This window comes from Myotis myotis, unplaced genomic scaffold (genome assembly GCF_014108235.1).
Source record: "Myotis myotis isolate mMyoMyo1 unplaced genomic scaffold, mMyoMyo1.p scaffold_m19_p_6, whole genome shotgun sequence".
NCBI classification, from domain to species: Eukaryota; Metazoa; Chordata; class Mammalia; order Chiroptera; family Vespertilionidae; genus Myotis; species Myotis myotis.
Window position 1 is genome coordinate 79,132,909 of NW_023416368.1, and position 69,259 is coordinate 79,202,167.

At 52.8% G+C, this 69,259-nt stretch overlaps 3 protein-coding genes and 1 pseudogene across 11 annotated transcripts; 1 reads left to right on the top strand and 3 right to left on the bottom strand.

The window, feature by feature from the left end:
- The first annotated feature begins 1,399 nt into the window (after positions 1–1,399).
- Positions 1,400–27,930, top strand: TMPRSS9 (transmembrane serine protease 9). The gene is made up of 17 exons (XM_036314542.1): positions 1,400–1,539; positions 5,401–5,527; positions 7,495–7,641; positions 8,521–8,558; positions 10,552–10,665; positions 10,847–11,018; positions 11,391–11,665; positions 14,537–14,673; positions 17,780–18,095; positions 19,460–19,631; positions 20,193–20,464; positions 20,998–21,134; positions 22,341–22,740; positions 25,545–25,716; positions 26,486–26,751; positions 26,853–26,989; positions 27,526–27,930. The coding sequence occupies exons 1-17, from the start codon at positions 1,404–1,406 to the stop codon at positions 27,685–27,687; spliced, it is 3,180 nt and encodes a 1,059-aa protein (XP_036170435.1). The 5' UTR covers positions 1,400–1,403; the 3' UTR covers positions 27,688–27,930.
- A 545-nt stretch (positions 27,931–28,475) lies between these two features.
- TIMM13 (translocase of inner mitochondrial membrane 13) lies at positions 28,476–29,163 on the bottom strand. The gene is made up of 3 exons (XM_036314543.1): positions 28,985–29,163; positions 28,827–28,895; positions 28,476–28,661 (listed from the first exon to the last, which is right to left on the bottom strand). The coding sequence occupies exons 1-3, from the start codon at positions 29,099–29,101 to the stop codon at positions 28,563–28,565; spliced, it is 285 nt and encodes a 94-aa protein (XP_036170436.1). The 5' UTR covers positions 29,102–29,163; the 3' UTR covers positions 28,476–28,562.
- A 1,586-nt stretch (positions 29,164–30,749) lies between these two features.
- LOC118658521 lies at positions 30,750–31,603 on the bottom strand (annotated as a pseudogene).
- An 8,704-nt stretch (positions 31,604–40,307) lies between these two features.
- On the bottom strand, positions 40,308–67,732 carry LMNB2 (lamin B2). 9 transcript variants are annotated; one of them, XM_036313864.1, is made up of 12 exons: positions 67,400–67,729; positions 60,046–60,182; positions 53,009–53,165; positions 52,666–52,791; positions 44,450–44,644; positions 44,187–44,312; positions 43,698–43,918; positions 43,105–43,387; positions 42,923–43,030; positions 42,224–42,343; positions 41,869–41,982; positions 40,308–41,219 (listed from the first exon to the last, which is right to left on the bottom strand). In XM_036313864.1, exons 1-12 carry the CDS (start codon positions 67,685–67,687, stop codon positions 41,178–41,180), a joined length of 1,917 nt encoding a protein of 638 aa, XP_036169757.1. In that variant the 5' UTR covers positions 67,688–67,729; the 3' UTR covers positions 40,308–41,177. The 9 variants fall into 9 exon arrangements, with proteins under 9 accessions (XP_036169757.1, XP_036169759.1, XP_036169760.1 ...); XM_036313866.1 differs by having other exon boundaries at positions 44,450–44,620; positions 67,400–67,728; XM_036313867.1 differs by lacking the exon at positions 41,869–41,982 and having other exon boundaries at positions 67,400–67,730.
- Between the last annotated feature and the right edge of the window lie 1,527 nt (positions 67,733–69,259).

Below are 69,259 nucleotides of genomic sequence, written 5' to 3' on the forward strand. Positions count from 1 at the left end.
TCTGACACCCAGGCCCGCTCTTCATCCCCTGGGGCCTCCAAAGCGACTCCATGGCCTTCAGGGAGGCCCCCAGCCGAGTGGCACCTTCACGGAACCCTGTCTAGGAACATAGCATGGGATTGTCACCCAGCTTTCTTCTCTGTAGTTTTCTGACGGGGGGGGGGGGGGGGGGGCGTGTCAGAGTCCAGGGATGGATCCTGTCCACCCACACGGTGCAGGCAGCCTCCGGGGGCCAAGCCGAAGGGAGGTCATGAGAGCCACCTCTGCAGGAGGCGTGCTGGCGATTCAGCCCGTCTGGCAAGGAGGGCTCCTCTGGGGGCTGGGAATGCAGTGGGTTTGGAGGCGAGGTCTGCTCAGGTCTGGGGAACCTCAGAGAATTACCTGGTGTGTGTATGGGGCGGGGGGGGGGGTGGGTGCTATGTCTTAAGGCTCTGCCTTAGGGCTCTTCTAGTCTTGAGTGGCAGAAACCACCTGCCTTAAGTGAAAAAGAGACATTGTTGGCTCTTGACAAAAAGTTTCAGAGGCAAAGGTGCGAGGGCTCAGCCTGTCACCCTCTCTCAGCTCTGCTTTCTGGGAACGGAGCCCCTGGAGCCCCCAGGAGGACCACAGCCCTCTATTTGGAGACTTCTGACCTCCAGCGCTGCGAGATAATAGATCCATGTTCCCTTAAGCCTCTGGGTTTAAGCTCATACGTATCCCTTCCAGCAATGGACTCCAACGACCTCCAGAGAGCCTGCATGCACTGCCCATATTTCTCTCCTTTAAAAATAATATTTATATTTATATTTATATTTATATTTATATTTATATTTATATATTTATATGTGCACACCCTGAGGTGGGCAGGCACATATGTATATATATGCATATTTATTGATTTCAGAGAGGAGGGGAGAGGGAGAGAGTGCTAGAAACATCAATGATGAGAGAGAATTATTGATTGGCTGCCTTCTGCATGCCCCCTACTGGGGATTGAGCCTGCAACCCGGGCATGTGCCTTGACTGGGAATCGAGCCGTGACCTCCTGGTTCATAAGTTAATGCTCAACCACTGAGCCACCCCAGCCGGGCTTTCTCTCCTTTTTAAAAAATTTATCTATATTGTTGAAAGTATTACCTATGTCCCCCCCCCTCCCTGCTTTGCCACATCTAATGTTTGAATGAGATTAACATTTAAATAGGTTGAGTAATGCAGAAACCTGTAATGTGGCCTTCTGCACGGCCAGCACGTTGAGTCCATGTTTTAGGACTTTTCAAACTAGAGTCTGCTGGTGCCTAGGGCACTGTTGACGGCCGCCACATCTGCGCAAGATGGCTCAGGGCAAGAGAAACACCCTCCAGCGCTGATATTTTTCTGCCCCTTTTCCGCTGGCATCCAGGTGTCTGGCCGAGGGCCTGGGAGCCATGGAGCCCAGCGCTGGTGAATTGCAGCTCGTGCCCAGGGCAACAAAAGAAGCCCCTGACGCTGCATGCTGCCGGGTGGCGCTCTCTGCTGCGGTGGCCGCCGGCATCGGCATCCTCACCCTGGCAGTCCTCGTGGGTAAGTGGCTGAGGGCGGCGTGGGTTCGGACACCGGGTGCCTGGCACAGCGACGCTCAGAGGCGGCTCGGTGGTGTCCACGGGATGACCCCAGCGACCGAGGGCTGAGTGTGCAAGCGTGGAATTGCAGGCGGGCCCTTCCTGCCGCCCAAGCGCTACGATGAGCAGACCAGGTTCCCCGGCACACCCTGAGGTGGGCGGGCACACGGGCAGGCGGGATAATACCTGCTCATTTCATTCCCCACAGCTGGGCTCTCCAGGGGAGCTCTCACAGCCGGGGTGAAATGGACAGATAGGGACCGGGAAGTGAACTTATTAAAAGTCTCGAGAGCCCGGCCAGTGTGGCTCAGTGGTTGAGCATTGACCCATGAACTAGGAGGTCAGGGTTCGATTCCCGGTCAGGGCACACGCAGAGGCAACCGATCTTTTCCCTCTCTCATCATTGATGTTTCTATCTCTCTCTCCCTCTCCCTTCCTCTCTCTGAAATCAACAAAAACATGTTTTTAAAAAATAAAACAAAAGTCTTAAGAAACTTGAAAAATATTTTTTAAAATGGACAATTCTCTATATTCCACCACACAATGGCTCCCATTTCATATTTGTTCCCAGTAGACATTCATAGAATTTAAGATGAAACAGGCAAAATGATGACCCATCTATATGGTGTGGGACTGCAGTTATAAAAATAACAAAGGAAGATCTTCTCATATTTCAGCAGCATGTACTACAGGGCCCTACAAATTGTGCTGCCCATGATGGTGGCCCGAGCCCCATTGGCTATTTAGAGTTAAATCCACGAAAATGAAGTCATCTTTAAAAATTAAATTCCTCAGTCCCCGTCAGTCACAGTCCACAGATGGCTCGTGGCTCCTGTACTGGACAGCACAGAGCTAGGACGTCCTGGCGTCTCGGGAAGTTCTGTGGCTCTGGGATGGGCTCATCCTGAGACGATAAGGTTCTCAGGGTTTTATTTGGGACTGTGAAAGTCACCTTGCTTTCACGAGATGACGATAGCAAGCAGCAGTTTGGCAATCCTATGTGGGTCCCCCTAATTTAAAAATATATATGTCGCCCTGACCGGTTTGGCTCAGTGGATAGAGTGGCGGCCTGCGGACTCAAGGGTCCCAGGTTCGATTCCGGTCAAGGGCATGTACCTTGGTTGCGGGCACATCCCCAGTGGGGTGTGTGCAGGAGGCAGCTGATCGATGTTTCTCTCTCATGGATGTTTCTAACTCTCTATCCCTCTCCTTTCCCTCTCCCTTCTTCTCTATAAAAAATCAACTATATATATATATATTTGTGGGACATCAGGAATATCTCACAGCTGGGCACAGCTCACCAGGGCCCTAGTGGCTCTTGGCATCAAGTGCAGGAAGTTGGACTCGTGTGTATGAGTGTGCACATGTGCATGTATGTAGTCATGTGGGGGTGTGCGGGAGAGTATGTGTGTTCATGTATGTGTGAGTGTGCATGTGTACCCATGCACGAGGGTGTATGTGTGTGTGAGAGTGCACATACGTATGTGGGTATCCTTGCACCAGGGAGAGGAGGAGGCAGGGTTTCACACCTTTATTTTAGAAGCACAGATACATTTTGCAAACAAGAGATAAACATAATCCCCAGCAGGACCCCTGAAACCAAGGAAGGCTTTAATTTAAAAAATGGCCCAGCCCTAGCCAGTTTAGCTCAGTGGGTAGAGCGTTGGCCTGTGGACTGAAGGGTCCTGGGTTCGATTCTGGTCAAGGGCACATGCCCGGGTTGTGGGCTTGATCCCCAGTAGGGGGTGTGCAGGAGGCAGCCGGTGAATGGTTCTTTCTCATCACTGATGTTTCTATCTCTCCCTCTCCCTTCCTCTCTGCAATCAATAAAAATATACTTAAAAAAGAAACAAATAAAATAAATGGCCCGGCCAGGGTGGCTCCATGATTGAGCATCGACCTATAACCCGGGAGGTCACAGTTCGATTCCTGGGCAGGGCATGTGTCTGTGTGGGGCATGCAGGAGCCAGCTGATGGATGATTCTCTCTCATCATTGATGTTTCTCTCTCTCTCTCCCTTCCTCTCTGAAGTCAATAAAAATATTTTTTAAAAACACTTTAAAGTTAAAATGAAAATCTTTCCCTTTGCCCTTTAAGACAGCTCACAAGTTAACCTTGGGGGCGCCGGGGAGGGCGCTGGGACATCTATGCTGTTAATAATCAGCCAGGACATCCCCTGGGGACAGTCCCTGGGGAGTCCGTGACTATTTCCAGGGGAAACAGAAAGGCTTGGTTGGTACAGAGCATAGCAATTTTGTCTACACAACAGGGTGCGCACTTTTCTTTATTTTTAATTTATTGAATGAGAAGACAAACCTAAAAGCAAAATGTTTAGAATTGGCTTAGAATATTTATTTTATCTACTCAATAAACAAATATCTAAGTATCTGTCTAGATGAGTATTCACTCATAATAAATAGAACTGGGACCCAGCTTTCATGGTTTATGTGGTAGCTACTATCATTTAAAAAATGTTTTGGCCCTAGAAGGTTTGGCTCCGTGGATAGAGCGTCGGCCTGTGGACTGAAGGGTCCCAGGTTCGATTCCGGTCAAGGGCATGTACCTGGGTTGCGGGCTCGATCCCCAGTAGGGGGCATGCAGGAGGCAGCTGATCGATGATTCTCTCTCATCATTGATGTTCCTATCTCTCTCTCCCTCTCCCTTCCTCTCTGAAATCAATAAAATATATCTAACAAATAATAATAATAATAATAATAATAAATACAATTATGATCATTTTTGCGAATGTGTCCTTTTGACAGTCCCAACTTATTTCAACCGTGAGAAATGCGTGTTTTCATGGTTTATGTGGTTGCTATTGTTTTAGTTATTTAAAATTTTTATAACTATCATTCCTCGCTAGTGTGTACCTTTTTCTTTTTAAAAATATGTTTCTATTGATTTGTGAGAGGAAAGGAGAGGGAGAGAGAGAGAGAAACATCAATGATGAGAGAGAAACATCAACATCGATTGGCTGCCTCCTGCACACCTCCTGCCGGGGATCGAACCCAAAACCTGGGCATGTGTTCCGACCCGGAATCGAACCAGTGACCTCTTGGTGCATGGATTGACGCTCAACCACTGAGCCACACTGGCCGGGCGCTAATGTGTACTTTTGACAAAATATTTCTGACAGTCGTAAACCCAAGTGTTTTCAGAGGATGGTGTCCTGGGTGGTGGTCCGAGGGTCCGGTGCCTGTGGCTGTGGTCATGCCCTGGCAGTGTTTGGTGTCCCCTTCCCAGGATGCAGGTGGGATTGTTGCTCTAAAGTAGAGGAGGTATCCTGAGGTCGTTTCAGCCATTTTTAAAAATATATATTTTATTGATTTTCCACAGAGAGGAAGGGAGAGGGACAGAGAGTTAGAAACATCAATCAGCTGCCTCCTGCACACACCCCACCCGGGTTGTGCCTGCAACCAAGGTACATGCCCCTGACCGGAATCAAACCTGGTACCCTTCAGTCCGCAGGCTGACGCTCTATCCACTGAGCCAAACCGGTTACGGCTCGTTTCAGCCATTTTTGGCTGAAGTCGGCTTCAGGCCCTGGCCCGGCACATCCAGTGAGACAAGGGAAACTGGGAGTTAGTCCTGCCCTCACGCTAAACCTGGGGACCTCTGAGGCTCTGTGCTTCCCTGGGGCCTCCAGGTGGGTGAGTGTGAGAGTTGGAAAGGAGGCTCTGTTACCACTCAGCCAGGACAGCCCCTGGGGAGCCAGCCCACCCACGTATTTATAGGTGACCCGGGCCCTAGGTGGTGGGGCCTTCGAGGCCCCTTAGCTGAGCCCGCGGTGGGCTCTCTCACAGAGCCCTGGTCTCGCCCGCAGCCGCCCTCTCTACACAGGGTGTCGATGTGGAGCACACGGCCGAGCTGCAAGGGATCCGGTACGCCCGCAGCCTGCAGCAGGAGGCCTCCGACTACTACCGCACGCTGACGCCCACCCTGGAAATGCTGGTGAGGGCGCCTGAGAGCAAGGGGGCAAGGTGGGTGGCCAGGAGCTTCCACCAAGAGAAGCTCTCATGCCGCGCGAGCCAAGCAGGGGGAGACCCAGGCGGGCCTGGGGCAGGGAGATGGGGTACCTGCAGGAATGGGACACGGCCTGTCTGGCCGAGGCTGGCGCATGGTAGGATGCAGCGGAGAATGGTGCCCAATGGGAAGTGGCTCCTGCAGGCTTGTCGGCCACGTTTAAAGGTTGTACATTGTCTCCCAGGGGAGAAATGAGAATCCCCACTCATGGCTGGTGGGAATATGAAATGGGGCTGCTGCTACGGAAAAGCCTAGCTGTGCATCAGAAAGTGAAATTAGAGTCATCCTATGAGCCAGCAATTAATTCTGCCTCTCGGTATCCGCCCAAGAGAAATGAAAACACGTGTCCACACAGAAACCTGCACACGCATGCTCACTGCAGGGGTCACAATGGCTAAAAAGTGGAAGCAGCCCAGATGTCCATCAGCTGCTGGATGGGCACACAGATGTGGTCCCGCCCGGCACGCCCTGGAGTATCACTCAGCCATGGAAAGCAGCGAGTCGCTGACACTAAGCGTGGACGAGCCTGTACATGTGCTCAGTGAATCAAGTGTCTGTTTTAAGATTTAAGCACGGCCCTCGCCAGTTTGGCTCCGTGGATAGAGCGTCGGCCTGCGGACTGAGGGGTCCTGGGTTCGATTCTGGACAAGGGCACATGCCCAGGTTGACGGCTCAATCCCCAGTAGGGGGCGTGCAGGAGGCAGCCGATCAATGATTCTCTCTCATCATTGATGTTTCTATCTCTCTCTCCCTCTCCCTTCCTCTCTGAAGTCAACAAAAATATATTTTTTAAAAATTTAAGCATGAGCCCTGGCCGGTTTGGCTCAGTGGATAGAGCATCGGCCTGAGGACTGAAGGGTCCCGGGTTCGATTCCGGTCAAGGGCATGTACCTTGGTTGCAGGCACATCCCCAGTAGTGGGTGTGCAGGAGGCAGCTGATCGATGTTTCTCTCTCATCGATGTTTCTGACTCTCTATTCCCTCTCCCTTCCTCTCTGTAAAAAATCAATAAAATATATTAAAAAAAATTTAAGCATGAATTAATTAAAATTAGCTAAAAGGTAAAAATCATTTCCTCAGTTCCACCAGCCACGTTTCAAATGCTCAGTAGCTACCTGTGGATGGTGGCTGCCATGTGGGGCGGGGCCGATGTAGAACATTCTGGGACTTTGTGGAATGTTCTATGAGACAGTACAGCTATCGATGCAGGCAATGAGGGCATGGACTGGTGCATCCATCACCCCAAAATAAGCCCTGTCCCCATCACCACCCCTGCTTCCAGCCCCTGGCAATCACAGCCACTTTCTGTGGCTCTGCCTGATCTGAACGTGTCTCATAAACAGACTGTCACGCTGTGTGCCTCTCTGTGTGTGGCTTCTCTCACCGAGCATCATGTTTACAAGGTCCATCCACCTGTAGCGAGTGTCCTCACTCCTCTCGCGGCTGAGTAATATTCTAGCGTGTGGATGGACCCCGTTTTATTGCTTCCGTGGAGCAGTGTTTTCATATGAGTAAATCTGAAATGTCCTCCCCTGTCATCACACGGCTCTGGGAAGTCGCCGCATGCACTGGTCTAAGAGGAGGTGCTTTTCCATCCAACCCCCCCCCCCCAACTTCCCACCCAGGACAGGCTTCCTAGGGGGCGGGTGCCCTGCTGTGGTCTCAACATTTGCCGCTGTTTCCGTTGTAGTTTGTCAGCAGCTTTAGGCAGACAGAGCTGGAGGCCAGCTGCGTGGGCTGCACGGTGCTGAGCTACAGGTGAGCCGGGCCCCCTGGGGGCTAAAGGAACCTCGGTGGACACCCCGATGCGGGAGATTCCAGTGAGGGGAGCCCTCCCCCCACAGGCCTCTCTCCTCGCTCAGGGACGGGAACTCCAGTGTCCTTGTGCGCTTCCGGCTGCACTTCCTGCTGCTAGCCCTGCGCTCGCTGGACCGGGGCCTGGAGCGGGAGCTGCTGCAGCGGGGACTCCGGGCCAGGCTGCAGGGCCACGGCATCCCCCTGGCTGCCCACGGCACCATCGTGTCCGCCCAGCTCACAGGCAAGTGGGCAGTGGAGACCCAAGACACTGAGAGGGCATGCAGGGGAGCATTAGACTGTAGGTTTCAATCATCAATAAAAATCAGTAGCCCCTCCCCCTGCTTCACCCTCAATGGCACGGACCAGGCGTCAGCCACCTGTGAACGGCCAGAGTGTAACTATTTTCATCTTCGTAGCCCACCTACTGGACTCCGCTATAGGAGCACAGAAGCAGCCCAAGACAATGCCTAAACAAATGGACACGACTGCGTATCAATAAAACTTTATTTACAAAAACAAGTGGTGGGTCGGGTTTGGCCCATGACTGCAGTTTGTTGACCTCTGGTATAGAAATAAGATAAATTCTAAAATCCGAGGATGCATCAGACTGTTGTCAGGTGAAAGACTGATCACCTCGCCCTCACCCTCGCCCTGGCCCTGGCCCTGGCCCTCGCCCTGGCCCTGGCCCCCACCCTGGCCCTGGCCCTGGCCCTCACCCTGGCCCTGGCCCTGGCCCTCACCCTGGCCCTGGCCCTGGCCCTGGCCCTCGCCCTGGCCCTACAGGACATTTATGGTCTCCTCCCCACGAACCCTGACACCCCAGTTGAGTCTTAGTGGCCTCGGCGTCAGCACTAACACCGTTTTCCGTGGTGGTGGGAATGGCTCATGGCTGTGCTGCCCGCGACGGTAGCCACCCGCCCCGTGTGGCTATGAACACTTGTCATGGGCCGCTGAGGCCGAGGAACACCGCGTTCCATTTGGCTTCATCTTAATTGATTTAAGTTAGACTTTTAAGTGGCTCCCACGGTGGACAGAGCTGCTCTCTGCTTTGCCAGGCAATGTTTTCAATGACTGTCGCCACTCACTGAGCAGCTTCTATCTCTTCTCCGTGTCACTGCAGGAAGCCAGAAGGGGCCATTGGCCGAAAGAGACTTGAAATCAGGTATGTTTTCCTCCCACCCATGAGCTGCCTGCCCTCTGCCGGCTTCCTCTGACTGTGGTCACGGCCAGAGGGCTCCTACGACTTGGTTCAAGTGCGCGAAGGAAGTGCCCGAACAGGGTGAGCGCTGGTTCTGTGCACAGATTCGAAGTCCCGTGTTTGCACAGCGCTGACAGACAAAGCCCTTTGTTATAACCTAGACTTATTGAGGGGGTCACTTCGTAAGGCATACATGTCTAATCACGATGCTGTACACCCAAAGCTAATATAATAATTGTATTTCAACAGTAATTGGAAAACAAATTTTAAAAATTTTAACTAAAGATGAGGCACTTGGAAGTATACATGGCCAAGCATGATTAAGAGAAAACATTACTGGGTTTCTGGGGTTTTTTGAAAAGTGGTGGAAACCTGTTGTTTAAAAAAAAAGAAAAAGAAAAAGTTTGGGGGACCAAAAGAAAAAAGAATGAATGCTACCTGGAATCTCATCACTGTTAATATTTTAGTGACTGTCCTTCCAATCAGCTGGAGACACACATATAGGTGCATGTAAAGAGTGTCCCAAAATTCACGCAAGAAGTAATTTTGATAGAAAACACGGGTTTGTAATTAAAAATTGTAATTTTTTTTATTGATTCACAAAGTATACAGTATAGGGTTATGTATGGAATAGCATATCGGGTAAATGGCCTCCACGGTTTTGCTGGCACATACACACTCTTTTGTTATTGCCTGAGCAGCCACATTTTCGAAGAAGAATGGTCCGATGATGCCTCCAGCCCAAAATCCGCACCAAACAGTGACACGTTGTGGATGCACTTGTTTCTCAACAATCACTCGTGGATTTTCTGAATCCCAAATGCAACAATTTTGTCGATTAACCAAGCCATCAAGATGAAAATGAGCCTCATTGAAATTCAGCCACATTTATGCAAAACGGTCATGGAAAATTTCAACAAGAGTGCGTATGTGCCAGCAAAGCCGTGAAGGCCATTTACCCGACATGCTATTCCATACATAACCCTATACTGTATACTTTATGAATCAATAAAAAATTTATAATTTTTAATCATAAACCTGTGTTTTCTTTTTATCTTTTTTTCTTTTTTTTTATTGATTTTTTACAGAGAGGAAGGGAGAGGGATAGAGAGTTAGAAACATCAATCAGCTGCCTCCTGCACACCCGCTACTGGGGATGTGCCCGCAGCCAAGGTACATGCCCTTGACCGGAATCGAACCTGGGACCCTTGAGTCCGCAGGCCGATGCTCTATCCACTGAGCCAAACCAGTTAGGGCCATAAACCTGTGTTTTCTATCAAAATTACTTCTTGCGTGAATTTTGGGACACCTTTATTTAGTTCATCTCAGTGCTCCTAACTAGGGGTGACTCTGCCCCCAGCGACACTGGGGGTGTCTGGGACGTCTGTGGTTGTCACACCTCACAGTGCCCACGACAGGCCCCACAGAGAGTGACCTGGCCCCGACATGAACCACACACTTAAAATGGTTAAAGTGGCAAGTTTTATGTTGCCTGTTGAATCACAATTAAAATTCTTTAATCTCACCTATTTCTCACTTTTTTTAAACATGGGTCCTAGAAATGTGGACACACAAACACGCACGCACACACAGACACACGCACAGACACACACACACACACAGAGATACACAGACACATGCGCGCACACAGACATACACACACGCACAGACGCGCGCACACACACATGCACACACACACAGACACACACACGCACACACACACATACACGCGCACACACATACGCGCAGACACTTCTGTGGCCCTGCGCTGGCCTCGGTGCTGACCGATGTTCCCAGCTGCGTCCAAGCTCATCTCGAGATCATTTCATAGGCCCCGAGGGAGGAGAAGGGGGCGGGAGATGTCGTCCACGCCGGACGTTCTGGGCGGGAAGTGGGATCTCGCCGCAGCGGGGACGGACGGAGTGGGGTCAGGAACTCGGTTCTTCTCGGCCCGCAGGACACTGTCCGGGGAATGCCTTCTCCTGCGGGAACAGCCAGTGTGTGACCAAAGTGAATCCCGAGTGTGATGACAGCGCGGACTGCTCCGATGGATCCGACGAGGCCCACTGTGGTCAGTCCGCCCGCCTGGCCTGGTCTCGGGCCGTGTCCCCTGGCCCAGTTTGCACAGAAAAGCCGAGTGTGGGACCCTGAGCCTGTCCTTCCACGTGGGGGCCGTGGGGATGCGAGAGGTGTCCCCGGAGCACGGCCGAGTCCTGCCTCCCTGGGGTCCTGGTTGGTGACCTGTCTTGCAGACTGCGGTTTGCAGCCCGGCTGGAGGACCGCTGGCAGGATTGTGGGCGGCGTGGAAGCGTCCCCGGGGGAGTTCCCTTGGCAAGTCAGCCTCCGAGAGAACAACGAGCACTTCTGCGGGGCCACCGTCGTCGGGGCCTGGTGGCTGGTGTCCGCTGCCCACTGCTTCAGCGAGTGAGCCCCTGTCCCTGGGCTCGGGCCACCCCACCCACCCTGGGGCCCACCGTCCCTTCCACCTGGGGCGCCACTTCTCCTGGGTGTCCTGAGAGCCCACCGGACAGGTGCACAATGTTTTGTGTCCTTTCACATGTCTCACCTGAACTCAGCCCTATGGGATTCTGTCTTTGTTTAAAATGTTGCTAATTCCCACATTATGATTTTTTTTGGCATTCATTATGATTTCTGACAATGTTGCTTGAACATATGTCTTGCTGACTGAGTTTTGGGGCACCCCTTAACATTGGCCCCCAGAGATGACCCCCTCTCCTGAGCCCCCTCCCCAGCCCGTGCAGAGCGGCCGCTCAGTGCCATCTGTTTGCCCCGCAGGTTCCAGGATCCCACCGAGTGGGTGGCCTACGCTGGCACCACCCAGCTCAGCGGCTCTGAGGCCAGCACGGTGCGGGCCCGCGTGGCCCAGATCATCACGCACCCCTCCTACAACCCCGACACCGCCGACTTCGACGTGGCGGTGCTGCGGCTGGGCAGCCCCCTGCCCTTCAGCCGGCACGTCCAGCCCGTGTGCCTGCCGGCGGCCACCCACGTCTTCCAGCCCAGGAGGAAGTGTCTCATCTCCGGCTGGGGCTACCTCAGGGAGGACTTCCGTAAGCTCCCCTTTCTCCCCCGCCACCCCCGCCCCCCTGCCAGGAGCAGATCTACCCGCACGGTTCTCCCCCTTACCCACGATTCCCTATCTGCAGGTTCGACACTTGCTAACATTTATTTTGAGCCCCAAGTAGATACAAATGGGGATTTTCGCACAGAGAGGACGTGCTTGAGTTGAGGACAACCATGTTCTCATTTAAAGTGATGCCCTGCCTCCTGGTTTCAGCTCAGACTGGAAGCGAGGGTCCTTTTCATGCTATAGTTACTGCCATGTATTTTGTGGTTTGTTTGTTTTTTGCATTTTTGTGCTTTTTGTGGCTGATTTTGCAGCCCCCCAAGCACAGGGCTGAAGTGCTGGCTACTGTGGCACAAGAAGGCTGCCATGTGCGTCAGGGAGAAAAACGGTGTCAGGTCAACTTCGTTCAGGCACGAGTTATGGCACCTCTGGCCTTGAGTTCAAGGTCAATGAATGAACGCAGAGTTCCGATGAGGAGACTAGGCGATGGGCACTTATGAGAAAGGCCAGAGGAACAGTTGCATCTATAGAAGGAAGGCTCTGCTGGTGGTGCCCACACATGACATAGGGATGTTTATTCTAAAAACTGTGTTTACTTCCAGTCCGGTAGCTCTCCGTCCAGTCGTTATAACATCTGCTTTCTTATCATCTTTGCAAACAGTTCTTTGGGACACAAGGTTGCCTAAGCCCAGCCCAAGGGTTATTTGGCCCTGTGTTTTTTTTTTTTATAATGAATCAATAAAGCTTTATTTATAAAAACAATTAGTGGAAATTCCAGTTAAGCACGTGTACACACACACACACACACACACACACACCAACAAGTATCTGGCCTGAGAGAGAGAGATTGCTGAGTCTTGCTCTAAATCACAGTGAGAGATTAGTGGGAACGACGGTATTTCAGACGGTTGTTTGGCCTTGTTTTAACATCCAGGGTGTGAGGCATAAGATGTGCGAGGCCGTTCTTCTGGGCTGGCAGCTCTGACTCCGTTTTATAGTGGCTTCGTTATTTTGGACAAATGCATATTAAATAAGGCCTCTTTAACCGGAAGCACACATGGCACTTGCGTGAGGGAAATGCTGTGACCAGTCACCGGAACCTAGCCCTGCATTTCCGCAGGAGCCCTGTCCCATATTCAGGAACCCCGTGTTCGTAGTGACTCTAGAGACCAGAACGGCCTCCAGTGATGAGAGTCGGTTGAGATTGGAGGCGATGAGTGCTGGGGAGGAGACCCACCGGATGCAGCAAGAACAGTGAGTGGGGTGGGCGGACAGCTTTAGGAAAGGGCCCACGACGTGACCCTCAACCAAGACGTGGCGGGTGAGGCCAACCCAGACAGGCAAAGAGTGAGGGGACAGAAAGAGTCCCATCACTGAGGGAGTTCCAGAACATTCCAGAGCTGCAGTGTGCAATCTAGTAGCCACAGCCTCGGACAGGTCAGCAGGTACGCAGGTTTGTGTAGACGGTGCCTGCCCACGGCTCTGGAGCCTGGGAGGGGGGTGTCCTCCCCAGGGCTTCCTGAGGCCGGGGTCTGAGACTCTGACGCGCCCGACCTCCCCGGCAAGGTCCACTGGCCTGTGTGTGGGTTTCCCGGTCTGTGCCTGCCTGAGAAAAAAGAAAAATCCTGGAAGGTTAGGATTTTGTGATAAAGATATCTGCCACAAGAACCTAATCAGGAGGGGAAGCGGCTGATGACTAAACCCGATCAATGCACATTTGAGCCCCTCCAGCTCCCTGTTCCAGAGATTATGCAGCAAGAAAAACAGACAGCAGTCCCTGCCCACGTGGCGCCCCCCTTCCCCCCCCCCCCCGTCCCGTCCGGCCCAGCGCCATCCGGCATCACCGTCCTGGCGATGGGTGGGCTCTATGGGAGCACCGACCATTATGGGAGCCGGCAGCCCCACGAAATGTGGCCAGTGCAACTGAGAAACTGGGCTTTACATTTTACTTCATTTGCACGCATTTACATCTACATTTAAATAGCCACGTGTGGCCGCTGGCTACTGTACTGGACCTGGCAATTGTAGGGGCAGTAAATACTAGACAAGATGAGTGATAGATGGCGATGAAAGCAGTGGAGACAATAACCAGGATGGGGGCTGCAGTGTTAAATAGGGAGGTCAGAGACGCCTCCTTGAGAAAGGAGAGGAAGGCAGAAGGCAAGCAGATTCCTCGGGACAATCATGGTAGACAGCTGGGACAGGATGTGCAAGGGCCCTGGGCTAGGTGGTCCAGTCTTGGGCATTTAGGCTGAGCCAGGGGGAACTCACCCTGGAGGGGGTTGAGGGGGGAAAAGGATATAATCTGATTTGATGTTTAGCCAAGATGGCACTGGCTGCCGGGCTAAGAGATGATTCCAGCAGGGTAGGACTAGAGCAGGGGTGGGGAACCTTTTTTCTGCCAAGGGCCATTTGGATATTTATAACGCCAGACAGAATTATCAACTTAAACATTAGCCTGCTATATTTGGGCAAACATTTAATGAACTCACCGCTAATGCCTTGGCAGGGCCAGACCAAATGATTTCTTGGGCCTTGGACGGCCCGCGGGCCGGATGTGTCCCCCACCCCTGGTCTAGAGTAACAGCAGACGCAGGTAAGGGGAGCGGAGACGTGGAGCCCGGTCTTGGGGTGTCAACCTGGACACTCCTCAGCTGTCTGAGTGGAGAGCGTTATCAGTAGGCATTTGTAGAGCCTTTACTCTTTGCTAGTTTCTGAGGCTGGGGCTGTAGCATCTCTGCTTGCAGCTGGGGAAACTGAGGCACAGAGAAGAGAAGTCCTTCAGCATTCTGGCTCAGGGTGACTGCCGGGGCCCCGGAATACTCACCCCACTGGCCTCTCCCGCCCCGGGCAGTGATCAAGCCGGAGATGCTGCAGAAAGCCACCGTGGAGCTGCTGGACCAGGCCCTGTGTGCCAGCCTGTACGGCAACTCCCTCACCGACCGGATGGTGTGCGCCGGCTACCTGGATGGCAAGGTGGATTCTTGCCAGGTGAGCCCCGGGGCCCGCAGGGGCCTCAGACAACGCCCCACCCAAGGAGGCGTCTAGAGAGGGCCCCCAGGTTCCTACCCTCGCTTTTCAGCACAGCTCTGGATTTCCTTCTTTGTAGGTTTTTATTGCTGTGTGTGTTGTCGTTTTGTTCAGCCTCACACGAGGATATTTTTTCCATTGATTTCTAGAGAAAGTGGAAGGGAGGAAGGGGAAAGAGAGAGAAACATGGATTGGTTGCCTTCTGCGTGACCCCGGACCAGGGCAGAGGAATCAAACCTGCAACCCAGGTGCGTATCCTTGACTGGGAATCGAACCTGCAGTGCGTGGGCCCACGCTCTATCCACTGAACCACACTGGCCAGGGCTGCGGTCTATATGTTTGTTCTCATTTCTAAAGCCTGGTGGGTGAGGAGAGACTGCTACATGTTCTCAGGCTGCCATAGCAAAGAACCCAGAACCTGGAGGAAGTGTTGGGAAATAATGAGAGCACTGGTGATGGTCGGGGACGTGACTTGGGGTGGTGCACACACAATACAGTGCACAGATGACGTGTTGTAGATTGTGCACCTGAAACCTGTATAATTTTGTTAACCAGTGTCACCTCAATAAATTAAAAAGATAAAATGGGCCCTGGCCCTAGGTGGTTTGGCTCAGTGGATAGAGCGTCAGCCTGCGGATTGAAGGGTCCCGGGTTCGATTCTGGTCAAGGGCACTTGCCTGGGTTGCGGGCTCCATCCCCAGTAGGGGGCGTGCAGGAGGCAGCTGATCAATGATTCTCTGTCATCATTGATGTTTCTATCTCTCTCTCCCTCTCCCTTCCTCTCTGAATCAATAAAAATATAAATTACAAATAAAATAAAATAAAACAAGCCCTGGCCCGGTAGTTCAGTTGGTTAGAGCGTCCTCCCGCTACGCTGAAGTTGTGAGTTTGATCCCAGTCAGGGCCCACACAAGAATCAACCAGTGAATCTACACTAATAAAAGAGAAACATGGTAATTGGCGTACGACCGCTACCCTTCCCATTGGCTAATCAGGGAGATATGCAAATTAACTGCCAGCCAAGATGGCGGCCGGCAGCCAGGCAGGCAGGCAGGCAGGCAGGCAGGCAGCTTGAAACTAACATGAGGCTTGCTTGCCTCAGTGACGGAGGAAACCAACATTCCCCGCTCCTCTCCTGCGGCTGCAGGCCTCTGAGCCTGCAGTTTCAAACATTGTAACAAATACAGACTCTAAACAAAACCCCAGAAACCAGCTTTCAGCCGGCTGGGATCTCAGAGCTGGGATCTCAGAGCTGGAGTTATACATTGTTTCGAACGGAAACAAACCAGATACCTGCTTTCAGCAGCGGAGGCCTAAGAGCTGGAGCCTCAGAGCTAAAGCTGGCCCAGAATTAAAAAAGAAAAGAAAAAAAGAAGCCGTTGGGAGCTTCCGTCACCCGCCAGCCTGAAAACAGCCCTCAGCCCCTCACGCAGACTGGCCAGGCACCCCAGTGGGGACCCCCACCCTGAAGGGTGTGTGACCAGCTGCAAACAGCCATCATCCCCTCACCCAGGCTGGCCAGGCACCCCAGTGGGGACCCCCACCCTGATCCAGGACACCCTTCAGGGCAAACCAGCCAGCCCCACCCCTGCACCAGGCCTCTATTCTATATAGTAAAAGGGTAACATGTCTCCCAGCACCGAGATCAGCGTGACAGGGGGCAGCGCCCAAACCCCCTGATCGCCCTGTGGCTCTGTGTGTGACAGGGGGCGGTGCCACAACCTCCCTATCGGCCCTGCTCTGTTCGTGACAGGGGAAGGCGCCCCAACCCCCTGATCCGCCCTGCTCTGTGTGTGACAGGGGGCGGTGTTCCAACTCCCCTATCGGCCCTACTCTGTGAGTGACAGGGGGGAGCTCCCCAACCCCCTGATGGGCCCTGCTCTGTGCGTGACAGGGGGGAGCTCCCCAACCCCCTGATGGGCCCTGCTCTGTGCGTGACAGGGGGTGGCGCCACAACCTCCCCATCGACTCTGCCTTAAGTGTGACAGGGGGCGGTGCCCCAACACCCCAATCGGCCCTACCCTGAGCATGACTGAGGGTGGCATCGCAACCTCTCAATCCGCCCTGCTCTGTGCCTGACAGGGGGCGGCACCCCAACTCCCCAATTGGCCCTGCTCTGAGCCCGACCAGGGGCTGCAACTAGGGATTGGGCCTGCCCTCTGCCACCTGGGAGCAGGCCTAAGCCAGCAGGTCGTTATCTCCCGAGGGGTCCCAGACTGCGAGAGGGCACAGGCCGGGCTGAGGGACCCCCGCCGCCCCCCCGAGTGCACAAATTTTTGTGCACCGGGCCTCTATTGCATAAATAAGTAGAAAAACAAATATCTCTCTCTTTTCCTCTCTCTCTAAAAATCAATACATCAAAATAAAACGGGGCCCTGGCCAGTGTGGCTCAGTGGGTGGGGTGTCACCCCACACACCAAAAGGTTGCCAGTTCGATTCCCGGTCAGGGCACATTTCCGGGTTGCAGATTTGATCCCTGGTAGGGGGCATGCAGGAGGCCAACCTATCGATGATTCATTCTTTCTCTCTCTCTCTCTCTCTCTCTCTCCCCCTCTCCCTTCCTCTCTCTCTAAAAATCAATAAAAAATATTTTAAAAAATAAAATGGGGAAAAAGAAATAATAAGAAAATGCTTGTGTTTGAGAATGTGAGAGTCTAGGTGAGCTGGGTGTGAGGAGAAGGCAAGGCTCACAAGACAGGGTGGGTGAGGAGCGAGCCGGCACGTCCGGAGAAGGCCCGCGGCCAGTGAGCTGTCTGCGGCTCCAGCAGGGCAGCCACACTGCCACCCTGAGCAAGGGCGACGTCAGCGAGATGCAGTGAGATACGGGGCTGGGTTTTGAACTGCTCGTGGTAGAACTGAACGATCTTCAAGGTCCCACGGTCCTACCGCCCTATTTTATTTTTAAAATAGGAAACGGAGGTTCTGAGATGTGAATTATCGGCCCCCATTTTCTCGTGAGCTTGTGTGGGGAGAGGGCCCACCCAGGGACGGTTCTCGGACCCTGCAGCTCTGGGACCGGGAGCCTGGGAGCCCCCACTCCTCCTGAGGGTGTGCCTTTGTCTCCTAGGGCGACTCAGGAGGCCCCCTGGTCTGCGAGGAGCCCTCTGGCAGGTTCTTCCTGGCCGGCATCGTGAGCTGGGGCATCGGCTGTGCGGAAGCCGGGCGTCCAGGGGTCTACGCCCGAGTGACCAGGCTGCGAGACTGGATCCTGGGGGCGATCGCCATGGAGAGCAAGCCTCTGGCTCCCACGGAGGCTCCTGCCCCCGCCACCCCCAGCACTGTCTGGTCCACCAGCCCCAAGAGCCAGGTGGTCAACACCCCCACCAAACCCACAGCGGCCCCCAGCTCTGCACCTGACTCAGTGACGGCCTCTAAGCCACAAGGTATTTCCTGGGGAGACAGGCAGGGGCCGGCGTGTGCTCCCTGCAGGGCCGGATCGATTGGTACTGGCTTCGTGAAGACTCCATGGGGAAGAGATGGGTGATGGATCAGTGATGTCTGTCATGAGTACAGGCTAAGACACACACATGGGCATCCTCCAGGTTCACGGCCAAGGAAAGTCAAGCAATCCAATAGGGTAAACACAGACTGCCCCAAAGGGTCAACAAGAGGCATGACCACGACTGTGGGGCCAGGGTAGGGGAGAGACCGCGTTTTCACATGCGGGTGCCCTCCAGAAACACCACTTACATAGAGCACGTATGTGTACATTTTCATATCCAAGAGCCCTCACTTCTATTTTTTTTTTTTCTTCAAAATTGTCCTGGACATGCTTGCATGCTTCCTTTTCCATGTAAAATCCAGCGTATGTGGGTTTTTTACTTTCATTTTTAATTGTGGTGACACACACAAAACACAACATAAGACCAACCATTGTGAACATTTTGGAGTGTCCGGTCCAGGAGTTCAGTCGCTTCACCTTGTTGGACTTGGGTCTTGAAACACATTCACATCTGTCTTCACTTTGTGGTGTCCCAGGACCCAGATCTGATAGGGATCCTCCTTTAGGTCCCACAAAACCACGATGCTCCGAGCCCATCGGAACTCTGTTCCACAAAGTGTCCCCTATACTCTGCCCGCTCCCAGGATCCCACAGTAACCTGACCCCCCCTTTGTTTGGTGAGTCCCCCACCGGGGTTCTGCTGTGCGGGCTCCCCGCTTGTAGCAAGCTCATCACCCGACCTTGGGGACTTCAGGTCTGTGTCTGGCTTCAGGTCTTAGTCTGATGGGGTCAGGGCACTTCATAATTTTATCTTCTCTTTTTTTAAAATTCTCACTCGAGGACATTTTTCCCATTTATTTATTTACTTACTTATTTATTTTTGTTAATCCTCACGCGAGGATTTTTTTAGAGTGGAAAGGAGGGGGAGAGACAGAGAGAGAGAAACATCTGTAACTCACATTGCTTGGTTGCCCCCGGCATGCGCCCCGACTAGGGGCCAGGGATGGAGCCTGCAACCCAGGTACGTGCCCTTGACCAGAATCAAACCTGCGACCCTTCGGTCCAAGGGCAGATGCTCTGCCCACTGAGCAAGCAGCCAGGGCTATCTTCCCATTTTTAACCGACTCCCCCCACAGCTGTGCCACATACTTGCTGCTAGTCCTTTGGACATTAGGGCACCTTGAAGCCTCAGTGACCCGTCTGTATAATGGGAGTGGTTTGCCCCGGCCCAATCAGAGCCCGGGGGCTGCACCTGGTGTCGGGGCCCTTCTAGGCTAAGGCGTGGGGCCTCTTCTCTCCCCTCAGAGTGCGGCGCCAGACCCGCCATGGAGAAGCCCACCCGGATCGTGGGCGGGCTGGGAGCCGCCGCGGGGGAGGTGCCCTGGCAGGTCAGCCTGAAGGAAGGTTCCAGGCACTTCTGCGGAGCCACTGTGGTGGGAGACCGCTGGCTGCTATCAGCAGCCCACTGCTTCAACCAGTAAGACCGGCCCGGCCCAGGAGGCCTGCTCAGCCCCCCCTCCCCACTGGGTCCCCTGCCCCATGCATTCAGAGACCACTTATGACCGGACGTGCGGCCATCTATGCATGAGGGTGGCCACGGCAGAGCCCCCTCCCCCGCCCCCACCTCCCCTGGTTCACAATCCTGCTGTCTGGATGTCTGGTTGCAAATGAGAGGGGAGCATGAAGGAGAAGTGGGGGACCCTGGAGGAGCCATCTCAAGGGAGAGTAATCTGTCAAGCTGATCTCCGGGGAACACTAGGGGACAGATGGGAGGGGACAGCCAGGCGGCACTGACCTTTGAGTCATAAAGCTGTCGGGGCCTCTCGTGCTACTGGGCCAACTCCCTCTTGTTACAGACCAGGAAATGAGGCCCAAAGGGGCTCCCGGTCTTGCCCCCAGCCCCCCAGTTTGGGACTGCTTTTGGGGAGCATCCGTGTGGCCCCTCCACCCCCTGGGGCCCCTCCCCAGAGCCTGGGCCCTGCAGCTCTGCCCGGCTTCCTGGGGCAGCGGGTGTGTCTGAGTGGCCCCTTGTTGGCAGCACGAAGGCGGAGCTGGTGCAGGCCCACCTGGGTACGGTGTCTCTCACGGGCATCGGCGGGAGCCCGGTGAAGATGGGGCTCAAAAGGACGGTGCTGCACCCCCAGTACAACCCCAGCATCCTGGACTTCGACGTGGCGATCCTGGAGCTGTCAGGGCCCCTGGTCTTCAACAAATACATCCAGCCCGTCTGCCTGCCCCTGGCCATCCAGAAGTTCCCCGTGGGCCGCAAGTGCGTCATCTCAGGATGGGGCAACACGCAGGAGGGAAACGGTGAGTGCCTGGTGGGTCCCGCTCCCAGTGCCTGCCCACCCCTGGCCTCTGCCCTCCTCCAGCCACAGGCCCAAGGCGGCTCTTTTTTATACATGAAATTCAGCTGGCGCACAGCAAAGCCCATTTGTTGACAGATGCTCTGGGGTGGCTTTCCTGCTACAAAAGCAGAGCTGAGCAGCCCGACAGAGACTGGCCTGTAAAGCCGAAGATACTTACCCTGGGGCCCTTTCTGAAAAAGTCCCAGACCCTCGTGCTGTGCCCTGCAGAGCCGGAGTTAATGCTTCCGTTGAAAACTCAGTGGCCGCCCCGCAGGTCACCCGGGGGCTCAGGAATCCGCGGGGACATGGCAGATGCTAGGGCTCCGGAGCTCTGGGCTCCGCCTCCTTCTTGCCACGTGACTCCGTTTCCCAGCAACACTGTGAGCCTCAGTTTCTTCATCTGCAGGATGGGGAGGGTGCCTTTCAGAGCCGAGCCCGACACTGAACGGTGATCACTCTGTCCTTTGGGGGGGGGGGGGTCTCCTTTCCTGGCAGCAACGAAGCCAGACACTCTGCAGCGAGCGTCGGTGGGCATCATCGACCAGAAGGCGTGCAGTGCCCTCTACAACTTCTCGCTCACGGACAGGATGCTCTGTGCCGGCTTCCTGGAGGGCAAGGTGGACTCGTGCCAGGTAGCACTCAGAGGGCACCGAGCGGGATTCAGAGAAGAGCTCACACCCTGCCCCTGGCGATGCTCCTTTGTTCAGAGCTGAGGATTTTCAGTGCAGGGGAAATCGGGAGTTGAACTAAATGTCTTTAAAGCAGCGGTTCTCAACCTGTGGGTCGCGACCCCTAAGACCATCGGAAAACACAGATATAATTACATACTGTTTTTGTGATGAATCGCTATGCTTTAATGATGTTCAATTTGTAACAGTGGAATCGGGGGTCACCACAACATGAGGAACCGTATTAAAGGGTCGCGGCATCGGGAAGGTTGAGAACCGCTGGTTTAAATGTATAATTTAGAGAAACCCTAGCACGTCGCAGCAGAAGAGGAGGTAGCATTTAAAAGTGTGTGGTAGGCCTGGCCGATGTGGCTCCGTTGGTTGAGTGCTGTCCCATGCACCGCGAGGTCTCCAGTTTGATTCCCAGTCCGGGCACATGCCCAGGTTTGGGCTCGATCCCCGGTAGGGGTCATGCAGAAGGTAGCTGATCGCTGTTTCCTCTCCCTCTCCCTTCCTCTCTCTCTCTAAAATCAAAATAAAACTATAGTTAAAAAAATCTATTTAAAAAGTTTTTAAGAATGTGGTAGATATATACAAAATGTATACATACTTCAATATGTCTATATGCATACTTAAAGTCATATTTTATATGTACATATTTAAAAAGAGATACTATATATATATATATATTTAAATATATTTTTATTGATTTCAGAGAGGAAGGGAGAGGGAGAGAGAGATAGAAACATCAACGATGAAAGATAGTCATTGATCAGCTGCCTCCTGCACGCCCCCAACTGGGGATCGAGCCCGCAACCCAGGCATGTGCCCTTGAGTGGAATTGAACCCAGGACCCTTCGGTCTGCAGGCCGACGCTCTATCCACTGAGCCAAACCAGCCAGGGCAGGTACAGTGTATATTAACTGAAATAAAGCTAACCCCAGATTAGTACCCATATGACCACACTGTTCATCAGGATTCACTCCTGGGGAGGTGGGGCATGGGGATGAGGGCGGAGCTGTCTCAGACCCTGTGGCCCCGTGTCCCCATGCCCTGTCCTCTTGCTCCCCTGATGGGCCTCTCCCACTGTGGGAATGCGGGAGGTCCTGGCAGTGCCCTCTGCAGAGAGGTGCCCGACGGTCACAGCCAGCCCTCTTTCCTTCTTTTTAGGGTGACTCTGGGGGCCCCCTGGCCTGTGAGGAGACCCCTGGTGTGTTCTATCTGGCGGGGATTGTCAGCTGGGGGATTGGCTGTGCTCAGGCTAAGAAACCTGGCGTGTATGCTCGCATCACCAGTCTGAAGGGCTGGATCCTGGATATCATGTCCTCCTCCCCGCTGCCCACCCCCGCCCCCTCCACCACAAGGACGCCTGCCACCACCACGCATGTCCCCAGGACAGTGGCTGGCCTCACAGTCCTGGGGGTCACAGCCAGCACACCCGCCCCCCGGACCCCCAGCAGGGCAGCCAGCCAACCTGCCAACAGCACCGCCAGTGCCGCGAGCACCACTGCCGGGGGGCAGACACCACTTCCAAACGCCTCGCGGACCACCAAGGACGCCCAGCCACCAGGTACTGGGAGGAATGAGGTGGCGCATGTCGGTGGCAGGGGTCTGGCGTCAGTCTGTCAGGGCGGCTGTCAGCATCCCACAGGCTGGGGGCGTACGCAGCAGACATTTACCGCCTCCCAGTCCTGGGGCCAGATGTCAGCAGGTGTCGGCAGGGCTGGTTTCTCCTGAAGCCGCTCTCCTTGGCCTGCAGACGGCCACCTTCTCCCCGTGTCCTCACAGGGTCGTCCCTCTGTGTCTGTGTCCTCATCTCTTCTTAGAAGGACTCCAGTCATACTGGATTAGGACCCACCCCAATGGCCTCACTGTGCCTTAACCACTTTACAGGCCCCGTCTCCCCACAGCCACATTCTGATGTCCTGGAGGTCAGAGCTTTAACTATGGCTTTTGTGGGGACACAAGTCTGCCCATCATCACCCTGACAGCCAGGGACGTGGGCATGGGCATGGGCGGGCACTGAATGGGCAGACCGGCACCACCTAGTGGCAAATGTCTTAACCTGCAACCCCTGCCAGCTCCCATTTTTTAAAGGAAACTTCGGGGGGTACATGGGGAGTCCCTGACCAGGGTCTCCATGAGGGGAATTCTCCGTCCACTCATCCCACGCTCATAAAGCCCCCTCTGGGCCAGACCCGCTAAGCTCAGGAACAGGACCCAGAAGGTGGAGAAACCAACTCATGAGAAAGTGCATAGTGAGGCGTGAAAGGAGGACGGAGCAGGACCGAGCAGGGCTGGGCCAGCTGGCCTCCCCGCTCCCGTTATGGCTGAGAGGGTACCTCACTGGCCAGGAGAGACGCCGAGAGAGAACGTAGCCCTGAGATCGTTCCATCGTGTCTAAAATGCTGAGTTCATTTTTACTATTAACCAGAACTACCAGCGTATAAAACTGCTGCATTCGTCAGTCAAAGATAAAGCCCCATCAGCGACGGCAGTCTCCTACGGCTCCGGCTAAGGCTGAGCCAGCAGATGCCGTCGGTGGTGTGTGGGGGCCACAGAGGAAACACTGACGTCTGCATGGCGTGGGACCTGCCAGGTGCACCATGTTAGCGAGCCCGCCCACTCCCCAGGCAGACGGGAACTCCATGCTCTCGTATCCAGATTCTGGGGCCATGTCTGGGCTGCTTTCATTCAGGTGGGAGGCAGGGAGCAGGCTGCTCTGGTGAGCTCCCAAAGGGGGAGATGCTCAGCACACAGGCGCCTGGTCCATGCAGGCTGCACCCACCTTCCTCCTCACCGCTAACTTTCCCAGAACTTCCCACTGTCCAAGGCCCCCGGCACCTTCACCGTGACCCCTGCAGAGACTGGCCCAGGGAGGTTTCTCTGCCTCCCTCCTCCGTCACCAGTCCCCTCCCTGGGCTGCCGTAGGTCCACTGTCCTTCAGATGGGTCTGGGCAGGGGTGTGTGTGCATAACTTAACCCCATGACAGAGACGGTTGGGGAAAACTACCCATAATCCCACTGCTCCATCATATCCTCATGACATGTCGTGAGGGTTCTTACCTGTTCTCCCTGCACATGGTCATACAGTGGCCTGGCTCCATCAGCCTGTCACCCCACACTGGCCTGAACCCACCAAGCCAGATTCACGGGCTCCGCCACAAGGCAGCGCACACCAGAGGCGCCCGGGACGGGTGGCCAAACAAAGCAAGTCTGGCCGTCAGGAAGCCAGGCTCTGGGGCGAGTGCTGTGTCGGTGACCTTGAGATGAAGCAGAGCTTTCATGGGCTCAGACCAAAGCAGACCATGTGCCAAGGGCCTGGATGTGCGTTCGGAGGGCGGGGAGGGTCTGGGTCCTGTCTCCTTGGGAATCAGTTAAGGCAGAGGTGACACGTTGAGTCTGGAACCCCCTTATCTGAGCCCTGTACCTGGACCGGGAATCGAGACGAAGTTTCGGGATTTAGACGCTCCAGACCCAAGGGGGCCTTCCCTTCACAGCCTTCTCTGCCGCCTGGTTCGGGGCACAGGGTTTCCAGCAGGGGCAGTCAGAATGCAGGTGTGTGAGTCGGTGCAGCTGTAACTGTTCTTGGGAGAAAGTTTCACTCCCCAGCTAGCTTCATGTGGCTCTGGCCTTTAGCCTGATTTTCACGTTTCCCCTAGCTACGGGCAGGCGTCCAGGAAAGGGAGCACAGCTTTGGCCCTGGGCAAGGTCCAGATGGTGTCAGGAGGGTAGCAGCGGTGGGGCTAGCAGGGACGGGGCAGGTGGCCTCTTGTCTCCCCATCTCTTCTTCCAGCTGAGGCCAGAGCAGGAGCCCTTCCTCAATCTGGAGGGAGCGGAGGCAGCTGGGTGGTGGGAGTGGCTGGGAAGGGGCAGGCTCCGGAGCGGCCCTGTGGGAATCAGGTGGGTAGGTGAGCCCCTGACGGGTGCTAGGGTCCCTGCAGCACCCTCTTGCACACCCTGGTGCTTCCTACAGCTGTGTTCTGAGGGTGCACCTTGTGCTGGGGGTGACGGGCGTCACAGCACAAGGGTGTCTGGGAAGACAAACTAGCACAGGAGCTGGTGGGCCAGCGGGGGCCTCCTGGCAGAGCGAAGGGGTGTGGGAAGGTCTGAGCCAGCAGAACCCAGCTCCCGGTGGTGGGAGAGGACACTGTCCTGGTCCCCATCTGGGGAGGACGCACGGCCCCAACGCTGAGGTTGTAGGAAGCAGACTTCAATGCATTTCAAATATTACTTGGGAAGAGCCTAGAAGAGGCGTGTTTGTAGGACCAAGCACCAAGTCCAGTGTTAGTGTGTTTTTTCGAGGCGGGTCCCCTAAGGGGCAGTGTGAGAGGCACTGCCTCCGCCCAATGCCCTCTGTCCGCTCTCCTGCAGACTGCGGCCTGGCGCCTGTGGCAGCGCTGACCAGGATCGTGGGCGGCAGCGCCGCCGGCCTCGGGGAGTGGCCGTGGCAGGTGAGCCTGTGGCTGCGGCGCCGGGAGCACCGCTGCGGGGCCGTGCTGGTGGCGGAGAGGTGGCTGCTGTCTGCTGCACACTGCTTTGACGTGTGAGTCTCACCTGCTCCCAGTGCCCCAGCCCATTGGTGGTTCACGGGAAATGACCCGTGGCCCCAAAACTCACCGTCATGTCCTCACGCCTTTTGCTCTTAATGCCTCCCACCTCCGCCACTGGGACCCCCTGCTGCCCCTAGTCCGTGCAGCCCACCCCTGCACACTCACCACCTGGGGCTGCAGGGATTCAATCCTACACACACACCCTGCCACACACCTCCCGCTCCAAACCCTAGGGCTGCAGCCTCTTCGAGTCCAGGGCCCAGCTCGGTGGTACATGGGGTCTCTGGGTAACAGACATCTCCGTTCTCCAAAGGCCACACACTGGGGAGTCCCCTTCAGGGCAGGCTGCTCAGGGTGGAACAGGCCAGGGGCCCTGCCCTCCTTGGAGAAAGCCAGTTCTTGGAGGCACACTCTGCACACTCGCTGTAGGACAGGGTCAGAGGGAATGGGCAGGTGGGACAGGGGGCTCTCTGGCCACCAGAGCCCTAATATTGGGCAGAAATGGGTAATGTGATGTCACCTCATTGCTGTGGGTGCATTTCAGGCAAGGCCCCCCCACTGTCCCAGGAGGGATGACTCATCCCCATATCCACGAGCAACCCAGGGCCCAGAGGCTGAGTGCCCTGCCAAAGGTCCCTGACCACCCCCTGGGGCCCAGGCAAGGACAAGGCCACAGCCCTGTGGGGCAGAGCCCAGAGGAGCCACAGGCAGGGGTAACTGGGGTGCGGGGACCCAGAACACCTGTCCCCACGCACCCCACAGCTATGGGGATCCCAAGCAGTGGGTGGCCTTTCTGGGCACGCCGTTCCTGAGTGGCGCCGAGGGGCAGCTGGAGCGCGTGGCCCGCATCTACAAGCACCCCTTCTACAACCTCTACACGCTCGACTACGACGTGGCGCTGCTGGAGCTGGCAGGGCCCGTGCACCGGAGCCGCCTGGTGCGGCCCATCTGCCTGCCGGAGCCTGCACCCCGGCCCCCCAATGGGGCACGCTGCGTCATCACCGGCTGGGGCTCCGTGCGAGAAGGAGGTAGGCGAGTCCGACACTCGGAGCCCGGCCCCGCACCCTCGGGGGGCATCAGGAAGGCCTCCAGCCTGGTCCCTCCCTGCCTACCGCCCGTCTCGCCACAGGCTCCATGGCACGGCAGCTGCAGAAGGCGGCTGTGCGCCTCCTCAGCGAGCAGGCCTGCCGCCGCTACTACCCGGTGCAGATCAGCAGCCGCATGCTGTGTGCCGGCTTCCCGCAGGGTGGCGTGGACAGCTGTTCGGTGAGCACGATTTAACACTGAAACGGGTGTTCTGCCGGGGGAAGGGCCCCATCCGTCCGGGAGAGCCCGTTCCGGTTGCTCTAAAGCCCACAGCCAGGACCCACTCTTTGGTGCAAACTTAAGCTGATCAAGCAGGGAACCGTTTCACCCTTAGATGTTTAATGGACCACTGTTTATTGGGCATCCACGACGAGCCAGTTCCCACCCCACATCCTCACCGCCGCCCTGCAGGCGAGGAATGGGAACCGGCTGCATGCAGTGTAAGGCCGTTCTACTAGGGAACCTGTGGCAGGTGCTCACAAATGTCTGCCAGACAGATGAATGGCTTGTCCTGGCATTAAGCCCATTTCCCAGATAGTAAAAGTGAGGCTCACAGGGCTACTCACTTGGGGTCACATGGGGAGCCCAGGAGACTCCTGTGGAGGCCAGCCACCCAAGGTGTGCAGGTCAGGTCAGACCTCTCTTGCCTGAGGGTTGCTATGGGAGGTGGGGGAAACTGGCCAGCTCTGAGTGCCTTTCCTCTCTCCTCCCCTCAGGGTGATGCTGGGGGACCTCTGGCCTGCAGGGAACCCTCTGGCCAGTGGGTGCTAACTGGGGTCACCAGTTGGGGCTATGGCTGCGGGCGACCTCACTTCCCAGGTGTCTATACCCGGGTGGCTGCTGTACGAGGCTGGATCACACAGAACATCCAGGAGTGACCCCCCCATGGCTGTCCAGGCCTGGGAGGACAAGGCAGTAGGAACCAACCAGCCACCAGTCCGAGAAGGGGGAGTCCAGTCCAGACAGTGGGCGGGGAGTGCTGCGGGCAGTGGGAGTACAGTTTTACTGTATCTTTTGTTCCAATAAAAAGCCCCTTGTCCCTAACTTCCTGACTCACACACTTGCACATCACAGCAAGAACTACTTGCCTGCCCATGACCCAGGACCTAAAGTTGGGATGAAAGGTGGGTGGGGTGAGGTAGCAAGACCTCCCAGGAAGACGGCTGCCACAACCCCAGCCTTTGGGGCTGGGGTTCAGCCTCATCTTCAGGGTTCCTTTGGTGTCATCCAGGGAACCAGTAGCAAGCGCCCAGGGGAGAAATGGAGTGGGGGGGGGGCAGAGCCTGAGGCTCAGTCTGGGCAGGGGGACCCAGGTACCCCAGACACAGGCCTCCTCCAGGGAAGACACACAAGACTCTCTCCACCCCTCCCTCATCCATTTATTTGTCAGCCCACCCCCAGGCGGTCACAGCTCAGGTGGGGTCTGACCATCTCCCCACCCCGCAGGCCCACAGGAAGTCTACGGCTCGGGCATAAAGGTGACCCGGGCACACCAGGAAAGGTGCCACAGCGCTGCCAGCACTGTGGGAAATTCCAGGGTCCCCAAGTCCCCAGCTACACTCGCTGGCAGGTGGGAGGTCGGCCTGGCCAGGGGGAGGGGGACAAAATTCCAAGTGTCCCAGCACCAGTCTCATCCTCATAAACCACGGCAGGCAGCACGCACACGCTGGCCCCTGCCTCACAAAGCACATTTATGGAAACCGAACACGGGTGGGGGCGGCCCACTGGCTCGGCCAGGCACCGCATTTCCCGATCACATGTTGGCTCGTTCTCGCTGCAGCCGCGAGTTGTAGGCGCGGGATACGGTGTTCCAGGCGTCCATGTAGCGGTCCATGCACATGGCGATGCATTTCTGGAGGCGAGGAAAGCGCAGGGATCAGCTCAGGGTTTCCCTGACCCGCGCCCTCTCCCGGGGCAGCGGACTGCGCACGCGCAGCGGTCCCACCGGGCCGCCCCCTTAATTCGCGCACGCGCAGAGGCCCCTCGCCAGTCCGAGCCCAAGCCCCAAGGGTCTCACCTGCTCCGAATTGTCCAGAGAGCCCCCCGGCTTCCCGATGCACTTCCGGAAGCACTTGTCCGTCATCCTCTGTGGGGACATGCGAACCCTCAGCCGCTACGCCCGTCTCCTGGCGGCCCCCGCGGCCCTCGCCTCCCGTCCCCAGCCCGGCCCCGGACCTGCAGCAGCTCCTGCGCGTTGGCCACGGCGATTTGCACCTTCACCTGCTCCATGATGAGCCCGGGGTCCAGCTTGCCGCCGCCGGAGCCGCCGAAGTCCGAGCTGAAGCCATCCATGGCTCCGCAAAGTCAACCGGCTCGCGGCCGCGTGCGCCGACCCGTACCTGCGCCGGAAGTCGGAGGCGCGTGGGTCCACGGGAAATGGAGTCCGGGAGTGCTGGGGGCGGGGCGACGGGCCGGACCACGACTCCCACAAGCCCGCCGTTAGGTTGGGAGCTGAGGTCTCGCGTAGATTCCGGGGCCGCGGGCTGCGCAGGGAGTCGCTGGGAGACGCGCTCCGAGCTCATCCCAGCCCCCAGCTCATCCCACCGCGCAGGCGTAGGGGGTGGCGGCGGCACGTGTACGGTGCCGGCCGCGCGGGAGTGGAGCGCGGGAGAACCCCCGGCGCCTCGGGAGTTGGGGAACGCTGGCCTAGTGGAGAGCCCGCTAGAAAGACCTGCAGAAAACCACGGGCAGGCAGTGCCGCGGGAGGTTAGGAGTGGAGCCTGTCTGCACCTGCCAGTGGTACTTTGTTTTTAAGTGTGTGTGGGTCTTAACCTCGTGTTAACCCGGAGAAAGAATGTACCTGCCAGAAAGGACTCCTGTGCAATTGGGCTTGAATGCATGACCAGAGTCTAGCTGCCATTGCTTACAGGGACCGCTCACCCCCGCATTGCATTTTAGGGAAAAGCTGCAGCGTAAGCCTGCCAGCTGAAGGCTGTAACTTCTCTTTCTTCACTCTCGGCCTTACTGTATCGAATAGAGCTCAGTGTTCTGAAGATTGCTTCTCTTCGTGAGTTCTGTGCCTTGCACTTCATGCCAGTGCTTTAAAGGAAGAAAGAAAAAAAGAAAAAGATCCCTACCCGATCGCCCAATGGTTAGAGCCTCGGCCGCGGCCTGATGGTCGCGGGTTTGATTCCGGTCAAGGGCGGCAACCAGTTGATGTCTCTCTCACTTCGTTGTTTCTCTGTCTCTCCCCTTCCCTTCCACTCTCTCTAAAAGTCAATGGGGGGAAAAATCCTCAGGTGAGGATTAAAAAAAATTTTTTTTTTTAAATTGAAGTACATTTTAAGTGGTGTCAGAGAGAATACGCTTTACAGTTTAAATATCTATTAGTATGGATAACATTTGATGTGATTTTGAAAGGTGATGGTTCTGTAAATTGCATTATTGGCGTTAAGTGTGCAATATGATGGGTTGGTGTTTTCTTTGAGGCAGAAGGAAAATGCCTTTCCCAGATGCCATCCAGCAGTGGTACTTGGGCCCACCTACTTCACCAGATGCGTAGACGTTACAGGGAGGGCGAAACCTGCTACTGCTCACTAAGACAATTTAATTTCATAGAAGAGATGAAACCGTTACCCGACAATTAGGGGTAGTCCGACTTTATTAGCAGCTGGTCTTAACTTCTCAATCATTGACCCAAATATATTTCAATCAGAGACTCGACTTCCTGGAAAACAGGAAGTCAATACAATAGCAGCAACATTCTGGAACCTACAAATTCCGTGTATTAGTTCCTTCCGAGAGCATCTAGCTCAGCCAGACACCGCAGTGAGAGTAATGTCAGGTGGATGAGCATGTGTTCACTTGGTAAAGAAACTGAATTCTCCCCTTTTTACCTGTGAAATCAGGATGAGGTATAGAAAGGGGGAGAGCATTTCTTTTTCTTTTTTTATTCCCATCCCACCTCCCTCTTTGGCAACCACCAGCTTGTACTCTGCACTGATGAATCTGTTTTGTTACGCATTTGTTTTTTAAGATTCTGCATAGGAGTGAAGTCAGACGGCATTTGTCGTTGTCATTCTGACTTCTTTCACTTAGCGTAATACCCTAGAGGTCCATCCATGTTGTCGCAGATGGTAAGATTTCATTCTTTTTATGGCTGAGTAATATTCCAATTTTATCTTCATATGTCACAATACACATGAAAATTGCGTTTTATTGTCCCACTACTCCCCTCCAAAGCTATTCTTTTGATAGGAAGAGGGAGTGAATCTTCCTGGTCTTGCTGTTAGAAAACACCCAGTTACAGCACCACGATCTCTTGGTGAAACAGAACAAGAAACTGATAGAAAGAGGCCCCCTCTCTCCTTATCTGTCTGGTAGAGGCATCCCTGGATGCGCGGGCACCATCATGGGACGGGCGAGAGGTCTCATCATTTGGGGCCCAGGCATCATTGGCATATGCCCTCCCATAGGCGGCCTCATTCCAGGAGCAGGTCCCACTGTCATCATTCCAGAAGGTGGAGGGCCCCATAGGGGGTGCTGGCATTATACCAGGGCGAGGACCTGGAAGACTTGGGGGAGGTGGGATCCTTGCCCCTGCAGGACGAGGAGCAGAGAATGGAGTAGGAGGTGTCCGTCCTTGCTGGAATGCGGCAGTTGTTTTGTCTGTCATGCTCTTGCATTCATTGCTGATAGTGGTCTTTCGCACTCTCCTTGTGTCTCCTACCACTGCAGTATGTCTCTCACAGACGGAGAGTCATGGGTGAGGTAGGTATTGCAGTAGTCGCCATAAAACTTGGGCAACCCCGTTCCTTGTACCACCTCTTTTTTTGTCCTCTTTCCTCCCACCATTGACCACTTACTGCAATGGTTCTCAACCTTCTGGCCCTTTAAATACAGTTCCTCATGTGGTGACCCAACCATAAAATTATTTTTGTTGCTACTTCATAACTGTAATGTTGCTACTGTTATGAATCGTAATGTAAATATCTGATATGCAGGATGGTCTTAGGCGACCCCTGTGAAAGGGTCGTTCAACCGCCAAAGGGGTCGTGACCCACAGGTTGAGAACCGCTGCCTTATAGCCTGCCCCAGCCCCGCCTCAGGCCTTCAGCACCCTATTGTCCATGCCCATGGGTTATGCATATATGCATACAAGTTCTTTGGTTGACCCCCCTCCCCCACCTCCCCTCTGAGGTGGACATAGCCTGTTCCATGCTTCTATGTCTCAGTTTTGTTCAACAGTTTATTTTGTTCGTTAGATTCCACATATGAGTGAGATCATTGACACTTGATTTTTTTCTGACTGCTTATTTCACTTAGCATAATTCTCTCTAGGCCCCTCCGTGCTGTCTCAAAGGGTAAGAGATCCTTCCTTTTTACTGCTGCATAGTATTCCATGGTGTAAATGTACCACAGCCTTTTTTTAAAAATTGATTTCAGAGAGGAAGGGAGAGGAAGAGAGAGACAGAAACATCCGATGACAGAGCATCATGGATGGGCTGCCTCTTGCACACCCCCATTGGGGATTGAGCCTGCAGCCTGGGTATGTGTCCTGACCACAGAATCAAACCATGACCTCTGGGTTCATGGGTTGATGCTCAGCCACTGAGCCACCACACCACACTGAGCCAGGCGTACCACAGCTTTTTTATCCACTCATCTTTTGATCTTAGCCATTATAAATGGTGCTGCTATGAGCTGTACTACCTCTTCATCTAATTTCTATCAGTAGGCACTTAGGTTGCTTCCATATCTTAGCTCTTGTAAATAATGCTGCAGTGAACAGAGGGATGCATATGTCTTTTCAAATTAGTGGGTTTTTTTTCCCCTTTGGATAAATACCTCCAAGTAGAATTATTGGATTGTGTGGCAGCTGTATTTTTAACTTAAAAAAAAAGTGTGTGTGTTTACACACACACACACACACAGACACACAGACTGAGTGGCCAGATTATTATGACCACCTGACGTTTGTAGGCAAATTAGCTATAATTTGTGGGCTGTGTGCACAATCTTGTTGTAGTTGAGCCTTGATTGCTATTGTTGTCACTGGGAGGAATTGACCTCCAGGCCAATTGGCTGTGGAGACCAGCTGCGACTATAGTTGGGGAGCTGCTGTGCAGGAGACACCCTATGGAGCAGGTCTTCCTTCAGTGGGGCTTTGGTGCTCACTGAGTCTGCCCCTTGAATGTGTCGCTTATGGATGTGAAGAGTTGTAATCTGGTATGGTCTCACACTGACCACTGGGTACAGTGGCTCTTGGGTGTCCAGGGAGGTGCAAAATCAGCCACTGCTTGAGGCCACCCAGCAGGAGCTACAGAGAGATCTGCAGATTCCTCCTCTTTGTATTGGGTTTGGAAGTGCCCAGATGAGGCCCAGCTGTGAAGCAAGGCAGGCTGGTGCTGGTGCCAGGTCTTGGGGCTCCCTGACCCAGCTGCAGCTTGATAGGTTTGGGGCTCCCTGACCCAGCTGCAGCTTGTTTGACCCAGCTGCAGGTGTTTAGCCTGAGAAAGGACAAGCCATTCATATGCAAAAGCCGCTGTGCACAGCTTGGGTGGGGTTGTAAATTGAGTGGGGTGGGGTCTCAAGGAATCACCAGGGTGGAGCAAACAGCAATGGCTGCCAGTCAGCCCTGCACGGGGGAGGTCCCAGCACAGGAACAATGACCACTGCAAGCACCTCTGGAAGAAAGCTGCCCCGAGTTCCTGCCCTGATGCCAGACAGTCTAGTTTCTCCCCGTATGTGTCTGGGTCCCCCAGAGCCTCACCCACCACTAGAGCTCAGAGGAAGCAGGAGCTTATAAGTTCAGTTTGTGGTGCCGGCCTTTTAAGAGGAGCAGCTGAGTCTCCAGCAGCCTGTGTGTCACTGAGTCCCAATCCACACTGGTTTCTACAGTCTGTAGATTTTACTGCCGGAGGGACTTCTTTTCCCAGCTCTGGGCCCCCTTGCTCCACCAAGCGGCCTCCACAAAGGTGATCTCCCTCCCGGTTAAAAAACCGGCACATGTGAGTGCTGGACCAGCCCGTTCTGCACCTCCGCACCTCCTACCAGTCTCACTGTCCTTTTTCTTTACTTCTCTAGTGGTAGGATCCACATTCAGCCAGTTTTCTGGTGGTTCTAAATGACAGTCCTGTATTTTAGTTGTAATTTTGATGTGGTTGTGGGAGGCAGCGAGTACAGGCATATGCCTACACTGCCATCTTGGTTCTCCAGTGTTTGTTTATTTAATTGTTTCTGATTTCAGAGTGGAAGAGAGAGAGAGAAACATCAGTGATGAGAGAGAATCATTGATTGGCTGCCTTCTGCATATCCCTTACTGAGGATCTCGCCCACAACCTAGGCATGTGCCCTGATCGGGAATTGAACCATGACCTCCTGGTTCATGGGTTGATGCTCAACCACTGAGCCATGTTGGACAGGTGCTATTCATCATTTTGACTATTTCTTGCCACTCCCTTCTGGCCTGCAAAGTCTCTGTTGAGAAGTCAGCTGACAGTCATATGGGTGCTCCCTTGTAGGTAACTTACTACTTTTCTCTTGCTGCTTTTACCTCTCTCTTTGGCCCTAACCGGTTTGACTTAGTGGATAGAGTGTCAGCCTGTGGGCTGAAGCGTCCGGGTTCAATTCCAGTCAAGGGCATGTATCTTGGTGCGGGCTTGATCCCCAGTAGGGGGCATGCAGAAGACAGCGGATGAATGTTTCTCTTTCATCGATGTTTCTCTTTCCTTTTCCCTTCCTCTCTGTAAAAATCAATAAAATATATGTTAAAAAAAAAAAAAGGAAAACATTGATAAAGAAAGCCAACAGGGACTGCTTAAAAGAAAAAAAAGATTATCTCTTTGTCTTTAACCCTTGGCATTTTAATTATGATGTGTCTTGGTGTGGGCCTCTTTGGGTTCCTGTTGTTTGGGACTCTCTGTGCTTCCTGGACTTGTAAGTCTATTTCTTTCACCAGGTAGGGGAAGTTTTCTGTCATTATTTCTTCAAATAGGTTTTCAATATCTTGCTCTCTCTCTTCTTCTTCTGGCACCCCCATAATGCAAATATGGGTATGCTTGAAAGATAGTGTAAGAGGCTCCTTACACTGTCTTCATATTTTTGTATTCTTTTTTCTTTTTGCTCTTCTGATTGGGTGTTTTTTACTTCCTCATATACCAAATCGTTGATTTGATTCTCAGAATCCTCTACTTTGAATCCCTGTAAGCTATTCTTTATTTCAGTTAGTGTATGCTTAGTTTCCAACTGGTCTTTTTTTATATCTTTGACATTCTCACTAAGATCCTTGAAAGTCTCAGTAAGTTCCTTGAAACTCTCATTAAGTCCCTTGAAGTTGTCATTAAGATCCTTGAGTAAACTTATAACCATTGTTTTGAACTCTGTATCCAGTAGCTTGCTTGCTTGCTTCCATTTGTAACATGTTTCTTGGTCTTTGCATTTTGGCTGCTTCCCTGTGTTTGTTTCTATGTATTAGGTAGAGCTGTTATATCTCCTGAAATTGGTAGTGGGCCTTGTGTAATAGGTGTCCTGTAGGGCCCAGTGGCTCAGCCTCCCCAGTCACCTAAGCTGGTCACTATAGGTGCACCCCTGTGTGGGCTGCATAGTCTTGTTGTAGTTAATTGGTGTTGGTGTCACTGGGCGGAATTGGCCTCCATTCCAGTTGGCTGTGAGGACCAGCTGCATCTACAGTGGAAGAGCTGCTATGCAGGAGACACCCCTGTGGAGCAGGACTTGCTTCAATGGGGCTTTGGTGCTCCCTGAGTCTGCCTCTTGCGTGTGTTGTGTGTCACTTGTGGGTGTGTAGAGTTGTAATCTGGTATGGTCTGAAGCTGTCTACAGGGTACACTGTCTGTGGGGCCTCTTGGAAGATGCAAAGTTAGCCACTGCCTGGGGCCACCGGACAGAAGATACAGAGAGATCCACAGATGCCTGCTATTTGTATTGGGCTAGGAAGTGCCCGGGCGAGGCCCAGCTATGAGGCAGGGCAGGCTGGTGCTAGTGCTGGATATTGGGCCTTTTATTGATAGGTTTGGGGCATGCTGACTCCAGCTGCTGCTTGTTTAAGAGATTTGAGCAAAGTGTGAAGCCTGAGCCAGAACAGGCCATTCATATGGAAAAGCAGCTGCAAACAGCTTGGGTGGGACTGCAAATTGGGTTGGGTGGGGTCTCAGGGAATCACCAGGGCCAAGCGAACAGTGTAGGCCACACTGATAGAAACTCAGATATGGCCGCCAGTCAGCTTTTTGATGGGGGGGTCCCAGCATAGGAACAGTGACCCCTGTGGGCACCCTGTCTGGGAGAAAGCTGCCCCTGAGTTCCGGCCCCAATGCCAGACAATCCAGTTCCTCCCTGTATGTCCCTGGATTTCCCCAAAGCCACAGCCCAGCGCTGGAGCTAGGAGGAAATGACCATGTAAGCTCGTTTGTGGGCCGTTTAAGAGGAACACCTGGAATTCCATCAGCCACAATCCCCACTGGTTTTTACAAACTAGTTACGGGGACTTACTCTTCCCAGCTCTGGAACCCTGGGCTGGGGGTTTGGGACCCCCTGCTTCTCACTGGAGGCCTTGGAGATCTCCCTCCCGATTAAAGAAACACCATACGTGGGTGCCCAGCCCTTAATCACCTCCGCCCCTCCTACCAGCCTCAGTGTGCTTTCTTGTTTACTTCTCTAGTTGTAGGACTTCCTTTCAGGCAGATTTCAGGTGGTTCTGAGTGAGGGTTGTTCTGTTTTAGTTGTAATTTTGATGTGGTTGTGGGAGGCAGCGAGTAACGGCATTTACCTCCACTGCCATCTCGGTTCTCTAATTTTATTTTTCAATTACAGTTGAATATTAGTTTCAGATGTCCTTTTCACCCAACTCCCCAAACCCCTCCCTTCTGGCAAACCTGTTTGTTCTGTGTCTATGAGTCTGCCTCCTTTGTCAGAAATTGTCTGTATTAGGGATGATTTATTTCTGGGCTCTCTATTCTATTGATCTATATATCTGTTTTTATGCCAGTCCCATACTGTTTTATTGTAGCTTTATTGTTTGATGTCAGGGATCGTGATATCTCTCACTTTGTTCTTTCTCACGATTTCTTTGGATGTTCGGGTCTTTTGTGATTCCATTTAAGTTTTAGGATTAGTTATTCTTTGTATGTATGTGTGTGTGTGTGTGTGTGCGCGTGCGTGTGTCCTAAGTGAATCTTATTAGAAGTTTAGGAAACCAAACCCTTTGCAATAGCCCTCTCTCTCTGGCCAGTATCAGAACATCACAAGTCTTGTAAGTGGCCTGCAGCTTTCTCTACCTACTTCAGCCTCGCAGATGGACGCCATCACGGATGGACCAATTGAATGTGCAGTTTCCCCCTTCTACTGTATTTTCCATTTAATTTGTTGTACTCTTCGGGTTTGCTTGGTTCTTTTTTTTTTTTTTTTTTTTTAATATATTTTGATTTTTTACAGAGGAAGGGAGAGGGATAGAGAGTTAGAAACATCGATGAAAGACATCGATCAGCTGCCTCCTGCACACCCCCCACTGGGGATGTGCCTGCAACCAAGGTACATGCCCTCGACCGGAATCGAACCTGGGACCCTTGAGTCCGCAGGCTGATGTTCTATCCACTGAGCCAAACCAGTCAGGGCTCTCTCTTTTTTTTTATTGTCTAAAGTTTTCCCCTAATTGACAACCCCCCCTCCCACTTGGTTCTTTCTTATACTTTCTCTTTGTTCAAATTCTCCCTAAATACCTCTCCAGTTTGGTGAGCATTGTCATGACTGTTTCTTTGGATTCTTTATCAAGCAAATTACTTATTTCCATTTCCTTAAGATGTTTTTATGGATGTTTTTCTTGTTCCTTTGAAAGATATTTTGTCGTTTCATTTTGTTTAACTGTGTATGAGGGTTAAGAATTAGACAAAATAGCCCTAGCCAGTTTGGCTAGGTGAGTAGAGCGTAGGCCTGTAGACTGAAGGGTCCCGGATTTGAATCCGGTCAAGGACACGTGCCTTGGTTGCAGACTCGATCCTTGGCCCTGGTTGGGGAGCATGCGGGAGGCAACCAATCGATGTGTTTCTCTCACATCGATATTTCTCTCTCTCTTTCCCTCTCTCTAAAAATGAATGGAAAAATATCCTGTGGCGAGGATTAAAAATGAAAGAAAAAGAACTAGACACGATAGCGCTCTCTCCCAGTCATGGAAGTGTTCTGATGTGGTAGACTGTAGGCTCCATGTGCCAGGGGTTTGGCCAGTCAGTAGGAGGTGAACTGGTGCCTACGGATTTCTGGGGTAGGGAGGCCACATATGTGGTGGTGGTGTGACCCCACTTGCTCCTTGTTCAGGCCAATAGTCTCATGAAACATAAGCCTGGAACAGACCCCTGGATGGATCCTCCCATCTCCAGCCTCCTCTTCTCCTTGTACAGAAAGTGGCCTGTTCGGTTATGGCTGTCAGGTGGTTTGGGCCGTTGGTAGGAGCCTAGCGGGTACCTAAGCATCAGTCTCAGGTGGAGACCCGGGGCCCGGGTGTCCCTTTGTTCAGAGGCAGAGGGTCTGGGCAGTGTAGCTGGAACACTGCCGCGCTCCCCTGTGCAGGTGGCAGGACACGAGCCATGGTGCTCACCGCAGAGGGTTCCCACCCAGCCTTCTGCTCAGCTCTGCCTTGTCTGTCAGAAACCACTGGTTCAGCCTTCAGTTGTCTCTCAGGGATAAAGAATTGTCTCTGTGTGTATCTGAGTTTGCTCCTGGGAGGGGTGAGGTCATGGGGCCCTGCACTGCCCCATCCCCAGACCCGCCAGTGAGTCTCTGGGAAGAAGCCCATTGGCATTTAGCAGTTGGACTGCGGTAACCCGGCTTCAAAGTAAGCTCAGAGGCACAACTTAAAAGCAAAATGTTTATTGGAGTGTTGTACAAAACGTTTCCAGTCAGAAAATGTATATTACAAAGCACTGGAGGGGGAAAAAAAAAAAGACCACACATTTGGCATGCACCTTAAAAACCACCAATACGTCCGAAATGAAAGTGCAGGACCCCCCCCCCCCCCCCCCGCCCCAGTTCTGGAAGCCTCCTCCACTGCTAGTGGTGCTGAGGTGTCGGGCTGGACGGGAAACCTGGTGAGCAGCTCTGCTGGGCTGTGAACACAACTGCAGGGGCCGCTGTCAGAGTCTCCACTAGGAAACCAGCTGAGTGATGCCTTCCTGGGTGGGCGCCAGGCTGGGCTCTGGACTGTGCACTCGCAGACGCCTCCCCGCAGGCCGCCCCTCGCCACTGCTGGGGGCCGGTCTGGTTTTTCTCTGGGACCAGTGCTGGGTTCAGTCACATGACAAGGGCTCAGACAGAGGACTTGCTTCTGCATCATTGTAAGTGGCTTAAAGCGAAGCTTGTTTAAGGGCACGTGCACTGTTTCCCAGGCCATGGCAGCAATTTCACACTGATTTCGGCTCCATGGTTCCAAACACTTGATTACTGGTGAGTGTCACCCCCGGGTCCAGATGACCCTCCCCCCTGGTGGCCTGGATCACTTCCCAGCTCCACCCAAGGCCTCTGCCAAGCACTGAGGGGGAGGGGCTCTCCCTTTCTGTCCATGAGCTTGTAACTGAGAGCGACTGTTAGCAAACCACAGACCCAAATTCAAGGACCCAGTTTTGATCTCCCAGATTTCCCCAAAATGTCACTGGATGTCAGTGCCCGTTTTGTCTGGGGTGGGGGGTGCACACAACCTTCAGCCTCAGGAGCCCTGCAAGCACTCCCAGGAAGGGGGGGGGGGGGGAGCGGTTACAGGGTGCTGCCTTGCCAGGCGGGCAAGCTCTCTGGGGCCCACCAGACCCTTCTGTGAGTCCTGGTGACACACTTCCCTCCTAGGCCTGGGAACGTAGGGCGGCCACGGGGAGGACTATGGGTGAACTCAACACAACAGCACATTTAGGTTGTCAGCCACTGGGCTCCACCCCTCCTCACTGTAAGCAACTCCAAAGGAAAGCCAGGCCTGGGGGTGTGCGCAGGGCAAATGGGCAGGTGTGCTTCTCCCAGCCAGGGGACCCGCAGGGCCAGCCACTGGGTGCTCTGAGACTGCTGCCCAGGCAGCACGCCGCCCTGGCTCATAGCGAGTGTTTAAGTAAGACTTGAGCTGCCCTTTCTGAAGAAGTGTGCCATCCGCGGGCTCAGAGCTCATGGACAGGCTCCCTGGGGGCTGAACCCATGGCTGGCCTGAGCCATGGAAGCAGGATCGGCAATCTGAGTACTGACCAATGTAAAAAAATAAATATCCATTAAAAAAATAACTTCTGTGTATCTAGGTGGGGGCTGTAAACGGTAGGCTAATGCAGAGAGTCACTGGGCAGCCAGAAGCTGGCCTGTGACATGGAACCACCCTAAAGGGGTCAGCTGGCAGTGGCCTGAGTAACATAATTTCCGCAGGAGTTACAGATAGAAGCAAGAACAGTGATATATGTGCAGAATGCAGTGTGTCCACAAAAAATGTACACACTGTAGTAGCTGGTAGCTCAATTCTGAAAATGAAATGTGTTTTAATAAACACTGCCTTTATAATTATTCAAAGTGTGTGTGTACATTTTTGGGGGTCACCCTATATATATATATATGTGAGGAGGCGGGAGGCTGGCATTCAGCCCCGGCACGAGGTGTATGTGGGGGGGCATCCAGGGGCTCACCCTGAAGTCAGTTCTTCGTGACAGGAGGCACGAAGTGGTTACACGTGGACCTGGTTCTGGAACCTGAGGCGTGTGCTGCCGAGGTTCACACTGGGCCCTCACTGGACCTGGTTGCGTCTTGGGTTGGAAGTGCTCCTGCCCAGGTTTCCTCCTCTCCTGTCCTACTGGTCTTGTCAGGCAGCCGCATGGGAACAAGAAGCCCCTACCCTACGGTGCCCTGATTGACACCGGCGGAAAACCCTGCTGCCACCAACACCTTCAGAGTGGGAGCTGCAACAACCCTGAAGCCAGGCGGACAGTAAAACCTGTGACTCCAAGAGCTCCCACACCACCTTCTGGTGGGTAGAGCCACCAAACCCACTGGGGACACCCCTATCTCACCAGGCAGGAACCTGGACTCTGATTTTGGTTTTTAAAAGCTTAATAACACAAAGGACACCTACTGAATCCCTGCGGCTTCTCTGCCACCCCGTTAGACTGGGGAGGGAGGGGCAGTACGTGGGCCCCTCCAGCCTCCAAGACCAAACCCATCAGCCATTAGGTTCCTAGGCCTGGAGTCCAACCCACGGGAAACGGGCACCGAAAGACACCTGGACAGTGGTTGGAGGGAGGGTCCATAGAAACCCACCGACAGAATAGAACAGAGACCCACCCCACATCCTGGCAGTTTGCTTAAAAATTCTCTAGAAATGTGTGAATGACTGAAGAAAGCCAATGATATAAAAATAGTCTTCAGTGGCTCTGGGGAAAGAAAGGTGTGATGAAGCGTGTTCCGTTCACATCACGCGGCAGCCTCGCGAGGTGGTCCTCGGGTCCCCCTGGAGGGAGGACAGCAGCAGTCATGTGGGGCTGGTGGCCCCCAACCCCCCCGGGAGGGGCTGGGCCAGCCCAGGGCCTGAGCCACCTCAGGAGACCAGCCCCCCACAGGATGACAAGGCTAACGGCATCAGCCGCAACTGTCCCTGTTCCAGAACCTTCCATGTCTCCTTACTGATGTTTTAAGCTACATAACACATCACAATTTTGTCTCAAACACTGTGTCTAACACGGTGTGGTGCTAGGTTCTCCATCTTCTCCCCAAAGGCCATTATTTAAGTCACCATTCTCCGACCAAAATCATGGTGCCAGAGCATTCTCTGAGACCATGAGGGCGGTCCCAGGGGTGCCACCTAGAGAGGCAGTCCACTTTCAACACCCCACTCCCAGGGTTCCTGGACTCGTACCCCGAGGTCCACACAACAGGCAAGACCTAGAGGCAAAGAATGCTGCCCCCATGGCCGTCTCCAGCTACAAACCGCAGGGCCCAGCAGAGCCAGGAGTTGAGGGAGCCTGTGTGGTGCCAAGGACCAGCTGAGACCAGTTGTGCTCGGAGCTGCAGCAGCCCATGTGAGCCTGGCGCTGGGGGTCCAGCCAGCAGGGCCTGTGGGTGCACGTGTGTGCGCCTGAATGGGCCCCCCGGGGCCCTACCTGCTGATGGAAAAGATCCTCTTCGCCAAACTCGGCCCCCTCTTCTTCTCCCTCCTCCCCGTTCTCGGTCTCCCGCACCACCGAGGACTGTTTCACCGTTCTGATGGCCACTTCCTGTGTAAGACAAGAGCCATGGCCACCAACCCCTCAGGTGCAGGGGCCCAGCCCACGCTGGTGGCAGTCAACATGCTTGCTCAGGGCGTCACCACACTACAGAGTGCCATCGGGGGACCAGGCCCAGGGCTGCCTTCACTGGCTCCGCTGGCCGAGGCTCCACCCCAGGGCTCCTTCCTGCACTGGCTGGAGGTGTGGTGTGAGGTGGAGGAACCCCACATCCCAAGCCCCAAGCACCCACCTCCCCATCGGCGTTGACCAGGACAGTCCGGAAGCTCCCGCCTGTGCCCCAGCTGTTCTGACTCTTCCACACAAGTGTCGATGGGGGGCTGTGGGCCACTCCTGCACCAGCTGCCCACACCTGGAGACACACAGGAGGGCCTCCCGTCAGTGCTGGCTCCAGTCCGGATACATGTGCTGTTAGCCAGCCCCTTACCAGAGCCCCCCTTTTGATGCACCAGGCGTTTAATCCTTCCAGCCTCTCTGGGTCCTACCCAGAAATGATCACTAGGGTATGGAAGAAGAGACTGAAGTTCATAGTGGCCAAGGACACTCATCTTGGCAAATAGGATGAGCTGGGATCTGAAGCCTGTTAGCTCCAGAGCCCATGCCCATGCCCATGACTGTTATATCTCTTGCCAATTCCCACTGGCCCAGATAGCCTGGACTGACCCACCTCCACCATGGGATCCTGGCATGACAATTAGGCATTCCAAAGGGCTCTAGGGAGGGCCCAATGGAACTATGCCGGCACACACGTGATTTGTGGCAGCTTTTCTCAAAACCGGGTACTCAACCACTACTTCATCCTGCAAGCCAGGTCCTGCTTCTCCAGCCCCATCACACACTCTGTCACCTATGTGGTTGCTGCTGCCACCCCCCTCCCACTGGTGGCCACGCTCCCTCCGCTCAGCCCGCCTGCCCTTCCAAAGCCACCTACCGTGACAGTCTGGCCAGCCCGAAGCACATACTTGGGTGTGAACTTGTAGGCAATCTCCTCCCCTTCCAGCACCTGCCTCTTGATCCTCCAGTTCCCCAGAGACTGGTCCTGCAAAGGGAGCTGCCTGAAACACAGCCCAGACCCAGCTGGGGAGCCCTCCGCCCAGCAGCAAGGCCCCTTACCTTGTCAGAGCTGTTCTTCAGCTGCACAAACTTGCCCTCCAGGTCGATCTCCTCAATGCTAACGCTGCCCGAGGCTGAGGCCTGCTGGGCCAGGTGGAAGCTGCTGCTGCTGCTGCCGCTGCCCAAGCTGATGCCACTGGAGCCTGTGCCCGGTGGTTCCTCTGTCTCTAGCCGCCTCCGCTTGCTGCGGCCAGAGCGTCCCATCATGGACACACTGCTGCCGCTGCTCGAGGTGGCCCTTGAGATGGTGACCCGTGACGATGGGCTGGGGGAAAGCTTCAGCCTGGGGAAAGGGGCACAGGGTGACTGGTGGTGGCAGCGAGAGCCTGTTGGCTTAAGGTCAGACCAGAACAGCCTGGACAGTGCAAGGTGGGCAGACTCACTCAGCAGTCCATCCTGACTGGCCCCAGGCTGGCCTCTCCGCCTTACACCTCCCACCCTCTCCCTTCCTGGATCCAGCCCTCATGCCACCTGATGTCTCCCCCTAGTCAGCAACCTCTTGCCTCCCCCTTTCCCCACCTCCCCTCACTACCTCTTGCCTCCCCCTTCCCCCCACCTCCCCTCACTACCTCTTGTCTCCCACTTCCCCCCACCTCTCCTCCTCGCCCTCCAGCAGCTTGCGGTAGGCGCTGATCTCCATGTCCAGAGCCAGCTTGACGTCCAGCAGCTCCTGGTACTCGGCCAGCTGCTGCTGCATCACATCTCGCATTTCCGTCATCTCCAGCTCCTTAGCATCCAGCATCTTCCGGAACCTGTCACGCTCCCCGGCCATGGCCTCCTCCAGCTCCCGGATCCGGTCCTCAGCTGCACTAGCCTGGGGAGGAGGTCCGAGGGCCAAGTCAGGGCGGCCTGTGTGGGTCATAAGAAGCCCACCTGGCTCCAAGCCAGAGACAGAGGCCAGGCCTGGCGTGGGGTGGGGGGGTGGGGGGGTGGGGGAGGTGGGGCAGCAGCTGGGAGCCTCACTCAGGGATGGGACAGGGATGGCTGGGTGCCTGACCTTCAAGGTTGCATCTACTACTCCAGGCGGGAGGAAGGACTGCTGGGTTGTGGGGCAGGGGCAGGCAGGGACTCCCGTGAATCACCTGCTTCTGGAGGCTGGAGAGCTGGTAGCTGAGGGACTCAACTCGCATGCGTGCCTCCTTCAGCTCCTCACGGGCAGCGCTGGCGGCCTTATCATTCTGGTCAGAGCACAGCTTGGCATTGTCCAGCTGAGGAGACAGGAGCAGGAAGGTGAGGCACTGGGTGTGGGGCAAGAGGACCTGTACTTTCCCACCTGTGCTGTTCCCCCTCCCTGTCCCATCCCATCCATCCCACCCGCCATCTCCTGCCCCCTTCCCACCAGCACCTTGGCCTGGTAGGCCTGCTCCAGCTCCAGCTTGTAGAGCCGCACTTGCTCGTCGTGCTGGCTTCGCAGCTCCTCCAGTGCCTGTGCCATCTTGAAGTCGTACTCCTGCTGCCGGCCGCTGTCCACCTCCACTAGGTGCCGCTCATGCTGCCGGCGTGTCTCCCGCACCTCCTGGGGACAGAGCACGCGGACCCACTGAGGCAGGTAGCAGGCTCGTGGGCCGGGGATTAACACCCCCAGCCCTGCCACCAACCCATCCTGCTCACTAGTGTGTTCCACCCAAGTGTCAGGTGTAAGCGAGGGCTCAAAAGTGCAAACAGGGAACCTGTGAGGAGTCACCCCGGTTTCACAAATTATTAATGAATACACATTTCACAATCACCAGAGAGCACACAGCCCAAACGTCCTTCAAATGGTGAATGGCAAACACAACGAGGTTCGTCCACACAGTGGAGTATGACTCGGCCACGAAAAGGAGCGGAGCACTGACACTCACTACAACCTGGATGGTCCTGGAACACACGATGACCAGTGAGAGGAGCCAGACACAGAAGGCCACAACGTGTGTGAGTCCATGTATGTGAACTGTCCAGAACAGGCACATCCTCAGACAGGAAGGAAGGGGCTTGGGGGAAACTGCTAATGGGTGCCAGGCTTCTTTTTGGGGTGATGAAATGTTCTAGAATTAGAGGTGATGGTTGCTCAACCGTGTTAAATATGCTAAAAACCACTCTAAAAGCTTTATGACATGGGAATATTTCAATGAAGTTGTTAATAAAAAATACTTCTGACCAGGTCTGTCCCAGGTGCCCAGGGCCTGAGACATCTGGCCATCAGGACACTAGGGGGTGTGACGGTGACAGCTGAGTAAACCAGCAGGTGAAGTCCAACCCCAAGTGCATCGATGCAGCTGCCCCCGGCGCACGGTGGGGCCAAGTGCAGGTGGGGGGCAGGCTAGGGGGCTCCAGAGGACGAGGATCCCCTCCCACCCGTGCCAGCTCAGAAACCAGCCGCTGTCACTGTGTCATCCGTTTGTAAGTACAACAGGAGTATCATCCCAGGAAGCCAATCACGTTCACAGAACTAATGTCTCTTGTGGGACCCATGACAGCACACCCACCTTCACCACACGTCCCACAGCGACCCGCCAGGTCCCGCTTGCAGTGCCCTGCACACCCCTCACTGCACCCCTGTGGCTCCCTTCACCGTCCGCTTCATGGTCCCCCCCAGGAGCTCATCACAGCCCACCTCAAGGACCCCTTCCACGGTGTCCTCCCATCACCCCACACGGGCCTCTTCATTGGTCCCTGGTCGACTTGGGTACCTTCGTGGGTGCCTCCTCAGCAGCTCTCCTGGCCTCCTCCCTGCCTCCCCTGGAGGCCCTGGCTGTCATGGGGCCTGGCTGGAGCCACAGACCACTTCTCAGCTGCATGTGTGCCCTCCTGCCAGCAGCTCTCCCGGCCCAGGAACTGCCCACTGCCCGGCCGCAGGGTTCCATCTGGGCCATGGCAGCACAATGGGCCCTGTGATGATGATGTGGGAGGGCCCCCACATGGGCCCCTCCCAGAGGACACAGAGCCCTAGCTCTGACTGTGGGGCCTCAATCCCTCCCAGCCCGGCCTGGCTATGCCAAGGAGCCAAGGCACAGGGATTACGAAGTTGGGGGTGAGAGGTGACCAGGCCCAGGAACAGAGGGGAGTGCATGGCCCACCCTGCCCTTCAATGGGGAGGGCCTGGAGTGGACTGAATGGTGGCCCCAGAAGGGTATACCTGCACCCTGGCCAGTGTGGCTCCCTTGGTTGGAGCATCATCCCATACACCAAAGGGTGGCGGGTTTAATCCCCGATTGGGACATGTGCAGGAGGCAACTGATCAATCGATGATTCTCTCTACCCCTCTGTAAAAAAAAAAAAAAAAAAAGGTATTGCCATATCCTAATCCCCAGAACCTGAGTGTGACCTTAATTTAAAAAGAAAAAAGACTTGCCGTAACCGGCTTGGCTCAGTGGATAGAGCATCCGCCTGTGGACTGAAAGGTCCCAGGTTCGATTCCGGTCAAGGACATGTACCTTGGTTGCGGGCACATCCCCAGTAGGAGGTGTGCAGGAGGCAGCTAATCGATGTTTCTCTCTCATCGATGTTTCTAACTCTCTATCCTTCTCCTTCTCCCTTCATCTCTGTAAAAATCAACAAAATATATTTTTTTTAAAAAAAGAAAAAAGACTTTGCAGATATAATTAAGTTATGGGTCGCAAGGCAAGATCACCCTGGATTATTCAGGTGGGCCCTAAACCCAATGACAAGTGTCCATCTTTTTAAAAACCCTCACCCAAGTATACTTTTTCCATTGATTTTAAGACAGTAGAAGGGAGAGAGGTGGCGGGAGAGAGAGAGAGAGAGAGAAACATTTACATGACAGAGAAACATCGATTAGTTGACTCCCGAATGTGCCCCGACTAGGGTCGGGGATCAAATCCATAACCCAGGTTCCATGCCCTTGATTGGGAATCAAACCCGAGACCCTTCAGTCTGTGGGCTGACACACTAACCATTGAGAAACCCAGCCAGGGCAAGTGTCCATCTTAAGGGACACCTCTGGCCCTGGCCAGTTTTGCTAAGCGGTTAAAGCGTTGGTCCACAGACCAAAGGGTCACTCGTGGTTCAATCCCTGGTCAAGGGAATGTCCCTCAGTTGCAGGTTCAATACCCCTGGTCCTGGTTGGGGCAGAGAGGCAACCAATCTCTCTCTCTCTCTCTCTCTCTCTCTCTCTCTCTCTCTCTCTCTCTCTCTCTCCTTCCCTCTCCTCCACTTCCCTCCCTTCTAGTCTCTCAAAATCAATGGAAAAAATATCCTTGAGTGAGGATTAAAAAAACAAAACAAGGAGGCAGCACTGGAAACCTATAGGCCCGGAGCACCACCTGACCCAAGATAGAGGGGTGCCCACCACCTTGGGGTGTATGGGGCATTTTCCATGACCCAGGTGACACCGCCTCACCCAGATCCTGGAACTGCCCTCATGCAGGTGAGAGGAAAACAAACTGGCACTGCTAGAAAGGAAAAGAAAACCTCTACTTATGAACCTGCTGAACTGATAAAAGCAAAACTAAACAAGAGTTCACTGTTAGACTTGGGCAGAGAAACAGTCCATCAGGTACCATGAATAACCAAGGGTATTACACTCCCCAACTTCAAACCATATAAAAAACCACTTACGGCCCTAGCTCAGTGGTTCTCAACCTTCCTAATGCCGCGTCCCTTTAATACAGTTTCTCATGTTGTGGTGACCCCCAACCATAAAATTATTTTCGTGGCTACTTCATAACTGTAATTTTGCTACTGTTATGAATCGTCATGTAAACATCTGATATGAAGGATGTATTTTCATTGTTACAAATTGAACATAATTAAAGCATAGTGATTAATCACAAAAACAATATGTAATTATATATGTGTTTTCTGATGGTCTTAGCCAGTGGTTGGCAAACTCATTAGTCAACTGGGAGCCAAATATCAACAATACAATGACTGAAATTTCTTTTGAGAGCCAAATTTTTTAAACTTAAACTATATAGGTAGGTACATTGTTATTAACTTAATTAGGGTACTCCTAAGGCTTAGGAAGAGCCACACTCAAGGGGCCAAAGAGCCACATGTGGCTCGCGAGCCGCAGTTTGCCGACCATGGTCTTAGGCAACCCCTGTGAAAGGGTCGTTCGACCCCCAAAGAACCACTGATCTAAAGTGACAAAAATGTTGCTTTCCTTCCACTATTCACCACAAAGACAAGCATGACACTTAAATGGGCCTCTTTGAATTCTGGAAGAAATATGTACCACATTTGGGCAGCCTGCTCTGACCTCTTGCTAGATAACTAGTAAGTCTTCCAGTCTGAGAGAGGTCTGGATCAAGAGAAGTTTCTACAAAAAATCCTGGCTATGAGATGCTTTGTTGCGCTGTTATTTGGTGAACCAGCATATCCAATTATACTACAACTAGAGGCCCAGTATATGAATTTGTGTGCACGTGGGGTCCCTCGCGGTGGCCTGCGGAGATAGGGCGCCAGCTCACACCCCCAGCCTCGCAGCCCTGCAGCCCCTCCTGGCACCTCGCCTTGGCCTGGTGCTGCCCCTCACCTGCTCCAACATCCCGCCTGCTCCACCATCCGCCTGCAGATCAGGGCCGGGCCCCCCGCTGCAGCTGGTTTGGCTCACTGGATAGAGTGTCGGCCTGTGGACCAAAGGGTCCTGGGTTCGATTCCAGTCAAGGGCGCATACCTTGGTTGCAGGCTCCTCCCTAGCCCTGGCCCTGGTCAGCGCTTGTGCAGGAGGCAACTAACGAACGATGTGTTTCTCTCACATCGATGTTTCTGTCTTTCCCCCTCTCTTCTACTCTCCCTAAAAATTAACAGAAAAATATCCGCGGGTGAGGATTAACAAAACAACAACAAAAAGCCACAATATGGCCTGGCTAAGCTTTTGAGTGCTGACCTATGAACCAGGAGGTCACGGTTAGATTTCTGGTCAGAGCACATGCTGGGATTATGGGCTTGATCACTAGTAGGGGCGTGCAGGAGGCAGCCCATGATTCTCTCTCATCACTGGTGTTCCTCTCTCTCCCTCTCCCTTCCTCTCTGAAATCAATAAAATAAAATATAGTACCCTATCAGCAGAAAAAGACACACAGACCAATGGGACAGAATTGAGAGCCCAGAAACACTTTCATATGGGCAACTAATCTTCAACAAAGGAACCAAAAACATACAATGTTGTCTAAGAAAGGGAAGTTTCTTCAATAAATGGTGCTGGGAAAACTGGACAGCCACATGCAATAGAGTGAAACTAGACTGCTGACACCACACACAGAAATTAACCCAAATTACAATAAAGTCTTAAGTGTAAGACCTGAAACAATAAAAGACAAGGCAACCAGCCCTAGCCAGTTTGGGTCAGTGGTTAGAGCGTTGGCCCTCGGACTGAAGAGTTGCGGTTTGGTTCAGTGAAGGGCATGTACCTGGGTTGCAGGCTTGATCCCTGGTCCCTGTTGGGGCACCTGCGGGAGGCAACCAATCGATGTGTCTCTTTCACATCAATGTTTCTCTGTCTCTCCCCCTCCCTGCCACTCCCTCTGAAAAATCAATGGGAAAAAATAGCCTAGGGCAGGGGTGGGCAACCCCTGGCACGCGTGCCAAACATGGCACGCCAGTAACTTTTACTGGCATGCAAAGCCCTCTCTTATAATCTCCATTTACAATTTTTTTCTTAATATCGACTTTTTTATTTTTCAGATAAATTCAGTGTAGGTGCATCTTAGATAAATAAATAATTTTACATAACAAGTTATCTTAAAGACCATAGACATGGATTGACGAGAGAGGGGAAGAGCAATTTCTATGCCTCTGCCTTAACTCTCCCTGCCTTCCTAGATCCGACCAGTGTTTTGGTTTCATCCACATACGCTTGTGAATCTTTGTTCTCAGTGATGAATTTTGTTAAGTCTCGTAACAGGAGTAGCCTGACGGATGAAACTAGTAGCTCGTGCCTATCTCTGAAGGTCACAAAATATAAACCCGTTGTAAAATCTCTGTCATCAGTGATGCAGCAGCAAAAGTCCCACTGATATCAAGTGGAGTCATAAAGTTTTCTTTCGGACAATCAGTGTACATGTACACATTAAAAAAATAAATGTATTTTTCATCATCATATACTGTGTTTTTGTCGCTTGAATTTTATTATTTCTTCAAGGTTCTTCACATACGTACACCTTAAGAGATATCAAGTAGGCGTAACATGTTCTCAAAAAATTAGGGTTGGCACGCAGAAGAATTTTGAGTCAGAGATTTTGCTGGTTTTGGCACGCACTCACAAAAAGGTTGCCCACCCCTGTCCTAGGGAGAGGATAACAACAAAAAACAAAACAAAACAAAAAAACAAGGCAACCAACCAAACGGGAGAAGATATTTGCAAACAATACCGCAGATAAGAGGCTAATTAATACCCAACATATGTAAAGAACTCACTTATACATACAGCTCAACAATGAAAACAAAAACAATCCTATTAAACAATGAGCAGAGGACCTTTTCCTAAGGTGACACACAAGTGGCCAATAGACATATGAAAAGATGCTCAATGTCATTTCTCAGTAATCATCAGAGAAATGCAAATTAAAACCCAATCACAATGAGATCTCACCTCACACCTATCAGAATGGCTATCATCAATGAATCAGCAAACAGGTGTTGACAAAAGGGAACTCTTGTTCTGTTGTACTGTTGGTAGGATTATAAATTGGAGTAGCCACTATGGAAAACAATATGGAGGTGTCTCAAAAATTAAAAACAGAAATACCTTATGACCCAGCAAACCCTCTTCTGATTATTTACCCGAAAAAAACCCCAAAACACTAATTCGAAACGACAGATGCACCCTTATGTTCTTTGCTATATTATTTACAATACTCAAGATATGGGCCGAAACCGGTTTGGCTCAGTGGATAGAGCGTCGGCCTGCGGACTGAAAGGTCCCAGGTTCGATTCCGGTCAAGGGCATGTGCCTGGGTTGCGGGCACATCCCCAGTAGGAGATGTGCAGGAGGCAGCTGATCGATATTTCTCTCTCATCGATGTTTCTAACTCTCTATCTCTCTCCCTTCCTCTCTGTAAAAAATCAATAAAATATATTAAAAAAAAAAAAAAGATATGGGAGCAACCTAAGTGTCCACTGATAGCTTATTAGATAAAGATGAGCTACATACATACAATGGAATATTACTCAGCCATAAAAAATAAAATCTTGCCATTTGCGACAACATGGATGGACCTACAAGGTATGCTGCAACGTGAAATAAGTTGGAGAAATAAGAAAGAAAAATACCGTATGATTTCATTTATATGTGGAATCTAAAGAACAAAACAAACAAACAAAATAAAATGGAAACAGACCCATAGATGCAAAAAACAAGCTGATGGTTACTAAAGGAATAAAAGGGGAGAAAGGGATGGGAACTGAAAAATAAATGGAAAATCATGTATCTGGTAAGCGATTAATATAAAAGAAGTAATGGATTAGCACTGCTCAATATATTATTCAAAACAGGTTGTAATGTCATCTTTCAGCACACTTGCTTTTAGTTTGTCCACCTGGATAAAGAAACACAAACACTGCTATTCAGTCCCTGGTTATTTTGACCACTGAGGTCTATTTAACAACTACTTTCTGCACATCCGATTGGTTCAGCCACGCAGGGAGTTCATCTGTGACACTGAGGTGGGTGGGACACCTGCAGGCCACTTACAAGACTTTTTGTTTTGTAATACTGGCCAGAGGGAGGGCTATCTCAAAGGGCTTGGTTTCCTAAATTTTTCTGATAAGAATGATCTTGGTGCCCTAACCGGTTTGGCTCAGTGGATAGAGGGTCAAGGGCATGTACTTTGGTTGCAGGCACATCCCCAGTAGGAGGTGTGCAGGAGGCAGCTGATCGATGTTTCTCTCTCATCGATGTTTCTAACTCTCTATCTCTCTCCCTTCCTCTCTGTAAAAAAATTAATAAAATATATTTTTTAAAAAAAGAAAAAAGAATGATCTTGGCATTCTCTCTCTCTCTCTCTCTCTCTCTCTCTCTCTCTCTCTCTCTCACACACACACACACACACACACACACACACACACACACACAGAATCAGAACTAATCCTAAAACTTACATGAAACCAGAATAGACGCCAAGTAACCCTGGCCGGCATGGCTCAATTGGTTGAGCATCGTACCATGCAATGAGAGGTCACCAGTTCAATTCCCAGTCAGGGCACATACCCATATTCGGATTTTATACCCTATCAAGGTGCATGCAGAAGGCAACTGATCAATATTTCTCTCTAAAATCAATAAAAACGTATTATTCTTTTTAAAAAGGACACCAAATAGCCAAAGAAATTTTGAGAAAAAACAAAATGGGAGGCATCATGTGTCCTGATATCAAACCACACAATAAAGCTACAATAATCAAAATGGCTTGGTATGGGCATAAAAACAGACACACATATCAAGGGAACAGACCAGAAAACCCAGAAATAAATCCTCACTGTGTTAAATTGACCTACAAAGGAGGCAAGGATATACAATGGGGTACAGACTGGCTCTTCAACAAGTGGTGCTGGGAAAACTGGAGAGACACATGGAGAAAAAATGAAGGTGGACCACACTGACTCTAGAGACAAGCTCACCTCCTCGAAGACGCTCTTGCGGAAGTCGAGCTCCTCCTGCAGGCTCTGACAGCGGTTCTCCAGGTCCACGCGCATCAGCGTCTCCTTCTCCAGCTGCTTCTTGGCCACTGCATGACCGTCCTCTGCCTGGGAGACACAGGACAACAAGCTGAGGTGACGGCCTGTCTGCTACCCTCATGCCCTGCCTGTCTCTTTGTTGCACTCGTCTGGCTCCTCGTGCCTGGGGATGTCCTTAACTACACAAACTCACCCCTGTGTGAAGTTCCTTGGCCACCCCAGGACCCTCACATGCCCACCACCTGGAGGCCTCTTGTCTCCAGACTGGGGCCTGTCCCAGGCCTACCTTGGCCAGCTGGGCCCGAAGCTCGGCCACATCACTCTCGAGGCTGCGCTTATCACTGAGGGCAGCGGCCAGCTCCGCCTCACTCCGGTGGAATAGGGACTCCAGTTCCTTCACGCGGCCCTGGGCCACCGTGAGCTCACCATCCCTCTTCTTGGAGCTGAAAGTCAAGAGCGGAGGTTAGCTGGGAGGACTGAGCAGCTGGGAGGACTGAGCAGCTGGGCGGTGCTGGCCCAGGACAAAATTCACTTCTGCTTGAGCCAAGGCCCTTTTGCTCTCAGGACCCATCCCCCACTTTCTGGTGCGGGAGCCTCGCCTGTGGGCATAAAAAGTGACCCTTCCTGAAACCGGACCCACCACCAGGACTCTCTCCACCTACAAAGGCAAATGTTCAAAAAACCCTCAAGGCATGGGTTTTCATGTCCTTTTCTGAGACTTTTAATTGTAAAAGGGATCACTTAGGAGAGAACGCTAATGTGTAATGTATTAAAGTTATACATTAAAAGCCCGGCCTTTGAAAAGTTGATCTCCTGCATAAACTTTAGTTATTTCACTCAGGATCACCTGGTATTCTAATAGACAATTATCTCCAATATCAAATATTTAAGATGTCAAACAGATTCTTAAATATACAACTCTTAATAGCATGAACTTTAGACTCCTATACATTTCTAAATAATTCTACGTTTTCTTGGGGTTGGAAGCTTATCCACCTTTTCCCCAAGGAACTTATTGGGCCATCTCAGCAACTGTGGGGACACTAGGGCTGGGTCATTCTGTGGGGCTGTCCTGAGCACTGTGGGAGGGTGAGCAGCATCCCTGGCCCCCACCCTTGTGAGGACAACAAATGTCTCGACATCATCCAGTTCCCTGGGGGCAGTCACCCTGGTTGAGAACCACGGGATGCTGCATAAGCGCATGTGAACTGGGGTGGCATAAAGATCAGAGACTGCAGTGTGGAGAACGCCGTCCTCACACCAGAGACACGTGTGGAAGCAGAGAAGGCAGTGAAATATGCTGCCTATTAGATGTGAGCCTGTTTTAAGGACAGATGAAGCAGGGAAGGGAGGTAGGGACTGAGCACGTGCCAGATGGGAGCTGCACCTTTAAGTGGACTACCAGGTGCAGTAGCTCCAGCACAAGAGTGCTCAGGCCAGGCAAGTTCAAGATTAGCAACTCTTGCACTTGTGGCAGCGCTCCCAGGCTTGTGCACCTGTTTCTTAAGAGCTTCAAGGTGTTCAAGCAGATGCCTTATCTGTGTAACCATAATTCCGGAGGGATTATGTGAGAGAAACTGGCCTACTTGCTGGGTCCTCCATGTGGCGACCCGCAATTCTACCATCACAGGAATTTGGTGATGCATTTGTCAGGAAAAAAGCACTGGAGCCCGGCCAGTGTGGCTCAGTGGTTGAGCATTGACCTATGAACCAGGAGGTCATGGTTCCCTTCTGGTCAGGGTACATGACTGGGTCTTGGGCTAGATCCCCAGTGGGCATGCAGGAGGTAGCCGATCAATGATTCTCTCTCTTCATTGATGTTTCTATCTCTCCCTTCCTCTCTGAAAAAAAAAAGTATTTAAAAGAAAAAAAAGAAAAAGAAAAACAAAGTTGGAGGAATCACAATACCAGATCTCAAGTTATACTGAAAAGCCACCGTAATCAAAACAGTACTGGCACAAAAACAGGCATATAGACCAATGGAACAGAACAGAGAACCCAGAAATGGACCCAAGCCATTACGTTTAATTAATATTTGACAAAGGAGACAAGAGCCTACAATGGAGTCAAGACGGTCTCTTCAATAAATGGTGCTGGGAAAATTGAACAGATACATGCAAAAAAATGAAACTAGACCACCAACTTACACCACACACAAAAACAAACTCAAAATGGATAGAAGACTTAAATGTAAGTCATGAAACCATAAAAATCCTAGAAGAAACCATAGGCAGCAAAATCTCAGACTTCTCTCGTAGCAATATGTTTACAGACACATCTCCTAGGGCAGAGGAAACTAAGGAGAAAATAAACAAATGGGACCACATCCAACAAAAAGCTTCTGCACAGCAAAAGAAACCACCCACAGCCCTAGCTGGTTTGGCTCAGTGGATAGAGCATCAGCCTGTGGATTGAAGGGTCCCAGGTTCGATTCCAGTCAGGGCGCATGCCTGAGTTGTGGGCTTGATTCCCAGTAGGGGGGTGTGCAGGTGGCAGCTGATTACTGATTCTCTCTCATCATTGATGTTTCTATCTCTCTCTTCCTCTCTGAAATTAAATATATATATATATATTTTCTTTTTTCCTTTTTAAAAAGAAACCATCAACAAAACAAAAAGAGAACCCACTGTATGGGAGAACTTATTTGGCAATGATACATCTGATAAAGGGTTAATATCCAAAATATATAAGGAACTCATACAATTTAACAATAGGAAGACAATCCAATTTAAAAATGGGCAAAGGACCTTAATAGACACTTCCTAAAGAAGACATACAGAAGACCAAGAGACATTTGAAAACATGCTCAAAGTCACTAATCATCTGAGAGAAGCAAATCAAAACGACAATGAGGTACCATCTCACACTTGTCAGAATGGCTACCATCCACAAATGACAAGTGCTGGCGAGGATGTGGAGAAAAAGGAACCTTCGTGCACTGCTGGTGGGAATGCAGACTGGTGCAGCCACTGTGGAAAACAGTATGGCGTGTCCTCAAAAAATTAAAAATGGAGCTCACATTTGACCCAGTAACCCACTTCTAGGAATATATCCCAAGAAATCAGAAACAGCAATCAGAAAGGATATATGCACCCCTATGTTCATAGCAGCACAATTTACCATAGCTATGATTTGGAAACAGCCTAAGTGCCCATCAGCAGATGAATGGATTAGAAAACTGTGGTACATCTACACAATGGAATACTACGCTGCTTAAAAAAGAAATAACTCTTACCATTTGCAGCAGCATGGATGGACCTGAACAGCATTATATTAAGCGAAATAAGCCAGTTGGAGAAAGATTAATATCACATGATCTTGCTCATTTGTGGAATTTAATGAACAACATAAACTGATGAACAAAAATAGAGCCAGAGACATAGAAGCATCAAACAGACCATCAAGCTTCAGAGGGAAGTCAAGGGAGGGTGGGGGTGAGGGGTAAGAGATCAACCAAAAGACTTGTATGCACGCATATAAGCCTAACCAATGGACACAGACATTAGGGGTGTGAGGGCATGTGCTGGGGGGTGGGGGTGGCTGGGGAGAGGTCAATGGGAAAAAAGGAGACATATGTAATACTTTAAACAATAAAGAATTTTTTTTTTTTTTTTAAATATATTTTATTGATTTTTTACAGAGAGGAAGGGAAAGAGATAGTAGAGAACATCGATGAGAGAGAAACATCGATCAAAAAAGAAAACAGTATGGAGTTTCCTCAAAAAATTAAATATGGAACTGCCACTTGACCCAGTGATCCCACTTTCTAGGAATATATCCTAAGAAACCTGAAGCACCAATCAGAAAGAATGTATGCACCCCTATGTTCATAGCAGCACAATTTATAATGGCTAAGATCTGGAAACAGTCCAAGTGCCCATCAGTAGACGAGTGGATAACAAAGCTGTGATACATTTACACCATGGAATAATATACAACAGTAAAAAAGAATTTCTTACCCTTTGAGCTACATGGAGGGGCCTGGAGAGCATCATGCTAAGTGAAATAAGTCAGTCAGAGAAAGACAAGTATCACATGATCTCACTCATATGTGGAATCTAAGTAACAAAATAAACAGATGAATGAACTGGATCCAGAGACATGGAAGCATGGAACAGAGAGCGGGATTTCAGAGGGAAGGCAGGGGAAGGTGGGTGGATGGAAGGTAATCAACCAAAAACCTTGTATGCATATATGCATAACCCATGGACACAGACAACAGGGTGCTGAAGGCCTGGGGCGGAAGTCAGACAACCTAGAGAGGTGCCTGCAGACCTGTAATGCTGAAGGCCTGAGAGCAGAAAGGGAAAAGCCCTAGGCCCAGAGAGTCCAGGAAGCCATCTTTCCAGAGTGGGGGCCTTAAATAAACAAGTCACCCACCATACCCAGAATCGGGTGAATCTTGCTTAGAAGCCAAGGGAAATGACTGTGGACACAGTTGTCACCCAAAGAAACTGTCACAGAACAATGGGACCAACCTGAGCCATGGCAGCCACTGGTGACACACTCCCAGATGCTGGTACGTGCCAGCAACTGCAACATCACGTCACAGAGGACATCGATAACTCAGAGGCTTGCTATGCCAAAAGAACCTCGTAGCTATCTGTGTCCACCTTTAGTTTAAATTAAAAAGGCGGAAAAGACACGTGTCAGATGCGCCAAGGCAATTCCATTTGGGTGGAGGCGCACGGACACTTTCATTTTCCTCTTTAAATTATCTTGCTTTTTCCACTTTCTTGACAGTGAACATCTATGACTCTGATAAACAGAAAAAACATGACTTCTCGGCCCAGACAAGGAACAGCAAGCAGAATGTCAATTCTGAACTTCAGTTGATAATAATGTATAGATATTGACTCATCCTATATAATAAAAGCCTAATATGCTAAGTGTCCAGTTGTATTATCCGTTCAACCAATCAAAGCATAACATGCTAATGATATGCTAAGGCCACTCAACTCCTTGCTATGACATGCACTGACCACCTGGGGGCAGACGCTCCAATCAGTAGGTTAGCTTGTTGCTGGGGTCCGGCCCATTAGGACTGACGGAATGGACATGCCCTGGAGTCCTCCCTCAGTCCCTCCCCCACTAGCCAACCTCCTGCATCCTCTCTGGCCCAATCGTGCACCGGTGGGGTCCCTTGGCCTGGCCTGCGCCCTCTCACAATCCAGGACCCCTTGGGGGATGTTGGAGAGCTGGTTTTGGCCCGATCCCACAGGCCAGGCCGAGGGACCCCACTGGTGCACAACTTTGTGCACCAGGCCTCTAAGTCATTTATAACAACATGGCTCACTTATTAACCTAAGACATTGACAATGGGGAAACCCAAGGTGGGTATTTTTGAAACTGAACTTTCCACTCATTTTCCTGTAAACCTAAAATTGCTCAAAAAAAAACCCTCTATTAAAAAAAAAAGGGGGGGGGGGCGCCTAGCTGGTGTAGGTCAGTGGTTGAGCATCGGGTCATGCACCAGGATGTTCTTGGTTTGATTCCAGGTCAGGGCAGATGCCCAGATTTTGGGCTTGATCCCTAGTGGGGTACATGCAGGAGGCCAATGATCAATGTTTCTCTCTCATCAATGTTTCTCTCTCTCTCTCCCTAAAAAAATCAATTAAAAAAAATTTGTTTTTTAATCTATTAATCAAAAAAAGAAAAAAAATGCCACAAAAATGAAGGTGGCTGTTGGCTGTTGGAACTACCAGAGGGACTCAGGAAACCAGGTCCAGGCCTTGGTCCTGGTCACTACTGAGCTGGGGGACTGTGGACAAGTCTCCAACCCCGTGCCTCAGTTTCCCCCTCTGTAAAGGGAGATGAGGAAAGTCTGGCCTTGCTAGGGTCACTGTGAGGATGAAAGGGGATCATGCCTGAACTTGGTGTTACTCGTGGTATCCCCTGTATTACTTTAATACTTGATGTATTTAAAGTATTTTATTACACCCTGGCTGGGTGGCTCAGTTGGCTGGAACACTGTCCTATTCACCAAAAGGTTGTGGGTTCAATCCCCGGTCAGGCGCATCAGGAGTCAACTGATCGCTGTTTCTCTCCTCTAGAAACCAATGAAAGCATACCTCGGGTGAGGATTAAAAAGAAAAAAACTACTTTGGACCTACCTGGTTTGGCTCAGTGGATAGAGCGTTGGCCTGCGGACTGAGGGGTTCTGGGTTCAATTCCAGTCAAGGGCACATGCCTGGGTTGTGGGCTCGATTCCCAGTGCGGGGCGTGCAGGAGGCAGCTGATCGATGATTCTCTCTCATCACTGATGTTTCTATCTCTCTCTCCCTCTCCCTTCCTCTTTGAAATCAATAAAAATATATTTTTTTAATTACTTTGCCCTAGCTGGCTTTACTCAGTGGTTAGTGTCCGCCCTCAGACTAAAGGGTGGATTCCAGTCAAGAGTATATACCTTGGGTGCAGGCTCAATCCCCAGCCTGGTCAGAGTGGGAGTGGGAGGCAACCGATTGATGTGTCTCTTTCGCATCAATGTTTCTCTCTCTCCCCTTCCCTTCCACTCTCTAAAAATCAATGGGAATCTAAAAATCAATGGGAAAAAAATATATCCTCGGGTAAGGATTAACACACACACACACACAACTTTATTACTTCTGCTACTATCACCAGCACCAACTTATCCTCCCAATTTTTGAAACCTTTTTATTCATAAGCAGGCAAAAGAACATGATTTGCAAATAAGAAAAAAGACTCAGCCTGAAGGTTGCCTGGCTGCGGTGAAGATGGGGCTGGAGAGTCTGGCCCCAAAGTTTCCCAGGATGAGGACGCTGAGAGGAGGCAGAGGATAAAGGCCACGTGTAAGACAGCAAGTTGGGCCTGCAGGGGCCCCAGAAACAAGGAAGCTGGCACATCGGCGTCTCCCAAATCCAGGGTAGAGGAAGAGAGCGGTGGGTCCTTGGGGAAGCTGGGCTCTGTGGCCTGAAGGAGGAGGAGGTTGACCCAGCACTACCACCTCCTAGATTCAGTCCTAGGAATGCTGCCCAGCTTCAAAACCCTCCTTGGGCCAAATTATGTTGTGGGGTGGGTGGGATTAAAGGTGGTCAGGGGGTAGCTAGAAGGCTAGGATACCGAGCTCACCCTCACCCACCCAGCAGCCAGTGCACTCCTGACCCCTGGCCTCCAAGAACCCACAGGACCAGCTCCCAGGTCTGTCTGAGTGGGCGCCACCAGCTTGGACAAGCCCCAAAGGTTTTCTGGGTGCTTCTCGGAGTGACTCCACCATACAGGGGGTTGACAAGCCCCTGACTCTAGTGCCCGCCCCGCCCTGTACACACTATAGCCCTAGAATCAGAACAACACCACACCCCTTACCTTTTGTTGGCCTCTTCCACCTCAGACCTCAGTTTCCCTATTTCGATCTGCAGGCGGGCCCGCTCCCGGGCTGTCTCATCCAGCACTCGGCGGGCATCGGCCAGCTCCGATTCGTACAGCGTCTTAATGCCACTTACCTGGGAAGAAAGCAAGGCCCAGGTGAGGGAAAGCCCCCATAGCAGCAGGCGCCCCAGGGTGGCCTGCCATGGGACACAGCTCCTACTAACCCGGGAGGCCTCCCAACCAGCTCAGCCCACCAGCCCTGCAAGGCCCCAGGTTGCCTGACCTGCCCCCACCACTTGTCCCCTGCCAGGTCACACCTAGCAGTTGGGTGCACAACTTATATCCCCATCAGCCTCCTTGCTCCACCCTCCCCACGTGGAGGTGCACGTGTTTACAAATACCTGGAACCAAACCAGGGCAGTGAGATACCACCTCACCCCACTGGGACAGCTAAAGAAGAAGATGGATGGTAACAAGGGCTGGTGAGGCCATGGAGAAATGGGAGCCTCCATGATAAAGGTGCAGCCGCTGTGGAAGGCAGCCTGGTGGTTGCTCAGATGGTTAAACAGAGAGTAACCACATAACCCAGCAAACCCACTGCTAGATATCCACCCAGGACAAATAACACATTTACACAAAACCTGCACATGTGTTCACAGCAGCACGATTCCAACTGCCAAAAAGTGAAAACACACATGTCCTTTGACAGATGATGGGTAACAAATGTGGTCCCGCAGAGCACTGGGTCAGTACTCAGCCATGCAGAGGAGCAGAGGCTGACACTGCTGCAACCTGGATGAGCCCTGAAACAGTGATGCTCAGTGAGAAGCCAGACCCAAAAGGCCAGAGTGTGTGAGTCCATTTATGTGAAATGTCCAGGACAAGTAAATCCAGAGACAGAGAGTGGGCTAGTGGGTGCCAGGGGCCAGGGAGTGACTGCTCATGGGGACAGGGTTTCTTGTGGGGGTGAACATTCTGGAATTAGTGGTGATGACTGCATACTTTAAATATATCAAAAACCACTGAACTACAGAGTTTAATTAGGTGAACTGTATCAGATGGAAGTTATATCTCAACAAAGCTGTTAAGACGCCATGCGGTGCTGACAGACGGGCGACAGCAGGCCCGCTCTCAGGGCAGCTGGCTTGGACAGCTGCACCATGTGCCACAAAGCTACAGGACACCAGCGAGTATCTGTGCCGGGGGGGGGGGGGGGGGGCGGGCAGCTTAGATCCTGAGAGAGCCATTCCCCTCCCTTTCACAGGAAAGGCCCCTGAGCAGAGGGGTTTAGGGGAACTGCCAAGGACTTGTGAGTAGGGCGACCAATGGTCCCAGTTTCCACAGGACAGAGGGGTTTCCTGATGTGGGATTTTCCAGAATGTCCTGGGCAAATCTGGACAAGGTGGGACTTAAGAGCCAAGCTGAGACGCCCACCTCCCACCTTCCCAGGCCTGGATACCCCGCCTCACTGCAGCAGCTCCAAGACCTGTCATCCCTCAGAGCAGGATATGGGTTTCTGGATCCATTTCACAGATAGGAAAACCGAGGCACGAATCAATAAACTGCCCTCTCTAGAGCTGTGAAAATACAGGATAGAGCAGGTCTGCTGGGGACAATTCTGAGAGGGGGTTAGGGTACCCAGTAAGGGGAGCAGAGACAAAGCAAGCTTCTTCCTCCTGCACCCTGGCCACTCCCACTCCCCTTGCTCCCCTCCTCACACACAGCAAGGGCCCTCTCTCCCACCAACAGTAGTCACCTTGGGTCATCCCCTCCATTTCCACCTTCTAGGAACTGCCTTTTGAAATAAACTCTGAATTCACAAAAAACTGCTGGCCCTACTCTCTAAAGATAGCTGAGCGCCTGGGTTCACATGCCTGTCTTTGCTCTGTCTCCTTCTATCTCAACTTCCAGAACTCTGCTGACTCCAGGGAGGGTCTGGTACCCTGGGGGAGAAGCCATAGACAAGGTCTCCTGCCCCCGTGTCCCCAAGACTGGGTGCCTAACCCTGGCCAGCTAGCTCCGTTGGTTGGAGTGTCGTCCCGATATACCAAGGTTTGAACCCCGGTCAGAAAACATACAAGAATCGACCAATGAATGCATAAATAAGTAGAACAACAAATCAATGTTTTTCTCTAAATCAATTTAAAAAAAGAGAAAGAATAGGAAGATTGGGTGCCTACTGGAGCCCTTCCTCTCCCACCCTCCCCTCTTTGATAGGAGGGTCTCCGACTGCAGCAACACAACAACAACAACAACAACAACAACAAAACAACAGGTTAGAACTCAGGAAAAAGGGAAAACCAGCATTTCTGATGCTGGATTTAAGTTTTTGGTATTTTGTTCACCATGGATTTTTTTGGCATTAATTCCAACTTGAAAAATATTTCATTAAAATATTGCCCATCCCATTGCCTCAGCCAGACCATGAGAAAAACACCAGCTGACCCCAATAGAGGGGCATCTACCAAACTCCCGACCCCTCCTCCTCACGATGCCCAGGGCATGAAAACTGATGCATGTGTCAGAAATGTCACAGCCCACAATGTCATGTGGGATCCTGATGGGTCCTACGACCTCAGGGGAAAATTAAGGAAATGTGATTTTAGAGGGAGAGAGGAGGAGAGGGGGAGAGAGGGGGAAACATCTACGTGTTGTTTCACTTATCTATACATTCATTGGTTGACTCATATGTACCCTAACTGGGGATCGAAGCCAAAATCTTGGTGTATTGGGACAACGCTCTAACCAACTGAGCTACCCACCAGGGCCTAATGCAGGGGTGGGCAAACTTTTTGACTCGAGGGCCACAATGGGTTCTTAAACTGGACCGGAGGGCCGGAACAAAAGCATGGATGGAGTGTTTGTGTGAACTAATATAAATTCAAAGTAAACATCATTACATAAAAGGGTACGGTCTTTTTTTTTTTTTTTAGTTTTATTCATTTCAAACGGGCCGTAGTTTGCCCACAGCTGGCCTAATGTAAGATGTTAACATGGGAAACTGGATTGGGGTACATGGGAACTCTGTATTACCTTTGCCATTTTTTGTAAATCTAAAACTGGCCTAAAAATAAGGTTGAGTAATTAAAAATATATCATTCATCTCCATGATTGAGATTTTGGCGTCCCCATTAGATTCTGTGTTCAAGATGAGTGCCCACTTGCAGGCCCTGCTCTGGCTCCTGGGCCAGAGTGTTTAAAGCACTTTGTTTTTCTGTGGTATTTCCCGGTGTGTGTGTGCATGTGTGTGTGTGTGTGTGTGTGTGTGTGTGTGTGTGTGTGTGTTAGGCAGTTACCCTAGCCAGGTCTGCAAACTCAGGCCCACAGGCTGGACTCCAGCCCACTGCCTGATTTGGTCCAGCCTGCAAGTCCAGGATGGTTTTTACATTTTTAAATGGCTGAGGGGAGAAAAGAAAAAGATACTTCGTGACACGTGAATACCTTTCAGCCTGCGTAAAGCTTTAGGGACAAGCAGCCTGGCCCATTCCTCCAGTCGCTGTGGCAGCTTTCCCACTATAACGGCCCAGGGCAGCAATCGTGACTGAGGTCACCCAGCCCAGAGCTGAAAGCCACTCTGGCTCTTTTCACAAACATGTGCTGACCCTGATCTATGGCACGGGGACAATTCAGAAAATCCTTATCTGGAGAACAATGAACAGACAGCAGACTCCCAGAGGCCCTTTCAGACCACAGACAGGTGCTCTCCCCAGCAGGCCCTCGCGGCCCTGCACCTGTGACCACCACTGTGCTCACTGCAGACGCCTGGGCACCGCAACGGGAGAGGGACCGCGTGGGCCTTTCTCTTTCACGGCTTGCCCAAGTGCCAAACATGAGGAATCCCGACAAATGTGTGAGCACATGTTGGCTGGGGGTGGGGGTGGGGGGGGTGTGTCTGTGTGCACAGATAACTAGAGGTGTCCTTTTCCTGTTGCCTGGGTCCCTGGGGGGACACATACACAGCTCTGCAGGTAAAACCCAAACATGGGCTCTTGTGGGTGGATACCCCAAGTGGTAGCTCCTCCCTCAAGCTCCAGGAGCCCGGCTCCTACCTCTTGTGGAGCCCTGCCCCCCACCCTCACCCCCAGCCCCAAAGCAACAGGACACCTGGGCAGGTAAGGGAAAAGAAACTGAAGCCAAGAGGAACTTAACACCAGGCGGGGGAGGCTCCCTGAAGAACCACCCCTCCCTGGCCCACAACACCCCTCTCCCAGCACCCACGATCTTTCTCAAACAGAAATCTGGCCAGCCCCAGCCCCAGCCCCTCCACCTTCTAGAACCCCTCCAGTGAGGTTATTCACCAAGTACTGCCCACTCGGCCAAGAGATATCAACCGACATCCAGTGGGAAAGGCCTGGAATGCACACACGGCCAGGTTTGTGGATCAGCAAGTGTGAAGGACCGTGTATGTGGACCAGACAACGGAGCAAGATGGGCGCCAGCCGAGGGGGAGAGCAGAGCTTTAGTTTTACCCGGCACCTGAATTGCTTGGATTTTATTAAACTAGAGGCCCGATGCATGAAATCTGTGCAAGAGTAGGCCTTCCTTCCCCCGGGTACCGGCACCAGCTTCCCTCTGGCACACTCCGTCCAGAAGGACACCCGGTCTAATTAGCATGTTGTGCTGTTATTATTACAGAAGATGTGTGTCACGCGTCTAACATTTTAAATGGCTTCCTTTAGTGGCTTCTCAGCCCTTACACTACTGGCATTTGGGACCATCCTGAGCACTATGGTGCTGATAGCACCCCTGGCCCCACCCACTGGATGCTAGGAGCACCCCCGTCACAACAACCAGAAATGTCCCCAGAGCCCTAGCCGGTTTGGCTCAGTGGATAGAGTGTCGGCCTGCGGACTGAAAGGTCCCAGGTTCAATTTCAGTTAAGGCACATGCCTGGGTTGTGGGCCTGACCCCCAGTAGGGGGCATGCAGGAGGCAGCCGATCAATTCTCTCTCATCACTGATGTTTCTATTTCTCTCCCTCTCCTTTCCTCTCTGAAATCAATAAGGATATATATTTTTTAAAAAGAAAAAGAAATGTCCCCAGACATTGCCCAGTGTCACCTGGAGGGGAGGACCACCCCAGTGAGACGATGCTGTACAGGTAACCTGCATACTCCTCAGCACGACACACCCACAACTCTCCTGGTACAGCCACCTTCCCAGCCCCCGTCCGCCACCCACTTCCTACCACCCTGCTCACCACCGACGGCCTCACTCTGTCCCCTCAACAGCCTGAAGCCTGGAACGCACTGTAGCCTAAGGCCATTTGCAGGCCACTCCCTCCTTACAGCCCACTGACCACCCCACTCAGTGCTCCAGGTCCCCTCTCCAGTAGGTTATCAACCAGCTTCCTCCACTGACCACATGCACCTCACCTCACCTCCTAGGCAGCAGGGAGCCCCGAAAGAGCAAGCTGGTTGGAACGCCCGAGCTCAGCTGCGAGCACACCTGTCATCTCCTAGAGGCCCCCCCCCCCCCACACACACACCTCCCCACCCGCCTCTGTGGGGCAGGCTCAGCCCCCACAGCCACCCCTGCTCCCAGATGTTACCTTCCATCCCAGCAGCCTTAGCTGAGGAATGAGCCACACCCAGACAGACAGGGGTCAGGGACATGCCCTCCAGGGGCCCACAAAGTTCAGCACTCCCCAAAGTCAGCCAGAGTCTCACTCCATTTGCAGAGGGTCCACTTGGGGGGATGGGGAAGACAAGAAACCAGCTCAAACAGGGGGTGCAGACCAGCCCCGCAGGGAGAAACCAGGCTGGCAACCTGAGGACCCTCACACTAAGGCGGAGGGGTCACGATCTGGGTGGGACAATTCTAGCCCCACCGAACAGATAACAAAACTGAGGCTCCAAGCAGCTGAGCAGAATTTGGACCCTGCGTTTGAATCCAATCCCAAGCCACGGAGAACCCCACCAACCACCAGACGGTCTCTCCCCCAACCCCCAAGCTCCACTTTGAGGGGGCTCCTGCCCCAGCCACTACTAAACAGGGACAACAGAGCCCGGACCCCGGCTTCTGCTGGGCACCTGTCCTACATGCCATTGCCTTTATTTTACAAAACACAAACAAGCCCAAAAGGTACTATTATTCCACTTTACAGAGGAAGCAGTGAGATTCAAGGTCACACAGAGGGCAAGCACCTCCCCAAAATGACCCCCAGCTGCTCTCCTGCCCTAAGCCCGTCATTCGGCCCATTCTCCGGATGGGGAAGGCGAGGCTCAGGACCTGGCTCTCCCACCAAGGCCACAAGGGGGGCACATGGTGGGAACTCCCCCTAATTTAGAAGACCCACCCTTGGGCCTGCCTGGCTCACACCCAGTCACTCAGGGGACCCCACATTTCCTCCAACTCCTTGGTGGGCGGGGCCTGCCCCAGATCCCCTGGGGAGTCCTCAGAGGATAGGTCTGCCCAGCACGGCACCTCAAGGGGACACCAAAACCCCCTGGGGACCCCCCGGGGGACAGGGCCCGCCCCTGGGACGGAGAAAAGGAGGTGGCTTCGGGTAAGTCCCCAGCCTCGCTCAGACCCCCAGGACTCCCCAGGCACTGGGTCCCCACATTCCCTTAGTGGGCGGGACTTACCCGGCCCCTTTGCCCTCAGTCTGCAGTGAAGTCCGGGCTCAACCTGGAGCCCAAATATTCCCTCTGGTTCCCCAAGACTTCCCGGCTCTTCCTCCCCCACAGCCCCCCGGGAAGGCCAACTGAGCGCGCCCCAAATTCCCACCTGACCCGCGAGGCATCAGCCACCTCCCCTCGGACCCCCACCCCGGCTCGGGTAGGACACGGCGCCTTTCTGCCCCCCCCCCCCGCCCGCCCCGCCCCCGAACTCCCCAGGACTCTGCACGGGATCCGCGCAAAGTTCCACGGAGAACCGGCCACGCGAGTTGCCCAGGGACCCCCGCCCCCCGCAGGCCCCTCCGGCAGCCTGAGCTTCCCAGTCTCTTCGGAGGCCAGGGAGCCGCCCCCAAATTTTCTCCCAGGACGCCCGAACACCCCAACGCACCCGGGGAGCTCCCCGGACCCCCCTCCGGGGCGGGGCCTCGCCTGGTGCACACCCAGTCACCCCGGGGACCCCAGATCTCCCCAAACCCTTGGTGGGCGGGGCCTGCCCATCGCCACCTGTCGCGCAGCGGGGGGTGGACCCAGATCCCCTGGGGAGTCCTCAGGCGAGGTCTGCCCAACACTGCACCCCTAGGGGGCACCCAAAGCCCCCTGGGGACCCGCCTGGGGACTCCTCCGGTGGGCGGCGCCCGCCCCGGCGTGCACACCGCGCTCAGGGCCTCCCAAGCCCCCTGGGGACCCGCCGGTGGACCCCCCCCGAAGCCGAAGCCCGAAGCCCTTGCCCACCTCGCGCGTGGTCACGTCCTCCCGCTCGGAGATCTTGAGCAGGAGCCGGTCATTCTCCAGCTCCAGCGCGCGGACGCGGTCGATGTAGTGCGCCAGGCGGTCATTGAGCTCGCGCAGCTCCTCCTTCTCCTGCAGCCTCGACAGGCGCGTGGGCGACAGCGGCGTGGCGGGTCCGCCCTTGCGGCCGGACAGCGGCGTGGCCGTGGCCATGGCGGCGGCAGCGGCGGCGTCGGCGGCTCCTCGGGGCCCGCGCGGTTCCTCACGGCGGCCGCGGCTCGGCGGGCTCATTCAATCCGCGCCGCCGACCAAGATGGCGCCGGCCGCCCGCGGCCGCCCGCGCTAGGCAGCCTGGAATTTGTAGTCCGGCCGAGTGACTTGCGGGGCATGCCGGGAGCTGAAGTCCGGCGAGGGCTGGGAGGGGGAGTGGGGGGAGACACCCGCTCAGCCTCTTGCTGTTTTACTAGCGGTTCATTAAACAGCTAGCAGAAGGCCTCGGGTCCAGAGCCAAACCGTTCAAAATCGTGGCTCTTTGCCCTAGCCGGTTTTGCTCAGTGGATAGAGCACTAGCCTGCAAACTAAGGAGTCCCGGGTTCGATTCCGGTCAAGGGCACATTCCTGGGTTGCGGGCTGGAACCCCAGTGAGGGGCGTGCAAGATGCAGTCAATCAATGATTCTCTCTCATCATTGATGTTTCTCTCTTTCCCTCTTCCTTCCTCTATGAAATCAATAAAAAAGTATTTTTTTAAAAAAATCGCAGCTCCACCACTGAGGTGTGACACTGGGTTTCTTTACAGTGCCTCAGTTTCCCCACTCGTATCACCTACCAATCTCTTTGAAGTCTTATTGAAAGTAAAAATGGTGAAAAACCCTTAAAAGCATGCTCAGTGATCTCACTCATACCTGATTTAAAAAAGACACACACACACACTAAAAACATAAAAACAAACCACAAGCTCATAGATACAGAAAACAGATGGGGGCAGGCACGAAATGGATGACAGGGGTCTAAAGCTACAAACTTCCAGTTTTAAGATAAATAAGTAACTGGGGATGTGATGTACAGCATGGCTATAGTTAACAATACTCTGTATTTGAAAGTTGCTAAGAGAGACCTTTAAAGTTCTCATCACAAGAAAAACATGGCAACTATGTATGGATGTTAACTAGAGTTATGGTGGTGATCATTTCCCAATATATACAAATATTGAGTCATTCGGTTGTACACCTGAAACTGTTATTATGTTTAATTAAGAAAAAACATGTTCAGCCCTACCTGGTTTGGCTCAGTGGATGAAGTGTCAGCCTGTGGACTGAGGGGTCCTGGGTTCGATTCCGGTCAAGGGCACATGCCCAGGATTGCGGGCTCGGCCCCCGGTGGGGGGCGTGCAGGGGGCAGCCATCCATGGTTCACTCTCATCATTGATGTTTCTATCTCTCTTTCCCCTCTCCCTTCCTCTCTGAAATCAATAAAAATCTTTAAAAAAGAAAAAACATGTTCAGTGAAAGAAACTAGATCCAAAGGCCGAATACTATATGATTGCACTTATATAAACAGTCCAGAGAGGCAAATTGATAAAGTAGGGTCTGGGCACTGTGGAATTTGGCCCCACCCCTCGCTGTGGTGGAGGGCCATTCTGTTCCTTCGAGGATGTGGAGCAACATCTTGCTCCCCCTCTCCCCCCACTACCTGATGTCACTAGCAGCACCACCACCTCCAGTCGGGGCAACCAAAAATGTCTCCAGACATTGCCCCATGTCACCTGGGGGGCAAATTGCCCCCCAGTGAAAGAAGTACTTCCTGCCCAGCTGGCATGGCTCAGTGGTTGAGCATCGACTTATCAACCAGGAGGTCACGGTTTG

Excerpts from the sequence above, each read along its gene's own strand:
- TMPRSS9 (XM_036314542.1), top strand. The coding sequence starts at position 1,404 with ATGGAGCCCAGCGCTGGTGAATTGCAGCTCGTGCCCAGGGCAACAAAA. Across the intron at positions 8,559-10,551 it reads CGAAAGAGACTTGAAATCAG|GACACTGTCCGGGGAATGCC; the intron begins GTATGTTTTCCT and ends CTCGGCCCGCAG. Across the intron at positions 18,096-19,459 it reads GACGGCCTCTAAGCCACAAG|AGTGCGGCGCCAGACCCGCC; the intron begins GTATTTCCTGGG and ends CTCTCCCCTCAG.
- TIMM13 (XM_036314543.1), bottom strand. The coding sequence starts at position 29,101 with ATGGATGGCTTCAGCTCGGACTTCGGCGGCTCCGGCGGCGGCAAGCTG. Across the intron at positions 28,896-28,984 it reads ACGCGCAGGAGCTGCTGCAG|AGGATGACGGACAAGTGCTT; the intron begins GTCCGGGGCCGG and ends ATGTCCCCACAG. Across the intron at positions 28,662-28,826 it reads CTCTGGACAATTCGGAGCAG|AAATGCATCGCCATGTGCAT; the intron begins GTGAGACCCTTG and ends CCTCGCCTCCAG.
- LMNB2 (XM_036313860.1), bottom strand. The coding sequence starts at position 67,687 with ATGAGCCCGCCGAGCCGCGGCCGCCGTGAGGAACCGCGCGGGCCCCGA. Across the intron at positions 60,183-67,399 it reads AGGACGTGACCACGCGCGAG|GTAAGTGGCATTAAGACGCT; the intron begins GTGGGCAAGGGC and ends CTTTCTTCCCAG. Across the intron at positions 43,919-44,186 it reads TCTCCAGCCTCCAGAAGCAG|GCTAGTGCAGCTGAGGACCG; the intron begins GTGATTCACGGG and ends CCTCCTCCCCAG.